General features: G+C 42.9%; 3 protein-coding genes across 5 annotated transcripts; all 3 read left to right on the top strand.

Annotated features, from left to right (window-relative positions):
- Nucleotides 1–1,310: 1,310 nt before the first annotated feature.
- slc35c1 (solute carrier family 35 member C1) lies at nucleotides 1,311–4,222 on the top strand. 2 transcript variants are annotated; one of them, XM_042062262.1, is made up of 3 exons: nucleotides 1,311–1,441; nucleotides 2,123–2,637; nucleotides 2,984–4,222. In XM_042062262.1, exons 2-3 carry the CDS (start codon nucleotides 2,154–2,156, stop codon nucleotides 3,556–3,558), a joined length of 1,059 nt encoding a protein of 352 aa, XP_041918196.1. In that variant the 5' UTR covers nucleotides 1,311–1,441; nucleotides 2,123–2,153; the 3' UTR covers nucleotides 3,559–4,222. The 2 variants fall into 2 exon arrangements, with proteins under 2 accessions (XP_041918196.1, XP_041918195.1); XM_042062261.1 differs by lacking the exon at nucleotides 1,311–1,441 and having other exon boundaries at nucleotides 1,467–2,637.
- A 2,011-nt stretch (nucleotides 4,223–6,233) lies between these two features.
- LOC121681725 (cryptochrome-2-like) lies at nucleotides 6,234–19,755 on the top strand. The gene is made up of 12 exons (XM_042061643.1): nucleotides 6,234–6,630; nucleotides 7,403–7,511; nucleotides 7,826–7,968; nucleotides 10,077–10,261; nucleotides 10,522–10,607; nucleotides 11,035–11,175; nucleotides 11,515–11,826; nucleotides 13,803–13,954; nucleotides 14,642–14,844; nucleotides 15,938–16,021; nucleotides 16,450–16,589; nucleotides 16,776–19,755. Exons 1-11 carry the CDS (start codon nucleotides 6,473–6,475, stop codon nucleotides 16,584–16,586), a joined length of 1,710 nt encoding a protein of 569 aa, XP_041917577.1. The 5' UTR covers nucleotides 6,234–6,472; the 3' UTR covers nucleotides 16,587–16,589; nucleotides 16,776–19,755.
- Nucleotides 19,756–22,072: 2,317 nt separating this feature from the next.
- Nucleotides 22,073–59,964, top strand: mapk8ip1b (mitogen-activated protein kinase 8 interacting protein 1b). Of its 2 annotated transcripts, none has more exons than XM_042062296.1 (12): nucleotides 22,073–22,253; nucleotides 34,129–34,243; nucleotides 42,664–42,906; nucleotides 47,668–47,749; nucleotides 48,587–49,675; nucleotides 51,732–51,807; nucleotides 52,976–53,148; nucleotides 53,604–53,707; nucleotides 54,013–54,129; nucleotides 55,738–55,808; nucleotides 55,946–56,044; nucleotides 56,727–59,964. In XM_042062296.1, exons 1-12 carry the CDS (start codon nucleotides 22,171–22,173, stop codon nucleotides 56,797–56,799), a joined length of 2,325 nt encoding a protein of 774 aa, XP_041918230.1. In that variant the 5' UTR covers nucleotides 22,073–22,170; the 3' UTR covers nucleotides 56,800–59,964. The 2 variants fall into 2 exon arrangements, with proteins under 2 accessions (XP_041918230.1, XP_041918231.1); XM_042062297.1 differs by lacking the exon at nucleotides 22,073–22,253 and adding an exon at nucleotides 30,134–30,685.
- The last annotated feature ends 10,525 nt before the right edge of the window (nucleotides 59,965–70,489 follow it).

Here is a 70,489-nt window from a genome sequence, read left to right on the forward strand (position 1 = left end):
CGAAGCCAACCCGTGACGCTAATAACAGACTCACAGTCGCTTCTACGCTATGTCACATCTATGAAACTCCCGCCCTGCGTCCTGATTGGCTAAACCATAAAGTTGGTTGGAGAAATCACTCTCAATGGAAGAGGTCCCAGATGGATGTGAGTGAAGCTAGGCGGAGCTAAGCGGAACGACATTCATCTGGCTAGGGTCAGGTTATCTCCAACACACATCCCCAACATACTTACAGCACACTATCCCATCTCCCCTGTCATCCCCCCAACACACACACCAAGACCCCTGGCAGTTGGGTTAGCCCCTTGAGCCGTGGATCTGCCCAAGGTTTCTTCCTTGGTAAGGGAGTTTTTCCTTGCCCCTGTTGCTCTTGGGTGCTCCCCCCCCCCCCCCATTAATGCACAAATAGGCTGACACCAGACATAATTTCACTGCATTTCTTACTTCCAGTAACTATATGCATGTGACAATAAACTTCCTTGTATCCTTGTATCCTTGTATTAAGAGTGAGAGTGAGAAGCCTCGTATCCCCCCCTCCAGCACCAGTAGTCAAAGATAACGTATCTCTCTCTCTCTCTCTCTCTCTCTCTCTCTCTCATACTCATACACACACACACACACACACACACACACACAGCCTTGGCAGAAAAGGTCCTATCTTTAAGTGTGTTATTGTTTGAGAATTAGGGCCTGTCCACACGGAGACGCTTTTTAGGTTAAACGCAGAGGTTTTGCTTCGTCTTGGCTGAGCTAATACTGTAATACTGTATTCTAATACTGTAAGAAGTTTGATTCTGTATTGATGACTGTACTCTAATACTTGTGAATCTCTCATCTCTAATATCTAATATCTACTGGAAGACATGATACCAACAACATACACAGGTCTACACATTACCCCATATGCTACATGTAAGACAGGCCAACAACACACACAGCACTCTGAGACACATTTCAGGCTAGCCTACACATCACTTCAAAAACAACTTTGGCAAAGTTTGTCAAATTTCAATTGTTTAAAAATCTTGAAATAGCTACAATTTAAAATAATGTAATTGTGTTCAACTAGCCAACATTTGTGTTCAACTAGCCTACCATTCTCACTGAAAATAAATTATAGCCTATCATTATGGTTATCCAACAGAAATGACAAACGTGTGTAGATCGAATGTTAAAAGGACTTCACAGCCAAGAGAGGGGTGATTTATTCAGCGTCACCAGTTTCTATGTGCCACTCAAATGTAGGCTAATAAAGTCGTTTTTATGTCAGGTGTTTCAGATAGGCCTGCCTTCAACGATAGCCAATTGCTGTGTGACTGCAGCCAAGAGACCAGTCAGGAAAAGCAAGATCCACCTCACCAACAGGTTTTCAAACCAGGCATGAACATCAGCGCGTGTAAACTGCAATGCCACAAGTTGAAGACAGCGTCTGAACATCAAGGTAAAACATTGCCTGTGCGCAGATCTAAATAAAACACCGACACCAACTTAAACTGAGATGTTTAGATAGTGTGTGCTCATATTGAAAGTAATATCAGGAAGCAGTTACCACCTTGCCACTGCTGCTGCACTTTGCCTGTCTAAAGACTGGTTTAGGGTTGGCTGATTTGTTTCAGTAAGATACGTGGTGCACTTATGGACTACAGGTCTTTGACAGTCATTTGATTGATTGTCGTTTTTTTGATCGATTGTCGTCCCTAAGCTGATCAGCAGCCTAAAATGTTTCGTATAAAGCGAGGTAATAATGATGTGTCTAAGTAGATTTTTGTGGTCATGTATATGATTTTCTCTCCATATGATTTTAAAACTGCGTAACATTATCTATATATATCGTAATCATTATCTAACCCTAGGCTAATGCAGTGTAGGACACATTGGACGTTGTAAACCGACTAATGTAACATGTTCCGTTTAAACGTGCTGGTCCTTTAAGAGTAGCCTAGGCTGTTTCGACCAGGAAGTGATCATGTGAAAAGGAGGAGAGTTTGCTTTGTTGTTTCCTATGCGCTACATGTATCTGATCTGATAGGTTGGTGTAACGGTGGAGTGCACGGTTACAATGTAAAGCACACTCGCATAATTGTAACTTATGTTTGTGTTGGTGTTTTGCAAATATGAACAGGTCTCAGCTGAAGCGCTCGAAAATATTAAGGATGGCGCTTGTTGGTTCAACGGATTCCATGGACAACGGTGGGACGGGCGAGAGTTTTATTATGAGATCCATCAAAATAGCTCTTGTGGTGGCACTTTACTGGTTTATTTCCATCACGATGGTTTTCCTAAACAACTATCTACTCGAAAACAAAGACCTGGATGCACCACTATTCATCACGTTCTTTCAGTGCCTGGTGAGCGTGGGACTCTGTCGATTAATGTATTTCTTATCCACACTGTTCCCCGACAAAATTGACTTTCCCTCTATGAGGTTTGACCTCAAAGTGTCCCGAGAAGTCCTACCTCTCACCATTGTGTTCATTGGGATGATTACTTTCAACAACCTTTGCTTGAAACATGTTGGAGTCGCCTTCTACACCGTTGGACGTTCGCTCAGCACAGTTTTCAACGTTATTTTTACATACACAATTATTAAGCAGACCACATCTCTAAAAGCCCTCTTGTGTTGTGGGGTTATTTTGGGTGAGTAGGCCTATTACTGATGTCACATTATTTTAAATTGATTCTTGTGATAATCTGTGTCCATTGATTTAGCTTTAGCCTATCCAAACCAACGTTTGTGACATGTTGAGGACTTAGCAAGCCAAGCACATGTCATGCTTCAGACTTGTGGAAGCTGCCCTAATGTTCTTTCCTGTAAACTAAAACCAGTGGTAAATGTACCCGCTGACCCACAATCCTGAGCTTTTTATACTGTAAGTCTTGTGTAGCCTAGCCTATGATGTGTAATTGATTTAATGGAGGTTTCCCTATGTATTCCTATTCTACCACTTCTCGCCACAAAAGTTTTGTAATCTCTACTTTTCAGGGGGGTTCTGGCTTGGTGTGGATCAAGAGGGTGTTGCTGGTTCACTGTCCTGGACTGGAGTCCTCTTTGGAGTCTTAGCCAGTGCTTGTGTTTCTCTCAATGCCATCTATACCAAAAAGGTCATGCCGGTGGTAGATGGCAGCATCTGGAAACTATCCTTTTACAACAACCTGAATGCATGTGTTCTCTTTTTACCGCTCATTGTCATATTTGGTGAACTGGGAAGTATCCTGAGCTTTAACCGGTTGGGTGACCCACAGTTCTGGACTATGATGGGCATTGGAGGGGTGTTTGGCTTTGCCATTGGCTATGTCACTGGCCTGCAGATTAAATTCACCAGCCCTCTGACTCACAACGTGTCTGGCACTGCCAAGGCCTGCGCGCAGACAGTCCTGGCAGTGATGTACAATCACTCTAGCAAGTCTTTGTTGTGGTGGACCAGTAATATGATGGTGTTGGGGGGCTCCTCTGGCTACACATGGGTAAAGGGAATGGAGATGAAGAAGGCTCCAGCCGAGATCCCACAAGTAACTGTGTCAAAGGACCTTAAACCCAAAGATCACCCAGAGGTGTAGAGCTTTGGGCACATAGCTGCCCAGTAGAAGGCCAGTGAAATAAAGACCAATTATTATATATGTTCTTTTTGTGGAAAGACCTGAGTAATATCAGACAATGTAAAATGAATTTGCACAGCTATTTTGTAATCAAGTCATCATTTGTAGGCAAAGAATGCATTTTGGGTTACATGTCCTTATTTTGTCATCTAAACCTTAAAAGATGGCAGAAACTACTGAATTATTTTATACATCTTTACAAATACTTAAAATCTTGGCAAACATGGCAATTCACAATGAGATTATACTGTGTAAATGAAAGCATACAGCTTTGTGTAAAGCTAAGTTTTGTAAGTGTCATTTATTTAATTGATTGGTTTTATCATGTCTGAAGAATGCTTGTTTGTATTATTTTTGTTGATTTGTGATATTCTATGGTTTGCCGTTATATATCTGTTTGTACATCTCTCCATCTGTCTCCAAACTTATGTAGGCCTTGTTACAGTATGTATTTTTCTCTCTGTCATTATATATGTTATACTCATGGTAATAACTAAAACCATGGAAACGGAAACATCCTCACTTTGAGGACCTTTTGAACACTTTAATGAAGCAATTGAAACACCCTATAGTCAGTCATGACTAATTGATGAAGTATAAAGTAATAAAGATTACAAAGATTTAATGTGTGCTTTATATATTTTCTCAAAGATGTGTTTTTGAGTTACCCAAGCATGCAACTTAAACTCTGGTGTTATAAACACATGCAAGGACTGTCAAGCCTATTCATTACACCCTATAATAGTTGACCTGAGCCTTTTTAACCATAATTACTCATAAATAGCTATGACTGCATGTTAAGATGTTGTAGCAGGAATCCTTACAGCTTGAAGTGTATCACAATGCATTATAAAGCTCAATTTACCACTTAATGATGACAACAGTGACACATTATCAGCCTAAACAAGCTTGATTACTTCAAGCTATAAGGGCTTAAACAATAATACCATAGTTTACACTACAAATCTATACAGTCATGACTATAAATGTTAAATCATTGTGTTAGGCTTACAAAAAAAATTATCTATTCTAAGTGATCGTAGCATAATACATCTAATGCAGTGTTTCTCAAACTTGTTCAGACCAAGGACCACTTAGCCAATAAAAAAAACCTCACGGATCACCTAGCTATAAACCAAAAAGAGAAGACCTACTTCAACAGTATATTAGGCCTACTCACTGAACCACCTTGCCTATTGTCTTTGTACCTTGCTTATTGTGTCAGAGGATTCATATGATTTAAACTGGCATAGCTTACTTAACTATTTGGATTTACATACAAGTTGGTTCAATATTGCAAACAACTCATTATATTTTACCACCTGAAATAGCTTGCGGACCACACTTTGAGAAACACTGATCTAATCTATGCAGACACCTGTCTTGAAGTGGAACACTCCTTGTTTGATCACATGTGACATAGATATTGTTAAGCATTGTTGTTTGTCTTTTATCCATGGGGTCAATTTAAAGTTGACGTGTCCCTTAAAAATGTTATTTGTGGTGTTAGAAATGTCTTGCAAGTGTGTGACCTAATAGTCCCATGGCAGCCCAGGATGGACTTGGAAAGACGGATTGAACCACCAAACCATGTAGCCTAGAATTTGATTGTAAAATGAGTTAGCCTACACTTTTAAACTATTGTCTGTGGAGTTCAGATTTGATGAAGAGTTGGCTATGTGTGGCTATGTGCTAGTGAGCTATAGCAACTGACCCAATCGAAAGCACGCCACCGAACAGTCCAACCCAAACCGCTAGATGGTGCTAGTGACTTTGTTAACCACTGTGGGACACGTAGGCCTACGTAGCTGATAAATTCCCTGATAATATTTCAGGTAAAAAACAACTCAAGTAAATTTCTATGCAATGGGCCTAGCCTATGTAGCCTAGGCTTTTCTAGGTTTAGCCTAGGTTTATATGCAGAGACCCTGGACGTTAGTCGTTGGCTAGGTCAGCAAAGTTAGGCTGTTTTGGAATTGCTCAGAATTAGGATACAGCTTAGACATCATACCTCGAGAGGTCAAAATACCTATAGAACTATTTTTTATAAATTATAAAATGTAATAGGTTAGCCTAAATAACTTTTTTTGCTAAATGAACAAAAAAAAAAATAGACTAGGATAATAGACTACATTGCCTCAGTCTAGGCTATAATAAATATAATCAATAGGCCTACATTGCCATATGTATCTATGATATGCTATAATAAATCGAACGTTTTAATTATCTTAGTGTTGTGACGTTCATTCAGGTCCTTGGACCTGGCATGGCTTTAATGGCTTATAAAACAACGATGATGTAGCTGCTCTTATATAAAATATCCGGTGTCACAGCACGAGATAGTTTTTTTTTTTCACAGTACGCCTCTCTACTGCCGATTGCATCAAACTTAGATAACTAGCGCGTCTTGAAATTTGATCAGAAAGCAAAAAAAACAAACATCCAAAATAGTTTTCTTATTAGGTTGTTTTGAATACGATAATTGCCAAATAATAATATGCCTACATATTTTTAAAACGGAGAAGGAAAAAGGGGACATTAATTTACAGCCATGCCTTCCCATCAAAGTAAATAATAAACGGTGGACAGAAAACTAGACCTAATGTATAAAGGAATGACTTTAAGGTCTTGAAAACACACCATGTAAACGTGACGGGGCGTTGTCTACACGTGCAAAATAACCAATCCGCGTGAAGATAGGCGTGTTCTGACCCTTTCCTCTAGCCAATGAACTAGAACATGTCCAGTGGCGACGAATGTGTCATGAACACTACGAAGGCGGGACGTGCGAGACTGTCCGCATAACAGACATGATAAGACTTTTGACAGAAGTTTGTATAATTTGCTCCGTTTTGAATTAGAGTTTTTAACAATCATGGTTGTCAATTCAGTGCATTGGTTTCGGAAAGGCTTGAGGCTTCACGATAATCCTGCTCTCCAAGAGGCGTTGGATGGTGCGGACACTGTGCGTTGCGTTTATGTGCTGGATCCTTGGTTTGCTGGGTCGGCGAATGTGGGATTTAACAGATGGAGGTTTGTCTTGAAATTCTTTGAACATTAGTCTGTTAAATAACTGTAGTCTAACATTTGTTTCAAGGACCTGTACATTATGCAGCCAACAACCAGGTTTTTTGACAATAGCCTATGTCAGCCGCCAACTGTTGCTATTTGTGAACGTAAAAATATGCATATTTGTAAATGTATACAGCCTACAGAACAAGCAACATTGAAGAGTAGCCTACAGAAAAGCTATGTAGCCTAATTGATGTATGTAGGCTATGCTATGCAAACGCCCAAAGTAGTGGGCTAGCCTACTGAATCTAGGCTAATGTCACTGCTTCGCGTAAAGTCTTCCCTGGAAACTTGCTCTTCTGTGCAGAAGGCAATGCAGTGGGCTATTATAGGGACTGTCTAGAAACCTTACAGTTTTACATAGTGAAATCAGCCATATTTTGCCAAATCCGCATTCTAGTCAACAACCGCTTGGCAGCTTGCACGTGAACGTAGGGCAAAAGTGCACGCTATGACTTGCATTTCGTAACAGCACATTAACATAAGGTTTGCATCAAAATAAAGGTTTCATGTCTGTTTCCGAATACCCGCAACTGTCATGTTTCTACTCTAACGGAATAGTGATTTAAATTATGGAATGGTTTATCAGTAAAGTGCTGGATTACAGTCATGAAAACATTGTCAGTTTGGCTGCATACTTACTGAACAATTAAATTAAATGGTGGTTAATTGGAACACCTCTATACTTTCTGTGAAAATAATGGTCAAATCACATTTCTTTTCTACACCATAGGTTTTTACTTGAGTCTTTGGAAAATCTGGACACTAGTCTTCGACAACTGAATTCAAGGCTTTTTGTGGTCCGGGGACAGCCAACAGATGTATTCCCACGTCTGTTCAAGGTGCTTATTTGTTTCATTTCAATACACACACAATCTGAAGTTTCACACACATGCACATTTATAATAATACACATATTGACATGATATGCTGCTATGATGGTCCTGTGATATTTCTTGAATTTGACCCAGTTTTCATTGTATCTGCTGCTGGTGTCAAAAATCTGTTATAGATTACTGGGTGAAGGGGTGGCTAGGATGTCGATCAGCAGACTGCTGTTCTTTGACCCTAACCCCCATTTGGAGAGTAATAAAGTGGACATACTGAACCATGTGACTCATTAGCATTTTGTCTAAATCCAAAATGTGACTTCCAGGAGTGGAATGTAACCCGTCTGACATTTGAGTATGACTCCGAGCCTTATGGGAAGGAACGGGATGCTGCCATCATCAAGATGGCTCGAAACTTTGGAGTGGAGACCAGAGTGAAAAACTCACACACTCTCTACAACTTGGACAGGTCAGATATACTGTACATCCAATATCTGCTAATGTTTATTCGATTTAAACCTTTTCCCCTTCTTGCTTTGTTAAATTAGAGAATAGAGGGTGATAATAATGTCAAGTTTGACCTAATTGAATGATACTGAGATGTTAAGTGCATTCCAGGGGTGTTCTCTGACATGTCAGTATGTGTTTAGCCCGGTTTTAGACACATTGCCTAGTCAGGTGCATTTAACAGGAGTTCATAGCACTGAGAGTTATGAGCATATATCTGAAGGATTTTGGAAATTGTTTGGTTGTTTGGTTGGTGATGTGTGTGAGCATACAGACATGAAATGGTGTGTGTCTGCATGTGGGCCAGGTTTCAGCAGCACTGGTATCGTGCTGAATGACATCATCATAGGTACAGAGGGATTGGTCTGTAAGCGAAACAATTTGGAGGTGACAGGCAATGAAACGCCATTAGATAAGGGCATTTTTGTATTTTTCCACTGGCCTAATCAATGTGTGAATATTTCCGTGTTTGTGCCTTCATTTTGCAGTATGGTCAGGAGATGCCTAGGTGGTGTGTAATGTGTGAATTCTCAAAGAAAACACTTGGCACTTTGAGTCTAGGTGAAAAATTGTAAGCTTTACAACATTTGCCCCCTCAGTTAAGATTAAACAAGAGTAGTGCCAGTCTGGCAACAAAGCTGTATATATATAAGACCTGTTTAAGTCATGGTGAGTTATTTGCAGCAGAGGCTGTTTGTTTGTTGTCCTTCATAGATTATTGTGGTGGTGGTCAGCATATGTGTACTCCGAGTTGTCTTGCAGGGCATGTATCATGCTTCCATCAAACAATTTACCTTCTAGAAAGTGTCAGTCTCAAGACTCACAGGGAGAGTGTGCCATATCCTTATCTCATCCCAGTTCAGCAGTTTGTCATTGGTTGTTATTGAGACAGCTTTTCTGTTGTCAGTTTCTGCAATTACGCTTGCACAAAACCAACCTGCCAGATCCCATTTTCTGCTGCCAGCTAAAATTACCGGGCCGGATGAAGGTCACTCTGTCTCTAAAGAAGTCGGGAGGCTTATGTTCAATACCTTATGTTAGCCATTTCTGAAGTCATTGTTGTGTGTAAAGCCTTCTGATCACCTCCGAGCTTCCTTTATGTAATCCTATAGAGAGAGAGAGAAAGAATAGTGTAGTTTCCTTCAGTTATATAAATATCACTGAGGCTAGTAGCGCTCTGCATGTGAGCTGAAGACTACGCAAGGATGACACGCTGGTGTTCTCCCTCGGATAACCATGGTCTGCATCCAGGCCTCACATGATGCACCTCGTCCTATCCTGCCTCTCGAGGTTGTCCGTCGACGTCACATGACACACTGCCCTCTGCTGGCTGTGTGAGCCGTCTCTCAGTCACACTACTGAACATGTGCTGGGCGACTCCACTGTAGTAGACATGTGCTGGGCTCGCAGACTCAGACTGAGTGTGGGAGAATGTGCTGCGTGTCCTGTAGGAATTTATGTAAACACATACGCACGTCGGACAGGCACTCACACCCTTTTTTCTTCAGTCTAAGGGCTATAGCAAGTCTATTACAGATGAAGGCTTATGATAGTATATCATTACTGGTGTACATTTTAACATTTTAAACTGAATTGTTTAAACATTTTAAGATGGATTGTGTGGATATTTTAAGCTAGATTGTTTAGACATTTTAAACTAGATTGTACTAAGGACAGTCGGCATTAGTGATAATCTATAGTGGTTAGAGTCTTTTATTTTAGTTTTGTTTTTTAAGTAGTTCTAGCTCTGACCTTCACTGCAAAACTGATATCTAACCAATTTTTATCAATTTTATATTAATTAGTTAAACAAGCAGTTTTTGCGGTGTTGTTTTCATTTCTCTGTTGCTGTGGGTGACCACACTGCAAAACAAAACAAAGGGGAATATTCAGCAATTGTCTCTAAATAAAGAAATACAATTAATATATTTAATAATTTTTTCTGAATTTAGCCGATGCATATAAGGTGTTGGATGTATTTTTTATTTATTGCATTATATAAATGAATTGAGAGGACTGAGTTGTCTATTGTCTGAGTTAGCTCATCTTTTTCTCTTTTATTTGCTCCAGGATCATTGAGCTGAACAACAACAGCCCCCCATTGTCCTTCAAACGTTTTCAGGCCCTTGTCCAACGGCTTGAACTGCCCAAGAGACCCCTGCCAACTGTATCTGCCAGCCAGATGGACAGTTGTACGACGCCGGTTGCAGATAACCACGACGAGTTTTACAGCGTTCCCTCGCTGGAGGAGCTGGGTGAGGACCTGGGAGATTACAGCTCCCTGTCTATCTGTTCCTCTCACAAACTTCTGGCTTCAGTCACAGGCCGTTAAACAGTATTCCAACCCTTTTCTCTTATCTCAGATCTCAGAGTTTTCATAGCATTTTGATCTTTATGTATGTCAAGAAGCTGTACCTTCCTGCACGTCTAGGGCATGCATTTTAATCTTATTGTTGTGGCTTTGCAGTCACTGTTTTGGTACTCTAAGTGACTTTCCCCCATGCCTTCTGTACAGGCTTTAAGACTGCTGACAAGGGCCAAGCGGTGTGGAAGGGAGGCGAGACTGAGGCTCTGCAGCGGCTGAATGGACACACAGAGAAGGTGTGTTGGGGGTCAAAGGGAGCCGTAGGAAGACAGCACAGTGCTTAGCTCATGTCTCACATAAGCTGCAAAGTCCAGTATGTCTATGACAGACAGGGACTGTGTGAGTCAGCACGGCTCAGAATAGGCATGTGCAGCACACGTGCCATTGGGGAGTCTCAGAGAGCTAGAAGCACCTGCTCACTGAAATAAACAACATATCAATAAATAAATAAATGGTGGCTGTTTAAAGACAAAACGGCAGATAAATCTCAAATTTAGCCTCTGACTGAATACCTTTATATCACTATGCAATAATTGTAATTTATCTAATAGATGTAGTGGACATGGCATGACCACAATGCCTGAGGATGACCTCTGAGGACTAAATGTTTTGTTCTATACTGTTTCATCTATATATCAATATATGTTTCTGGTTTCCATGAAGGAATGGGTGACGAACTATGAGAGGCCTCGCATAACTTTGTGCTCCCTGATGGCGAATCCCTCAGGCTTGAGTCCTTACCTCCGCTTTGGCTGTCTGTCCTGTCGAACGCTCTACTACAAACTCCGAGATCTCTACATAAAGGTGAGAAGGCCTGTGGTTAGAGAACCTCTGTGCAACAAGTTCAAAAGCTTCTATATGTTTTTTTGTGATACTTTGCCATTCATTGCATCAAAGCACATTACTGAGTTTTAAAAGCAATTGATTGAGCTGGAATGTTTATTCTTGGTGGATTGTTTGTTATATGTGAAGGCACAGAGAGAATCCCCCCTCTTTCGAGAGGGGGATTTGGTCTACCCTGAGATGGCAACATGGATGTAATTAACAGGGATGTAAAGCGTTCTATAAGCACATAAGTGCAAGCAATTGAAAAACATACAAACAAAAGAAACCAAATATGTTTATGTTCCTTCTCTCCACCAGGCACACAGACGCATCCAGCCTCCCCTGTCCCTCTACACCCAGCTGCTCTGGCGGGAGTTCTTCTACACCGTCGCCACGCGCAACCCTGCGTTTGACCGCATGACGGGCAACCCCATCTGCATCCAGATTCCCTGGGACAAGAACCCAGAGGCGTTGGCCAAGTGGGCCGAGGGACGGACAGGATTCCCGTGGATTGACGCCGTCATGACCCAGCTGCGGCAGGAGGGCTGGATCCACCACCTGGCCCGGCACGCCGTGGCCTGCTTTCTGACTAGGGGTGACCTCTGGATCAGCTGGGAGAGTGGCATGAAGGTGGGTACCTGGTATGGTGTCTGTGGATCTGTCCTTTTGTCTTTTTTGTATTGATTTTATTTATTATTTATATTTCAACTTGAGACACCAATGGTGGCAAGCCCTCATTTACAGTGATATCAAGTGGATAACAAGTACAATAAATAAAAGATGTGCAATAAAAAGCAATCTAATAAAGCAATCACAGAATTATAACAGACATAAACGATACTCAAATAAAACAAGTACAGTGACAATCAGAGTGTTAACATTCAGTCTTAAATGAAGTTGATAAAATAATGAATCAAAATGTGAGTATTTTTTATCTCACATTATTTGTGTTACATTTTAAATTAAATATATAGTTTAATCTTGAACAGTGATTAGCTGTCATTTGTATGCAGTCAGTTGTAGCTTTGCTATGGCTACAGTAGTTAACAAACAAAGGCAAGGTGACTGCAGTGAACCCATATCAGACAGTGAAGGTACAAAGCATATACTGATATGACTTTCCTTTTTTGCAGAAGTATCTTTTCGAAGCTCTGTTACAAAGTTGTAGAACTTTGGCAATGTGTTTTTTGGCCCCTTTGGGAGGACTTTCTGTTATTTACCAGTCATTTGAAACATTCAGTTATTTTGTTTCAAACATTGGTTTTACTCTAAAATACAGAAACCTCCCCATGATAAAATACATTGTTAATACATTTAAAAGTTAACCTTCAAACAGTGTATTCATAGTACATATTACACATATCCAGAAATAGTGTTGAGACGTGAGTTTGCTTTGGTTTACCTTTGTGCTGTTTGCCACTTAAGGTAACTCAACACTATGAGATGCCAAAACAGATGTCAGATGTCTTAGACACAAAAAAGCAGAAATAAGAACTCATGATATTCAATGTTTTTCTTTGTTTGTTTGCTTATTACAGCTAATACAGTAGGAGTGCATTCATTGATCTTGAGAGAATAGTAGATATTAATGTGCTATAAGGCATTTGGTACACCTGGTGATAATAATGGCCCACTTTAGTTACATTGGATCCACCTAAGGACTGTCATTTTGGATCCATTACTTAATAAAATCTTTAGGGGTAGCCATTGAAGTAAAAATAGCCCTATATTCTAAAAATGGAAGTGTGTATTAAGTAATGACTGATGGACTGGCTTCCATGTTCAAGGAAAGAAGGCGACTAGTGAACAGACTTTTAATTTACTGAAACTAAATAATTTTCGTTTTTAACAAGTGAGCATTGAGCTTCTAATGAACTCAGAAGACTGCCAAATTGTGTATCACATGGTTTAGAACAAATGATTGATGTCTCTGTGGTTGAATACAAAAATGCTTGCGGCTGTAAAACAGACCTATTGTAAACCCAAGTTTAAATTGTAATGCAATCTGAATGCATTCACTGTGTGCAGGCCCAAAACGGCACACACAGTATTATAGCCTTGCAGGAGAACAAAGTCCTCAATGGGAAGCAGGACATTATCACAGTGTGGCATTGAAAGAACCCGTAATGAATGTACCCCGCTGCCAGATGTTCTGAATGTACCAGAGTCAGATTGATATGTCAAAATGACATAAATGAGGTGTGCTTCACTATGTTTCATGCACTGACAAAGGTGGAGGTGGAGACGATAAGAAATTGGTATTTTGTGACGCATTTTTTTTCATCCTTGAGCAAAGTAGAGCAACTCATTTCACCTTGGCTTATCCGAAAGTAGCGAACATTAAGTTTGTTCTGAGGATTTTTCTAATCTCTTAGGTTCTCCCACCCATGTCCTTTAGCAACTCCTCAGTGTCCTGTGGCTTCAATGTATTAGTTTGATTTTTTTGCATATGTGTGTAATTGTACTACTGTAACTGTCCTTGACTGTCCCCTCTTCACCGGTTGTTTTAGGAGATGCTGCAATTTAATATCTTGTGGTCTCATGATTTTACTACGTTTGTTTTCCTCCATCACGTATTCTGTTGCCTACTGTCCTCTCCTGACCAGGTGTTTGAGGAGATGCTGCTGGACGCCGACTGGAGCGTGAACGCGGGCAGCTGGATGTGGCTCTCCTGCAGCTCCTTCTTCCAGCAGTTCTTCCACTGCTACTGCCCCGTGGGCTTCGCCAGGAGAATAGACCCGTCCGGAGACTACATCAGGTAGATACAGACTGCCCTGCAAATTCTCTCTCTCTGTCTCACACGCACACGCAAACACACACACACACACATACACACACACATACACACACACACACAAACAAACAATTTGCCATGCTCTTGTGAAATGATCCTGTTAGGCTACAAAGAGGGGAGCATTGTCGGTTTACTGTAGGTGTTTTGTGTTTTGAAACATAAAAAGAGATTGAGGACAGTAAATGTTTTGTGGGCTTTCTGTATGAAATTTTTACCTTCATATGAGTCATGGTTTGTGTTCTTTTTGTTCACAAGTGATGTGCACTCCATGTGCATCCAAAACAAATGTTGACCTCCCGCTTGTTTTTTTAAAAATTATTATTATTAAACTGAGGTCAAGACAAATGACCTCAAGAAAGTGAAAAACCATAAACTATTTCAAGCAGTCGGTAAGTAGTAGTGCGGACTATAATAACAGAGGGAAAAGCATGAAGGGAAAATAACAGGCTAGGCATTTTGTTGTAATATTTTGTTGCATAGTATGTCATCTGAACATACACAAACATGCAGTTATCCCTTCTTTGAAGTAACCCAATTCCTGCTATTTTAATGCACTGTTTCCTAGCTGGTGCAGGTAAAAATCAGAATATAAATTATTTGAACTCTAGTCTTTTTCTGACTGCACTGAATTTGCATTTTGTGTCCACAAAGGAAATACATCCCCAAACTAAAGGACTATCCCAACCGCTATATCCACGAGCCGTGGAACGCCCCTGAGAGCCTGCAGAAGGCCTGCAACTGTGTGGTAGGGGTGGACTACCCCAAACCCATGGTCAGACACGCCGAGACCAGCCGCCTCAACATTGAGAGGATGAAGCAGGTCTACCAGCAGTTCTCTCAGTACAAGGGCCTGAGTGAGTACATGTTTTACCCAGACACACCCGGCCATTGCACATACTATACAGAGCATGCAAAGTCTGAGTTTGGGGTTTATGCATGAAATCTAAAAACACTGAGCTAGGCCAAGATCTGCATCAGACCAATATGTTTGTGTAAGGCATGATTTGCATATAGCAACCCTTGACCCAGTCCCTGTCTGATTGTCTCATATTACAAACTTAAAAATACAGCTAATTAGTCTCTCTTTTTATAGATGATGAAATGGTTTAGGATGAGATGTTCATAAAGTCAAATTCAAAGCCAGTGTCTCGGTGCCAAACTGGGATGTGTCTTATAACTCCTGAACTGTCTTGTGAAAGCAGCCTCCTCTCACAGGGCAGATCAGGGAGGAACGAAATCAACCACAAATAGTAATCACCCTATAGTTCATATTCCCGTGCAAGAATGGAGAGACGCGATCCATCTTGGAATGGAAACCTGGGTGCATTTCATGTGCTGAGCACCTGACATTGAGAGAAGCAGGCAGGCACTTAACCACTCTAGTGTCACTCCAGTCCCAGCTTAGCTGGCTGTGTGCTTGTGCAGGGTGGTTATGAAAGCTCCCCTTACCTAACACTCCCCTAGGCCATGTTTAGCCTCCCTTAAGAGTCGCTCCCTTCCTGTCCCTCTCCCACCTGAGCCTCTCTGGAGAACAGAAAAAGGCTCCAGAGGATGGTGCTTCTTTGCACCATGTCAGGCTATTCTAAGCCTGGCCCCCCCACCACCCCGGTTCTCCTCCAGACGGCAGCCAAAATGAGGGGACAGAATTAGGGAGGAGGGACAGCTGCTGCTGCAGGCCCTTTTGTCTTTGAACAAGGAGCCCAAGACCTAGACATGGATAAACCATTTCAGGTGTCTTATGTCCTCTGGATCGGTGCCCGTCTGCACAGTTAAAGAGCGGTCCACTTGCAGTTGTAAACTATCCAAATGGAATTGCATGGGCTTTCTTTAAACTGAATTGCACTGGAAATTATATGTATAAATGTATATGTATACATGTAGGGAGAAGCTGAATCCCTTTGTCTCTCTTTTCTCATCTATTTATCTGATGTGTTCTCATTCCCTCAGGTTTGCTAGCGATGGTCCCTGCTATACCAGAGGAGGCGGAGTCATCCGTGCTTACAGGATCTACAAGACACACCGGCTCCAATGGTGTGTTCATTGTTCAGACACAAACAGCAAATTGTGTGCCTGGGCTCCAGCTAACCAGATTTACCGGTCAGATCATTTTCAGGCTGTAACTGCGCCATGCAGTGTTTCTCATGGCAACATAATCCTGCACAACGTGCACGGAGCTCCACCTAGTGGCCATGAACATTAAATGCATTATATTTATACCCATCCTCTTATGAAAGAGTTTTATCAGGAGACACTCTTGTAGCTACTTCTCTGCATGTGCTCAATGGAAGCTGGCCTGGTGTCTTACCGTTTTGTATGCAGAGTTGATTTATATTAGTTGTACTTAAAAATCTAAGTTAGTAAGAAAAGTAATGAAAGTACTGTTTGCATGAGTATGACTAGGAGACTGGGTGGTGTGTACAGAGAGAAGCAGCATCTAAGTGGGCCTTTACATTTTGCAGCTGGCTCAAGCGGTTCAGCTTCATCTGGCAGGAAGAGGGAACGCCCCTTTGACTTGCAGAGTTCCCAGGGGTGCGTCGAGCCCAAGCTTCAATGCAGCAGTCTGGACAAAGAACCCCACAGAACCGTGACACACTAACAGGTACTCCTACCTATTGCCCCTACCTCACAGGCCTCACAAAAGAAAGTGTCCAAACATTTCACTGCCCTACCATCTTCTGAATCTAATACTCTATGATCACATGTATTAGTGTTTAGCTGTGTACATCATCACTACTAAATAGAAGATAACAGACTAATTTAACCAAGTTAACTTGTGTGTTTCCAGTTGCTTTGGAGGAGCTGTAGACGCTGGCCTCAGCCACCCTGCTCATCACTGGAGTGGTGGAGTGTCACGCACTCCTGCTTCCCAGAATGAAGAGAGATCCATTTGTTAAGATGCACCTTACCTGTCAAAAAGCAGCCTTCCATAACTTCTTTTAAATTTTAATGTGTGGTATCTGCACCATTGTATTTACTCTGCAATCCAATGGGTTGCTGCTGGTCATTCAAATTAACTCACTTTGTTGTGTTAGCCATTGCTCAGAGCAATGGCTGTAGAAACATATGTATTAACATATGTATCAACATATGTATTCTATAGTCTTCTCGGCTTAATAGTGTTGTGATAATCTTGTAAATGTTGTTTTCTGAATCAGTTAGAAAACTTTTTTTTAAGTACTCATTCTTTATTATATGTTATAACTATAGAATAACGACAGAGGGCCCTAGACAGTATGTTGCACAGACGCATATTCCATGCATTTTACAGCCACTTCAGATGGTGTTGACCAAGTTAGCTGTGGCTTTTGCACTCTGAATGTATAAGGGTGGGGGCCAGGGTATATCTAATGCACATCAGCACAGAGAAGAAGGACAAAAAATATTTAAATCTTAAGTAAAGGCAAAATAACACTAAATGCAGCACGGCACAGGTGTAGAGGCTGGCGCAAGGGCAAGCCAAACGTTACAGTGAGGGTACATATACATGTTAGTGTGAAGCTTTGCATGTCAGATTACTTTCAGTGTGTGCTAAGAATGATCGAGAAGCAAACTAAGCTTCAGATGACCTTTCCCAACCTTTCCATCATGTTTTTAGCTCCAGACCCGTGCCTTACAACAGACTTTGCACACACATGGAGAAGGGCCATAAAACAAGCTAGCGTGCGTGAGAGAGAGAGAGAGAGTGCGTTTGTTTTCTGTTTTTTTTGTGGACTGTCTGCTGTGTACTTAATTGTGTTCATGTGTATCACCTAGCTCATAGTGAGTATTCTGCAGGGGGATTTCTTTAGATGGTGTTGCATGCTGACATTTAAAAACACGTTGTAATGCAGTTTACTTTGTTTGACTATGATGTTCCCTATATTTTTAAGTAATATAAGTACAAGAAATGAATCCATCTATTATTTTCCAAACGGCTTTCGTGACGAGATCATATTTTGTTTAGTAGTGTCATATTTTAAAGGCTCTCTGCTGGATATTATATGCATGAACATATTTAATCATACAATGTAAAACCACTGGTCTGTACCCCCTACATTTGAGAACATTATAGCCTTCTAAATTATACATTTGTAACCTGCCTGAACAATGAGAAACTGTCAGATAAAAATTGCAACAGATGAGCGCTCGTAATTCTATTTTAGCATAATGTGCTTGGTATGTGCCCAGTCACACTCCACATTTCCACTATATGCTTTGAGGCCAAAGGGAAGGTCCCACTTAATTTGTGAAGTGTGTGTGTGTGTGTATTATTGTGTGTGCTCAGGTGTAGTGTTTGCGCATTGTTTGACCCCAAGCTAATGTCCATTTAGGTCAATGCATATGTAAGCAATACAGATATCTGGAGGGATGGAGATGTGTGATGATGTTAAGACAGAGACAGGTTAGCATGCATGTTAAAGTAATGCTTAAAAGCATTCTGGGTAGGCTCAATTATTCATGGCACAACCTTACATGTGTTTGTGTGTTCAAATTAAAGTTGCACGCTTTTAGTGCGGCAATTAGTGAATAAGTCCATGTGTACACACTAAACACTAGACATGAAATAGTTAGCTCTCCAAATCCTGAATCCAAAGATATTGATGAATGGAATTGGTTTGATGCATCCTGTTCACATGGATTTCATCGAATGTTGGAGCAGATATGTGTGTGGTTTTCACGAGTTGTTCATCTCCATGTGTAGATTGGCTGTATGATAGAGGTTTTCACCTTCTTATGAAGGATAAAGGTTTCAGTTGATCCTGCTTAATGTATGATTTGTCTTATTGAAAGCCCCCCCCCACACACACACACACCAACGTAAAACTGCTTTTTGCACAGCAAATCACACTGAGCCACAGTGGAACAGTAGCCCTTCCCAGAGACATTTCTGAGGCCTCTTGTCTGGTTGGCATTGTGTCTGGTTTCAGCTTTAGTTTTCAGTTGAATGGCAGCTTTTGACTAATGACTGTGAAGTAACATCAGCACATCATTGTTTCATTCAGTGTGTGTGTGTATGTTGTGATTGTTTTAAGCTAAAATATATGTGAGGGAGAGCTTTTTATTTGTACTCCTATAGAGTATGCTCAATGAAAGAAGATTCTAGAATATGTTTGTAAATAGTAACTATTTAAAGGCAAATCATTTTAGGTTTTTGTATTCCAGTGTATGTGAGACTGAGGCCTCTGGCACAGTGCACGTTGCTTTGTGTTTGGTTTCATCTTCCCTTTGTAAGCAGTACCGTCTGAGGAGGGCCTGATTAGGCTGCTTTCATCTGTAGCACACATTTGTTATTGAAAACCCCTCTCTACATTCTTGCATCAGCATGTGATCCTAATATGTCTCCCTGAGAGGTGTGGGGTGGCCATGCTCATTATTCGAGATGAAGTAGCATGAGAATTCAGAGACTCCATTGTTGGTCAAAGAAAATGTTGCTAATGCCTCTGCCTTTAGTATCAAATTGCAATTGCTCCTTGTTAACCAAGTAGCAAGAAAATAAATAATTTAATAAGCAGAAAGTGAATCGCTGCACAAATATGCAAGTCTTTTTAAATACTTGTTGTTCTCCTCTAATAACATTGTAACCCAAGAGGTGAAACAACTAGATGAATTCAAAAGAATTTGTTCTCAGATCAGATGTTTCTTTTGTATGAAGTCAACCAGATGCTTAACTGCATTGTGTTTGGGTCATTCATTTTGTAATGATGTATAATAATGTTGTTTTCCTTTCTACTTAATTTGTTAAAATGTTAAATATGTTCCTCTTTAATTAAATTTCCTTCAAAGCCTCCTGTTGTTATATGTATTCTGTCTTTTACAGCAAGCTTGTGGGTTACTTTAGAGAAAACCTAGCCTGGGTGAACCCAGACAAACCTGCAGAGCAAATTCAAATTTGCTAACAGGTTCTTTTGGGTTCAACCAGACTAGAGAAAATCAAAGCATATCTACAAAAAAAAAAAAGTGATTTGTGTTGGCCACAAGAGGGCACTAGTGATCTGTTGTTTGCCGCTCTGGGTTTTGCCTTATCAAATCAGTTAAGTAGAATACTTTCCATGGAGACCTTTAACATTACAGTAACACAAATCATTTCCCATCTGCCTCCCATGCAGCTGCTCAATAATAATACCCATCAAATGGTTTTCTAATATTATAGTCTCTTGTGACATATAAATAATAAATTATAAGGTAGATTTTAAATTAGAGATCAGTTGGCCTACCAAATACATTAGTTGTTATGGAGACTTTGCTTTTTTTTTTACCTCTTTTTAGAAATACAGATTAAGGTGATTATTGAGCTAAATTCAAAAGATGCATTTCATTACAGGCATAAACACACACAAAGTTTGACCACACTTCAGTTCCAAACTATACAATAAGTCTCTCAGTCAACTCTATGCCATTTTCTTCAAATAGTAATCACATTACAATGCCATCAAATTGCTGCACACCTTCTTACCTTGAATCCTTCCACACATCAGAAAATGGATCATGTAAGATGTGCATTTTCCCCTTTACTTAAAGCAACTCATAACTGAAAAAGGTTTGCCTACCTGATTAAGGCTGTCTATTCGCATTAGTGAAATTATGATATAATGGAAATGCTTTGGACACATCTGAAAAATTGGCACAGAGACTAATGAAGCCCATCAGAATACTGGAACGCACACAGGTTGGCATAAACTCTCACTGCAAGACATTTCTCTCACTGCAAGACAAACAGCAGTGCATTTGAATGGATGGTCAAGACCATTTCTGCCAAATCATCACCTGCCATAAAATAGCCCTGAGAGGCGTGTGTTTGAAGGCAGACATGCTTGCCAAATACAGTAGTCATCACTGTGTCTAGTGGACAGGTGCACTGACTCACCTCAGCTGCTCATTCACAGTAATTGGGTGTGGTGTCTCATGCACTCATATTCAGTCAACACAGTCTTTACATTACCTCATCATAATGAGGGAAAATCAATTATGCAATGTGCATATGTGCAATGTGCCCCCTTGATGGAAATATTACTTAATCAAAAACATATTATTGCATCATTTATTAAGTATTAACAATAATGTATAAACATATTTTAGATAGGCTTATTTACTATGAACAAACTATTTATAACTGTGTGAACAAATGCTTTACTGATGATAAATTATGTATGAACAAGAAATTACTAATGATGAACAAACCATTAACTAATAAGTAACAAAGGCTTAATAAATGATGAATTGTGTGTAGTTATTATAAAGTGTTACCCATATTTCAAATGTAGTGGAGTAAAGTACATTATTTGTCTTTCAAACGTATGGAGTAAAAGTCACACGTTTCCACAAATATTATACTCAAGTAAAGTACATACTCAAAAATCGATCAAAAGTACAGTAATCAAGTAAATGTACTTAGTTACTGTCCACCCCTGCTTGTGATTTTGACATTATATCAACACAACTAATTAACAAATGGTACATCCCAAAATGAATTTCCCAGATCTACTGAAGCAGTCTGAATAGATAAAAGCACAAATCAGTTAAGATGAAGATCTTTTAGTTGTTTTCTTATTTTTCTTGTGTCACTGTTTGGCAGTGCAGTGAGGTTGTATAAAGTCTGCGTGGTGTATGGATGTGTGCTGAGATTAAGTTATCTGCTAGAGGAAGTGGGCCAATCAATGGCTTATTAGCTTTACAACCTTAAAGGAATGTGTACAATGTAATGTTAATTTGCAGCCTAATAGCAAATTGTTGTCATTTTTAGTCACACCTAAACAGAACAGTCTGATGTCTGATATCTAAATTAGGGTATCTCCAGTTTCTATTCATTTAGTTGAGTAGGCCTATTCATCTGTCGGATTTCTACTGGGTTTTTTTTTACAGAATATAAAGTGAAGTACAGAATAGAGCGCGTAAAAGTTGCCTAGTCTGCATCTTTTCAGGGAAGAGATCATTCAGGACAGGTTGGCGTTGGAGTTAATTGTTTTTTTGTTTTTTTTTAATTCAGTCTTCCAGGAGAATCTTAAGGTGTGCATATTTTTGCATTCTGACATGGGCTGGGTGATGTTGGGTGACAGGGCTTTTGAGCTGAGATTTGAAGTTTACCTTGAACAGCTCCCTCCTCCCTTGCCGGTCCCTCCCCTTGTTTGGATTTCATATCGCAGTATCGGTGTAGCACTTTTCACCCGGAGGTGCCGTAGCGAATGAATGAATAGGGGATCGGTATGTCGGACCGACAGAAAAGAAAACCATCGCCACCTGATCCCGCTTCTCGTGGTTTACAGGTAGACTCTCCGGCCAATTTCAGGTAAAGCACTGCGCCGAATGTCTGTGATACTTTTTATTAGTTCATGTGGGGCTTGCACCACTCAGTGTGGAGTAGACTGGGGGCTTCAGTCAGCTAAAAGCTGCCTACACCGCTGGCTTTGCACTGCAGAGGATGCTGATGCTTGTTGCTAGCAGCAGCATGAGCTTTTTGGTGTCGTTGAATACATGTGTTTTACTCGCTGTTATCGCTACAGCGTGTCTGGTTTGTTAGACTTACGTTATTCGGATAGATAGGGCGTTGTCTCCTCCCTTGATATCAGACCTGAGTGACAACTTATTTGTTGCAGACGGGCCAATTCGTTGCCTCTGGATTTGTATGTTCGTCTGGTCATATTGTTTTGTTTACATTGAGTAGTAAAGCATGAAGGCATGTTTATTAACCCGTAATGACTTTTATTAAATTATATTAAACTACAATTTACCCTATTCAGTAAATGAAAAACTTAATTTTCTTTGAAAACTGAAACTATAAGTAAAAGAGACTTGACAGCATGCTGACCTTCAAGATGGTCTTAGATTGGTCAGTTTCTTTGGCGCATAGGAGATATTATTTCATGGGACACAGCTCAGCAGACCAAATAAAGAAGCTGTGGTATCGGTTCCCCAGTCCCAGAGGACTTCACAGAAAAGCTACATTTCATCTGCCAGCTTTTGGAGAGCAAAGCATCTGTAGCTGTGCATTGTCCCTGTAAAAAAACAGACTGTCACTGGCCACCAGTGAAGACAACCAACAACATAGTAAATTTAATTTTAAAATCTAATTTCTTCAGAAACCCCCCCCAAACATAATGCACTGTTTGCTGCTCCTATCAGATTCTAATTGTCATCCCCCTATACGCGATGCCCTCCAGCCACTCTGTAATAAAGCTCCCCCTCTGCACTCCAGGGTTTGGCTGTCTCCCAGAGTAGGGCATCTGCTGAGGTCCTTTTATTTATAACCTTCTGCAGGGTCAGCCATGCTGAAATCCTCAACTGACTCGATCACTCTGTTTCTTTTCAGAGGCAATCAAGAGCAAGCTTGTCACCACTCTACCCTGAGTGCTTTGATCATCTCAGAGTCGTAGCGTCTGTCTTCGCTTTTCGTGGTGACTGCTGTCTTCAGAAATGTCCAAATGCGCTGTGGAGCAGCAACAGAAAAAGGGCGATGTAGATTGGGATGCACCCTGGATGCCAGAGTGTATTCATTTAGTTTGTGTAATACACAGTATGATTTGGGCCTGATTTCTGGGTTTCCTGTATCAGCATCTGTCCTGATTTATCCAAATCTGGTAATATAACCACACGAGAGCTGCATATATGCTCTTTTTGTTCTTATAGCATAACGGTGGTGCCACAACACATATCTCTGCACCTCTCTGTGGATGTTACACCATCATTACTGATAATTGAATTTAGGTTACTTTAGTTTTGTGCCATGTGTCATGTGTCAAGTGAACAAATAGAATGTTGTTTGTTGGTCCTTCAGTGAAGGGCGGTGTTGTGTTATTTACCATCCAGAAGAGATTTGTCTCGGTTGATGCGCTCTTCAGTCTCCAGAGATTGGTCTGCAAGAGAGATACTGTAGGTTATTATCCAGATTGAAGATCTATCCTGGAGATGCCTTAAAGGTTACTTTCCAGATTGAAGATCTATCCTGAATATGTCTTGAGAGGAGGTTATCCCATTGAGAACTAGGCACTTTGAACTTCCTCATTATATTCTTTTGAAGCCACTGAGCCCTACAGGCCTGCTAGTCTTGTTTTAGAGTATGTGGCAGAGAATTTTAACCGGCATACCCCACAAACTCTTATAGCCTACACTTATAGCCTACAACTGAAGCAGAATAATGTTTCTGTGTTATCAATTTGATCAGCACATATGTCGTATGTCAAAATAATCAAATACATACTTAAATATTTAAAATATGAAGTCAGCAAATTGATATACATATTAATTTATTCTTTATGCATTTTAGGTGTAGTCATGTAGCAAAAAGTTCATGTTCTCTGGCATGGCCAGTGATAACAGATTTGGAATCGCTCTTACTCTCTCGGAAATGCATTTATCTTCAAGGCTTAAAAATATCTCTCAGGCCCAGTCCACACATCTGTTTGCTTTTCTGGATCTCTGGTAGATCTTAAGCCCTGTGCTGTGCAGAGCTCTATACCATGCTGAGTGTGAGGAGCTGCTTTAATCACATACAGCAGGATTAGAGTTTTATCAAGCCACTGGGTTACCAGTCACTTTCCAATGTGTTTTACTGTAAAGTAGACTTCTTTTGTACTTGCTCAAGGCCGTGGTCTATATTTGACTGAACCCTCTGAAATGTTTCATGCGTGGTTTTCTCATATTTATTTCATAAATCATAGTTCTGTAAAGAGATTTTGAAAATCACATGGGAAGTTTACTTAGCCTCAAGGCTAATTAAGGTTTAAACTATTGATTAGGAGCAGTTTGAAGCTGCAGTGATGGATTTGCGAGTTCAATAGTTTCAAAATTGATCTGCTATATCCAAAACATATCCTTTTTCTAATCTTACTCTCCATGAGTTCCCATTTCCACTTTCATATTATAGGTTCCTTGCTCTTCTTTGTTATAGCCATTTTCTTTTCAATTTCAGCCAGTGCTTTAAAACTGGTGAGTCAAATCACTTTAAAATAGTTTTAAAGATCGGTAACATCGACCCCTGAAGTGGAGTTGATTTTGGGATGGGGCTTGTTAGCCTAATGAGATTGCGACAGAGACTGAGACATAAAAAAACAGTAAGTAAAGACAGAGAATTTAAGGATACATCATCAGTAGCCTACAGTTAACTCGTGCATCCAATATTCACAGCATCAAGAAACTACACGTAGGCCTTGACTTTGTCTGTGTGTGGACATTTGTCAGTTTTACATAAGTGTGACTAGTGTTGACCAGAATGAATCACTCATCACATTATAATATTAATGGCTCATGTACCACTGATAAAGAGACTGGACAAACATTTACTATGGGTGTTGTTGATGTGTCAGAAGCCATGCAGGGATTTCAGTAACCTCGAATGGCATGAATGGGTGGGTGCCCCAGATGAGATGGCGTGTAGTCTATTGTTTGCATTTGGAGGTCCAAATCCCTGGAGCCATTATTTGCAGAAAGCCCCCAGTGAAGAGAGCATGTGAGGCTTTTCTATCTGAGCTAAGACAATCGTGCACATCTGTGAATCATAGCTACCGTAGCGTGATATTAAAGGACAGTATAAAAATAGTGGTATGTCTTATATGGTCTTATAAGAAGATTTTCCCCTGGTCTTGAAGATAAAGCATTAACGATTAAGTAGGCTCTCTGGGCTTACATTTAGCTGCATACAATGAATAATGAGAGACTCTCTTTGTATATGGAACGACATACATGTCTGTTCTGGTGCAATTGTCTTCTTTTGTGTAAGCCCTGTGTGTCTGTGTGTTATTCCTGTGTCTATGTGTGTGGCATTATTGTCTGCATGTGTCTGTGTGCATGCGTGTGGCGATGGATGTGCTGTGCTCTGGAAATGTAAATTCAGTGTCTGCCTTGCCTGAGCTGCATCCTATCATGGGAGTTCAGGTGTGACGCTCTTACTGTTTGGATATCTCATTGAACTCACTCAGGCTCATCACAATTCCATCCCCCAGGCAGATAAAGCAGCCAGTTAGAAGGGAACACTGCTGAAGCAAAGATACCTGTTTTTGTTTATGATTATGTCTGTGTTTTTGTTTATCTTTAGCAGCACACAAACAGGGCAGAATGAAAGACTGAAAGTAGCTTTCCACTCTTTCTAATCCACTGACACATTTCCTGTCTTTATTTGCTGTGTTGAGACCCATAGAGGCTGCAGTGCTGTTTGTGCACACAAAGCATCTGTTTTCAGTGCTGTGATAGATGTCAGACTGTGTGTTCACATGGTCTCGCCTTATTGACAGTCCCAGGCGGAGCTCAGAAAGATACCAGACTGAATGACTGGAGCTAGATTCATTAGCCATTCATATTGTGAGCACTGGGAATTCCTTCATTGTTATTCACCTGTTAGCCTAAGCAGCATCAGTGCCCGGAGACTTGGTTTTGGCCTGTAAGAGCTCTAGTCAAAGTGCTGAATCTCTTTCCTAATGTGTCTCAAGTTACAGATATTTACAGCTATCATTGAGTATTTGTGGTTTAACTAGGAAGAGTTCAGCAAACCGCTATTATTTATCAAAATTGTATCTTCCCACTATCACTATTATGAGTTGTGAGAAAATAAGACAGTTATTTTAAGTGTGGCTTCTTAACAAGATGATGTACTTGGTAAGCTGATGTACAGAGCACGTTACAAAGACCCATCTGTGGTGAAACAGATAACACAGGCAGCTAGGGTTACACTTTAAATGAAACACCTTCCTTAAATGTACAAGCTCCACTCACAGAACATCCTCTCGAGACTCCTCTTGCTTTTACCCCCATAATTGCTTTTTTAACAGTGTTTTTACATTACATCAGTCAGCAGCCTGTCAACTTGACATGTTCTATTTGAACCATATGGATACACCATGGGAGAGAGGGGGAAGAAGAGAGGAAGAGAAAAAAGAGAGAAAGCGAGAGAGTGGAGGAAAAATGAGGGTGAGAATTCATGAGAGCAAGAGAAAGAAAGGTGGGGAGAGGAAGATTAAGCAAGAAGGAGAGAATGATATAGTAGGTTAACCCTTAAAGGAGAACCGTCACACCGGTGTGACGGGAATGTTGGGAAATTAACATTCTAAAGAATATCTGGGTTCATTGAATTCAACATAGAATTTTAGAACCTTCAATTGTTGCGGAAGAATGTTCAAAAACCTACACCTTTAAGGGTTAAGAGAATACCTTCCAAAAAGGAGTTGGTGTGCCTTAATCTCTCAAGTCGGCAAACCCAAACCTGTCCCCATCCACCTTTCCTATTTACTGGCCCCTGATGTGATGATGTGGTGAAACGCTATTGGTTTGTGATGGAGAGGGGGGGCCTGAGATACTCACTGTCAAGTTGATAAACTCTGTCGAGGAGAGCCAGGCCTATTGAAGACATTCATCAGAGTGGGCTGCCAAACAGGAATAGCACCCTGACGATTTACTGCCACCTTTTAACTGGGTCCCGCATCTTCGCTCCCTCGCACTCTGAAAGGCCACACTACCGCAGTCTCCCATCGTCAGTAGGTTTCATTATTTTATTAATAACTGATCGAAACAACCTTAAATGTATGTCGAGTAATATTTGTCAATAGTATAATTCAAGAATCAAGATACACTTTATTGTCCCACAATGTAGAATTTGTCTTGTACTTATGGTTATGGTATTTAGCAGACGCTTTTGTCCAAATTTTGTACAAATAACAACAATACAATAGATAAATTTAACAGTAAACAATTGAAAAAGTTGGCAAGACTACCCCAAGGAGAACACATACTGTACAGAAGACATAATAATGCTGGGAGAGAATGGATCAAAGGCTCGTGCATATGTGAGTGTCTGTGTGTGTGTGCTGTGTTTTGTTGTGTGTGGTATGGTGTTTGGTGTGTGTGCTGTGTTTTGTTTTATTGTGTTTGGTAGTGTGGTGTGGTCTGAAGTGCCTGCGACATGTCAGTAGAATGAGGATGTGTGGTGATGTGTGATGCTGTGTGATGGTGTGTGGTGGTGGGACTGTTCTGCAGGGCTTGTGCTGAGAGCTCATTAGATATTCTCATTGTTGCTCTTTGCCTGCGCGTGTGCCTGCTCAGCCTGCCCTGTCGGAGCAGAGCTGCATCGTCAGCTGATCCAAACGCCAGCCTCCCCCACTCGTTCCAGCATCCCTCTCTCTCCTCTCCCTCTCTCCAGGACGCTGTCTCTCTTTCTCTCTTTATCTCTCTCTCTCTCACTCTCTCTTCCTCTCTCTCCACACACGCACACACAGATATGAAACAGTTTTCTCAAGGAAATCCATGTCTATGTGATGTCACAGTGATGTCACATTTCCATTGTCCTTTAAAGGCATCCTAATCTTTTTAGGATTAGGATAATTCGTAGAATAGTTATGGGCAAAGATGATTTTATAGTTAATACACTTATGCTTCACTCCTTTCTTTCCTGGGTCATCTTTTTTATGATAACTTTCAAGTTTTTGTATTGGCAAAGCATTTAAATAAATTGATTTGGTCTATTGCTGTTTTTGCATTCTACACCTCTCATGGTCTCTGTTGTAGGAGTAGTGGATTTTAAAAGGCTTTGGGAACAGGGCTGTTTGAACATGAAAGCCCCTCCAATCCTGGAATGACGTTCCGCTAGGATGCACAGCTTCTCCTCTTATTCCAGCTCCTGAAAAGATCTGCTGAAAGATCCAGTCAGTCCACTAATAAATGTCTCTCACTCTTCAGCTATGAACCCTCGCTGATGACAGACGCAGTGTTACAAGACTGCTGGGGTCGTGCCTTCTCTTATGCTAAATCTGCCACTTTGACTGATACTACAGGCTAGGTTCTGTATGTAGCGGCACTAAGGATTGGCTCAGAGCCACTAGAGGACATATGGTCTTGGATGGGAGCCATATGCCCACTGAGGATGTGAGAGAGGCACACGTCCTTCTAGTCCAGTCACATGGCCTGACCAGAGGGCCAGTCAACAGGGGGTTCTGTTGAGTGAAACATGGCCACATCAAAGGAGTAGGTCATTTACAGTATTCTGTTGTGGAATTCATAGAACAGAAAGTGACTAGAAAGAAAGATTTTATGTCAATGTAGCATTGTGTGTTTTCACTGTATTGGCCAACAAATTTAGTCTGTATCAAAATGAAGGGTTCCTTCATACACATAAAGAGATTGAACCTAATAGTATTTAAAATAATGTTCAGGACAGTCTATGTGACAAAAACATTATGTGAATATGAATATCATCATTACACCAGAACGTGTAACTGTCCCATTCTGGCTTGATGAATAGAATAACTACTGGGCTTATAACTGTATTATTGTGTCAAACAGGAGATAAAAATAACTTTGCTTTCATTGACCCTTGTTTGGTGCTTGTTTACTCTAAATGACCACATCTTTATTTAATCCTCATCAGTGTCACATGATTGTGCAAGCCGGAAGCCCTGTTCCCAGTCTAATGTGATATTACATGTTCTTACTGTAATTGCTTCTGTTAAGCTCCGTAAACATCCTCCTGGCGAAGTCCTCTTTTGTGAGAGGTCCCCTCTGTCCCCTCTGTGGTCGTCCACACTGCTGTCAGTCTTCATCTGATCTTGGCTGAAAAGCATCCTCGGCTGCGTGCACACACACAAACGCACAGAGCCCCTCTCCGCTCCATGATGCTTCCCCTTTGAGGCAGCAGAGAGCTATAAATAGGGAGAGGCTTCTCTGTTACTGCACCTCCTCACACACTGGTACAATCACTAGTACACACACACACACACACATACACACACACACATACACACATACACACACACACACACACACACACACACACACACACACACACACATACAGTACACACATACACACACATACACACACACACTCACTCACTCACACTGTCTCACCCATTCGGTGCATGTCCTTGAGAAAAATCTGTATAGGTCATTACGTTGGATCTGTACGTGTGTGTGTGTGTGTGACGGTGTCTAAAACAGGCTACTTGCACTCACACTGACACACACACACACACACACACGCCTAACGTTGCACCCATGACGACTGGTGTGACTGTGACCTCCCCCCACCTTTCCTTCAGGAGACGAGGAAGACTCCCCAGTCTCAGCAACAGCCCTCGTCCCCTCGGATCCTGCTGCAGAGCATCCCACGCACAGACAGGCAGGCAAACAGACAGACAGGCAGGCAGGCAGGCAGACAGACAGGCAGGCAGGCAGGCAGGCAGGCAGGAGTAGGAGTAGGAGCAGGAGCAGGCATGTGGCAGCAGAGGGGGCAACCTGAGTTGGATTGATCCACGTCATTAATTATAGAGGAGGAGGGGGGTCCGTAAGAGAGCAGCAGCAGCAGCAACAGCAGCCTCTTCAGCGGTGGGCTCCAGCTGAGCCCTTTACTCCCGACGCTTCTGCTTTTTGTCCAGGACAGCACTTTAGCAACCGCACGCGCCCAGGAAGTAAATGTAAATAGAAGAGGAGGGAAGGAAGACGAAACAGGAGGAGGAGGAGGAGACCAGGACGGGGAGCTGGTGAAGCAGGAGCGTAGCGGAGAGAGGAGAGCTGAGAGACCCATTTAAAAGACACGGACGCGGGCTCTTTATCACATCTTTTTCCCTCACCTTCCCGCTGGCAGAGGAGCGTATGGTGGAGTACGGATGGCATCGCACAGAACTCCAACGGTGCTCTGATCGTCCGCCACAAGCAAACCCCCACGCTGCCGTGTGCGTAGTCACAGCATGGAACCGAACAGGGACGGAGGAGAGGGCTGGATGGAGGACCAGTGGGAGAAATGGTAGGGGGGCTACTGGTCCCAGTCAGCCGCTCAGTGTGTTTACAGTGTGAGGTGTGAGACGGCTGTGTGACCTTGTGCTGGTTAGTGCGCATGTGTGCGCTATATTCTCCACAATCTGCAGCTCTTCTGTGAGCCCGCTTGTTCAGTGTCGCTTCTTCGGTGTTGCAGAATTGCCGGGATGTCCTTGAAATGGGGTGGCTGTATGTGTGTGTGTGTGTGTGTGTGTGTGTGTGTGTGTGTGTGTGTGAGTGTGTGTATGTGTGTGTATGTGTGTGTTTGGGATAGAGAGAGGGGGGAAAGGACAGATATTGGGGATGGGACAAGAGCTGATAAGTCTGATACTAGGATACAGGGAAGCAGCATGTTGAGAATATTGATATATTGAGAATATTGATGCTTCATTTTTAAATAGAGGAATGCAATGCATTTTTTATTAAAAAAAGTGTGTAGAAATTGCTGACGTTGCTACCAAAAATGTTAAGAGCTGGAGAGCTATTTAATGTGTGCAGGTGTATGATTAACCTGCTTTAGTGTTACCCTCAGGAAAATGCATAAATTGGTAAACCTATTAAGCTGATTGCAAATAATGTTTTCTCTGTGTTACCAAAGACATTAAGATAAATTACGAAATCTAATCATGATTGTGATTATAGAGAAAATACATTGAAAGGCAGTGCCTTTCTAGAGAGTCAGTGATGCCAGATTCAAGTGGAGCAATACTGAAATAAATGAAGGTCATTTTAATGGGGTCATTTTGCTGTTCACACAAACAAGTTGTGAGAGCTGTTCTCTCCTATCAAAACACACAAAGTAACACTTACTGTTTGTGTGAAAAGTTTTCATTTATTTTCTAGAGTGACCTGGGACTTGGCGGGCACCCAAACGCTTTTAGCTGCTGAGTCAGGAGCAGTAATTGGCAGCTGCATTGTGCGTTTGATGCTGCTAGAAGCACTGCTAATCAAACAGCCAGAAACAAAACAGCACAAAATTAAGTTATAATCAAATATATATGCATATATATGCATAAACAACACAGAAGCCACAGTGACCTTGACCATTAGTGTTAAATGTTTTATGTGACCACATTTATTGCCTGGTTCCTTTCTCATTCTCTCACTACTTCCCAGAATCCTCTGTTGTTGAGGGGGTCACCCCTGCATGTTTTATGTGGTGTGACGATATGCCATCCTGGGACTTGTCCTTGCAATCTTTAATTGCATATCTGAATGCCATAGACGGTGTCTTTATGTCCATGGTAATGTCCATTACCCTACCCTACTGTGTTTAATGCTGTGCTTTTATGTCGACTTATAGTGCATGATACTGAAGTGACCAGATGAGGGGTCTTATCAATCACATATGTTTTATAGACTGCCCTTCCTTACCCCTGCTTGCTACAGAATATATCTGCAGAGTCAGAGTGGCTGAAGAGTTTGTGTGTGTGCAGCTCTGAAGGTCAGGGATTGAACTTAAGATACCCCTAAATTTATACACACACACACACACACACACACACACACACATACATACACACACACACACACTCACACACACACACACACACACACACTCTCTCTCTCTCACACACACACACACACACACACACACACACACACACACACACACACTCTCTCTCTCACACACACACACACACACACACACACACACACACACACACACACACACACACACACACACACACACAAACATACATGTAAACATAAACATAAACACAAACACAAACACACACACACACACACACACACAGTCCCCAGCTGGGTAGACAAACAGTGGTCTGTCTTCTTCTGTAGCAGTGGTCAGTCTTTTGTTGGACTAGATGTCTCCAAGGAGTTATGACAGCTGCTATGGATACTGTTTTGGCTGCTTCAGCCGTGCTCTGCTTTCTCTCTCTGGAACACTGACATTTCCGAGGGTGCAATTACTTGATAACATGGACTTAATTAAATTTGGGAAATGAAGGCTTTGTTCCTGGCAGGCTGATCTAATCCAATGAGGACAGTGAGCTATTGCAGCACAATCTCTCTGAAGGCCGACTAAGCCTTACACCTGTTAGACGTTACAGAATGCAACAGTTTCCTCTGGCTTTTTATAGGCCATGTGCTGTGTAGCTCTAGCACAGACAGGAAGCAATAACACAAGAGCGCAAACTGTACACCACAGCCCATTAATGGGGCTATGTGTAGTTTTTCATTCAAGAATCACCTAGAAGTAGCAACAGACTGTAGAGAAACCATTTTGTTGAAATGTCAAAACACTTCGACTCTTGACTCTGTGTTGCCTAAATGTCCAAGATATCATGCTAAATAGCTAACTTTAGACACTGTTCAGACCATACTCTGTTGTTGTAATATCAGCTCTGTACTGTTGTGAACAAAATTGTGCATTAGGCAACTCAAATCCTACAGAATTTTACACATAGCCCTTATAAGTTGCTATGTGCTAATGCTACAGACTGCATAGTCCCCTAACCATAGGCAGCCATTGTCATATGTCTACTGTATGAAGTGGAGTTGTTAGCCTGCAGTGGTAAATATGAATTTGTCTGGCTGAGGTTTCACCAGTCTGTCAGTCTCTTCCGAGCCTCTAGCAGTCTGGAGCAGGATCTCAGTTGGTTGGTCTGGGTCAGCCGTGTCCGGAGGAACCTGCCGCCCACTCAGCTGGCTGCTCCCCTCCCCACGGTCTGTCAGTGTTATTTAAGCTTGACTACTTCTGACTGTCCCTCGGGCCCCCACATGAATGCCATTTCTCCCTTCTGTAGATCAACTTAGCATAGATAGGGTGAGACAGTCCAACCAAATGGAAGCCAAATGGACATTGCGTTGAATGAAGTGTTCAGAGGAGACTACTAGCACTAATTTTCTCTTTGTGTGACTTATTTGGTAATTTGGTTATAAACACTTTGCTTTACTGTATATAAACTGTTTATTAGCAATCTTCAGATTTTGTGAGATTTGGCTCAGAATGATGATTTTTCAAGAAGAGATCTATAGCAGGGGCAGCCGTGGCCTACTGGTTAGCACATCAGACTTATTACCGGAGGGTTGCCGGTTCGAACCACGACCAGTAGGCACGGCTGAAGTGCCCTTGAGCAAGGCACCTAACCCCTCACTGCTCCCCGAGCGCCGCTGTTGTTGCAGGCAGCTCACTGCGCCGGGATTAGTGTGTGCTTCACCTCACTGTGTGTTCACTGTGTGTTGAGTGTGTTTCACTAATTCACGGATTGGTATAAATGCAGACCAAATTTCCCTCATGGGATCAAAAGAGTATATATACTATATACTTATACTAGCTGTTAAGGAGCATAATGTTCCAGATATAGAGCGGAAATTCAGCAGTGTTAGGAATATGGATCAGGAGGATGTGTAGTGCAGTGACTGCACACGGATTAATTAGTGTTCCATCCATGCGGCCTTTTCCCTCAGGCTGACCCACGACATCAGTCTGGATGAGTTTGAGGACGAAGACCTCTCTGAGATCACCGAAATCACCGACGAGAGAGGCATGAGTCTCAACTGCAACAGCCAACTGGACATCAAGGTGAGGAGCGGCCTGAAGGGACCCTAACACTTCTGCATCTGCTGCTGCGTCTGGTCTGCATGACTGTGCAATTTTCAAAAAATACAGTTGGGAAATATTAATAGAAGACATTATTGATTAATAGAAGACATGCAGATTTAATTGTTTTAAGCTGTAGAAAGCTCATTCATGCAGTTTTGTTTTAATTTTCCCCTTGAATTTGAGTGCCTGGTGAGTGGTGAGTGTTTGATGTCCCTTTTTAAGATTGGGGGGAGAATGCTGGCTAATTTTAAAGTGTGGACTTTTTTCTGTCAGAACATCAAAGAATGTTTGAGGTAAACAGTATTAAAACCAGGACATTCTGAATGACAATCACTTTTTGCCAGGAGTCCTTCCATCCCAGAATGTTTTCCTTAGTCTCTTATTTCCTCGTTTTTCATGCAGTATGCATAACGGTATCTACCATATTGTGGAGGTAGATTGCCTCAAGAGGTGTAGTATTCAATAATAAATGAGCAAATATTCTGCAAATCACATGAGGATTGTTAATTGCTCTCATTGACTTGATGATTTGCTCTCTTTCTACACATAGACAATATTGTATGGTCTATTCATGGGTATGATTCAGAATTTATAATATGGTTTGTTAGTCACAATAGATATAACTACATTCAAAGTTATCAAAGAGTTAGTCTTGTTAGAACTGTTCCCCCAGTAAACAAGATAACATTATGACCGTGTCTATTTTTGAGGTTAATTATTTTTTCTCTGTGGGACAGATGCAGTCCTACTTTTATGCATATTTTAATCCATATTTCGATGTGTTGCATGAGTGAAGAACCCAGAATATTAACCAAAGAGCCTTTGCTCATAGACGGGCAAGTGGAAGGCTATTAATATTCTGTGTGAATAAAATACACCTCCCTGTCCTTAAGACAGGGAAAGGTGATATATTTCCTCTATTCTAAGCCTGGCCCTGTGCAATGATTCATGGCTTATCGCCCCACCATTCACTATAGGCCAATCACCTTGGTGAGTACAAGTAAAAGGTCGCTTGCTTATTTTCCAAGGGAGAGCAGTGAGGGTGTGGTGGCTTCAGGGCCGACAGGTCTTTGTGCTCCTCATAATGCGATTCCTTTTGAAACCTCCAGGAGGCTACAAGGATCTCATTATGGAGGTTTTGTGTCTCCCACTATGTGTTGAAGGCACACAAACGGAATATTTTGTTCATAACAAGAATAGTTATAATGGATGTTCCCTTTTGTGTGAGAGAGAGAGGAATCAAATAAAATGTTGTGCATATCTTATTAGTTGTAAAGAGCCTCAGGACAATGTGTGTTCCAGTTATATAGTGGTTATCCGGCTCTCAAGAAAGTGTGGAGGAGGAATGCACACCCAAATAGAGGTGCTGGCCAGGAGGTTATCAAATTAAAAGCAGAGTAGCCGCTCATTCTGATCTGTTGATATATTTACAGTTTTTCTCAGTCGCTTTGGTGCTTTTCTCACATCACTATTACTGTAACATTTGCACAACAGTTAGTGCATTTCTCAAAACAATTAGTGCAAACTGCAAAACCTAGTGGATAACCTGCAAAAGCACGTCACATGCTCAAAATGGATAGTCCATTCCTCAAAAGCAAGTATTTATGTCAATGAAACTGCCAGTGTCATCAAAATGAGAAGTCTTGTCACCATCGTTTATAAACAAGATAGTCAAATGGCTTTGTCATGTTTTCATTATGGCAGTTTATTCTCTCAGTGTTTTCCCATGCAAAAAAAAAGGTCAGAACTCGTGACACTACCTGAACATGCTCAACACAGCACTATACAGTACTTGTACAGCCATTTGAAAACTACAGTAAAGCTAGAAATTGCTGTAGTTAGGAAAGTGAATACAAGACACTGAATATGTACGTTTCACATTTTTACTGTATATGCTCTTTGCAATTCTACAGCATTGTGACAGAATTTGATAACTAGTTCACCAATTTCGTATGTAATGACTCAAGCAATGAAATGAAGACTATTAGTTTTATTGGGAATGACTATTCAGCATCCATAAGTATAGTTAATTTTGACTGACATGACAAAGCAACTGATACCATGGGCGGATTATGAACTTTCAGGCCCCTGGGCCCAGATGTATTAAGGGCCCCCCACTAATTGTTATATATGTGGGAGGGGGGGTTTAGGGGTCCTCTCCCAGAAAAAAAATAATTTGTTTGATGTGATTTCCTGTATTCTGGTGCATTTTGGGGATGGCCAATACTAAATTCAAACAGATTCATAGCCTACATCCTGATTTGTTGATACTGAGGCAATGATTCCATGCTTGGGCTTCAGGGCCCCCTGACCCCTTGGGCCCCTGGGCCTGGGCCCAGTAGGCCCGTGCAGTAATCCATCCCTGACTGATACATGTCCATTTGCAATTTGTTCAGAGGAAGGAGAAATTGCTACTATGATGTGCACAAATGACTAAATGTTGTGAAGGTTGAACTAATAATTATGAGAATTTTCATTCTGATCTGAGAAAAGCACCAAAGCGACTGAGAAAAACTGTATTAACGACAGACGTTTCGGAGATCAGAGTGTGTAGCTACCCTGCTTTTATATCAGGCTCAGAGCAGTCAGTAAAAATACTGTCTTTTGATTGAGGAATGTTAATAAATAGGTCTAGCAGTGTGAAATCACCAAATGTTAAAGGTATTTCTTTCAAGTCTCATATTTGGGATGTTCAGGTTAGCAGGCCATTGAAAATAAGTGTTCTTCTGTCTGTGAGAGTCTCTAGGGCTCTGTATTCAGAACCTAACTAAACAGATCCCAACTGTATGAGCCAATCAGGAAGCTTTCCAGTATAGTTTAGGTTTCAGATGTGCATGTGCTGTAAGGAGTGGCAGCTAAGTGACAGGTAGAGAGGAAGGCTAATGCTACTTACAGTATCTCTAATGCGGACAGTCGCACATACTCTATGGTTTTACTCTGTGCTTCTTTACACGCTAAGCTGCTTGCATTCCATTCTATCGGTGGTTAGTCTGTAACAAATAGAATGTAGCAACATGGAGAAAGACTCTGTGCTCCACAGTAGAGATGATAAATAGATAGATAGATAGATAGATAGATAGATAGATAGATAGATAGATAGACATGTTATTCATCCCATGGGAAATTGTAGGCATCCAGTAGCTTATACAACCATAACACAACAAACACACATACACACATATATCTCACATACATAAAATCACTCACAGAAATGTAAAAATGTAAAGAGCATGTGAAGTGATTACAAAGGTCTGGTATGGACTGACCATGTGATGCATTGACCATGATAAGGATGGCAGAGTGTGTGCAATGGTGGTAGTGTAAAAGTGAACAGTGCAGGGATTGAACAGTGCAATAACTTTGCTTATTATTAAATATTAACTATGACTATGAAAAGACAAGAATGTAAACATGATAGAATTGCTTAACAAACAAGAAAAAAATATACTTTAAGAACAATATACAGTATAACAGGGAATAAGTTATAAGATGTAGATGTTATGACCACGGTCCAGATTGTGTAGGAGGGCTATAGCCTGTGTGTGCTGTAGAGGGCGACTGAAGGCAAAACTCTCTGTGGTAAACAGTTATCTTTGATTACTGTTTTTAATAAGAGATAATAAGTCTGTATTTCTCCCTTCTCTGACGAATGAATATTCTTTATGGCTGCAGGATAAGGGATTGGATGCAGTGCTGTCTGTTACAGGTTGTAAGGGATTGGATGCAGTGCTGTCTGCCTCGATGCATGTTAAGGGTTGAGCGTGTGCATTCTCCTTCTCCATCTGACCAGTTTTGGTGATGCCCTATGTGTATTTTCAGTTGTGACGTATACTGCAGGTTTGAAAAGAAGAGAGACGCAGTTGCCATGGAAATATCCTCTTCCTCCGTCCATGTTTTGGTTGACTCATGCCCACCCCCTCCTTTTATCCTCCTCCTCCTCTTCCTCCTCTCCTCTCCTCTCCCCTCCGCTTCTCATCTCTCGGTCCCTGATGGCAGACAAAGAGGATTGTATTTGAGAGATAACAATGTGGCTGATTGTGACCACGTAGAGGCAGGGAGCTCGCTAGTGTGTGTGTGTGTGTGTGTGTGTGTGTGTGTGTGTGTGTGTGTGTGTGTGTGTGTGCCAGCACAGGGAAGATGTGGAGACATGGTGACAGCGCACACCATTATGCATGAAACCATTTCTAGCATTTCATTACTCCCTGACATGATGGGAGCAGCGACAGTGTGGCTGAAATGCACATATGTAAGTAGTGTCCAAATGTCCAAGTGAATTCCTAGTGTTTTGTTTCCTGGCCCTTTCACGCATGCAGGTCAGGCATGTAGAAGCCTGTTAATGCGGATCAGCAGGTCTTCTGTCCTACATATCAACCCCCCCACACTCACCTCTGATCAATATGTGTCCTCCTTCCACACACCAGCCTGTGCTGCTGTCTCTCTGCTCCACCCACGCACGCACGCGATGGTCTCTCCTCCACCCACGCACACACACGATGGGGCCCAGTGCACCGTATGTTCTTCAGACCCATCTGAGTGATTCCCGCTGTTGGGTCATTAGTGATAGTTACCCCCAGGATGGCTGCTTCCACCGCAACCCCATTATTACCCCACCCGAGGGATCTTTGCCCCCCCCCTTGGGGTAGCAGACAGCGCTCCTGTACTGTGTGCTGGTGTCTGTCCTCCACCGCTGTGTCCCAATGTGTGTTCCTGTATAATTGATGAGCGCCCCCCCTCCCTCTCTCTCTTATCTACCCTCTTCTGTGTCTCCCCTAGGATGATGAGCTCAGAAATGAGGTCATCTTCCTCTGTGTGGGCGTGGGCAGTGTGTGTGTGGGTGTGTGTGTGTGTGTGTGTGTGTGTGTGTGTGTGTGTGTGTGTGTGTGTGTGTGTGTGTGTGTGTGTGTGTGTGTGTTTGTGTGTGTGTGTGTTTGGGACAGACTTTAGCAGACACAGGTGGTGTGCCCCAGGGAGAGCTAGCTTGGTCCTGAGGAGAGGAAAGGAGGGGAGAGGTTGAATGAATGAATGAATGAATGAATGACTGAATGGATGTGGTCCCAGGAGATGTTGGGATGCATTAGTGGCTGTAATGCTCACTAGGGTCAGCTGGTCATGTGACAGCAGGTGTGAATGGCCATTTTTTATGCTGTTATTGGGAGTGCTTCGGGTCAGTGGGTCAAAATATATTACTGCCAAAGACAAAGTGAATCCTGCCATGCACTTGGAGTGCAGTTTGATCAGCCTCAGTGGATGTGTATTGCTGTTGTCTGTTGTCTACCCATCCATAATATCCTGTTGCATCCATTAGCTTGCATGTGACAACTGAAAAGTAAGAATGTTGTATTGAGTGGAGACAGTATTATCACTGATCTATTTTCTGCATTGGATAAATGATGCCATTTTCCAGATGGCCTTGTGGGGAAGAGAGCCTTTGTGATGCTCGTTTTTAATATGTGTGGTTGGTAGAGAAAAAGTGAAGAATGTTCAGTCTCTCAGTCTCTCTCTCTCTCTTTCTCTCTCTCTCTCTCTCTCTCTCTCTCTCTCTCCTGATGTGTTGGGTCACATGATGCATATTATAAACTATAAACTCACACCTCCAGGCTCATCATCTCTGGATCTCCTGGTGTTGACAATGACTCTCTTGCTCACATCGTGTGCTGGATCAGCTCTCAGTGCCTCCAGCTCCCCCCCCCCCCCCCCCCCAACACACACACAAACACACACACACACACACACACACACACACACACACACACACACACATACAAACAGTCACACACACACACACACTGCTACTCATCGGCACGTGATCTAGTTTCCTGTATTGTTCCAAACACAGTGCCTCTATAGAGCTGCCCAGTACTGGAAAATACAGTGAATGGTGGGTGGTTTGAGTTGTAAGGCTACAGGGACCTGTTGTCCCCCCCCAGGGGTATGTACTACGTAGTATGCAGCATAATGGAGATGATTGGGGGGTATGGTGTGTGTGTGTGTGTGTATGTATGTGGTGGGGGGCTTGGACAAGTATCAGAATCCTCAGGCAGTGCTGTGTCTCCCTGCCCTGTCTCCAGCTTGTTGCCTAGCAACAGGCCAGGGCTCTTAAAGGGACCACGCATAAAAACACCCATAAAAAGCAGAGGAAAGCTCCAGTCCACCCCCACTGCCAGAGAAAGGGACAACTCCATCGATTAACCGCCCTCATGCTCAGCTGATCCAGTCTAGCACACTCCCATGATGAAGCTCAGTCAATGGAGGTTTATGGAATTGAGGAGGGCAATGGAAACAATGACATGGTCCAGAGCAGGACATGTCTCCCTTGTCTGCTCTTTTCATGTTTCAAAAAGCCTCTGCATATCTGACCAGGCATGCAGTTACAGGGCTATTTTAGGCTTGTGTGATGGAAATGAGTGTGGTTGTGGTTTGTTTGTTGTTTGTTTGTTGTTTGTGTGTTGTTAATCTAGTTCTAATCTGGAATGATATCAAGTGCAGATTTGTAGTCGGCTCATAATATCTTGAGTATTTGGTCTAGCTTGAGGGGAAGTCTTGGCTGTAGGGTTTGCAGTTCTCTGTGTGATTGTTGTGAACTGCATACAAATGTAGGACTCCAGACATAATCGCACCATAGCATCGGATTAGCCATCATCACATTCAGAGGATGTGCGTTTGCCAGCATAATCACAGTAGGCTACAATTTGGGAAATTCACCTATTCAAACACAGCTTTTTGTCAATTTGCATGTAAATAGATTTGCTTCATTAAAGATATGGATTTATTCCAGTGTAAGCCATGTGTTTGGTTAGACAATTTTGTATTGTTGTACATCCAGGTTTTGTATTGCACTGCAGTATTGCATGGTCTCTCAGGAGGTTTTTAGTCTATTCTTCCACTAAAGACCTTGAGATAAGGTATGGGAAGGTATTTTCACTGTTGTTTATGACCATTTTAGCTTATATCCATAACAAGTGGCAAGAATTTACAAATTGAAGACTGGCTACTCTTAGGATAATGATGTGTAAGTACGCTAGGCCTATGGATGGCTCTGTGGATCATTTTAATGCCTTTGTACTGGTGCTCATGATAAACTACCCATTGTTTTCTAATTTGGTTTCAAATGCTAGTTTTCATGTAGTGTTGTGAGATGCATGTTGTTGACAGTTCATGTTTGTTTTTGTTTGTGTACACCAGGTTCAGTTTGAGTGGCTAGCACATAGCTGAAGTGAAAAAGCATGATCTGTGTGCTTGAAAGGCTCTTAACAGCTTAACATGGACACCAACCTAAGGTCAGCTGATCTGCTCCTTAGCCAATAAGAGTTGACATGTGTCACACCTCATTATAGTGTTCCCTCATGCATAAAGCCCCTTCTACACTTTCCATGGGAAACACAGTCTTCGTTTTCTGAATGAGGAGAAACATACTCGTGGCTAATAGGTGTTTGTGTGTGTGTATGTGTGTGTGTGTGTGTGTGTGTGTATGCTTGAGTCAGAGCTTGTCACGTCTGAGAATAGCTTGGGGAAATCCATTCCGAATTAGGCGAGTGCACACATACACAGTGACCTAGTGCCCTTCAACCCCGTAGTTTGGTTCACAGTACTGAAATCAACCCATGAAATGAATGTTTCAGTAGATGTTCACATTCCATATCACAGCAATCTGCATGCTTTAAAACATGATTGGATGTGAATTATAAATTAGCCATGGATGGCTTAAAACATACTGTGTGCGTGTGATGAACACATGGTTACCGTTGTCATTAAAAAAGAGCCAGTTTTGTTTGCATCACTGGCTGGTTGCTATAGATACTGCCTGCCTTTCCTCATGTCATGTAGGCAGCCTCTCCTCTCTACCTCTCCTCGTCGCCTCCTCTGACGCGCTCACTCCTACTGTCTGCCTGGTCGAGGCTTGTAGAGGGCTGTGCGTAGAAGTAGCCATTTTAAAGTGTTGATGAGGATGGCGATGAGCGCTTCACTCATCAGTGGAGTTGGTAAACAGCCTGTGTGAATAGATCTTGTGTGGAGTGTGGTTTCCCCCCTTCCTCCCCCATCCTCTTCCTCCCCCCCCCCTCCTCTTCCCCTCCCCACTTCCCTCCCTCTTCTCTCCTCTCTGTGAGTCTGGTTCAGCCGCTGCCATGTTTAGAGTAAGGAGTCTGGATTAGCCAGTAGTGAGAGTGTTAGCGTCTGATGTCAGAGCTCGTTCTAATTGGCTCGTTCACTCCCCCCATCCCTCCCTCTCTCCCTCCCTCTCTCCCTCCCTCAATGCTCTTCTGCTTCTCCATCTCCCTTACTTTGCTCCCTGCTCTTTCCCCGCTCTCTCTCTCTCTCTCTCTCTCTCTCTCTCTCTCTCTCTCTCTCTCTCTCTCTCTCTCTCTGCGTGACTGACGCCTGCTCTGGCCAATCGTTCGCAGGCTCATGTGATGCGGGGAGCCAATAGTGGCCTGGGGAAGGTGGAGGCAGGCGCAGTGGGACACATCCAGTCGGAGATCCTTCACTTGGACCTGATAGATGCTGCCGACGGCAACTGCGAGCAGGAAGTCTGTCCAGCCGCCACCAAAGCGCCCGCCAAGAACCCTGTGCCCGGCGCCATGGATACCTACCGGCCCAAGAGACCCACCACACTCAACCTGTTTCCACAGGTGCCTCGCACGCAGGTATGGCCCCTGGTGCTGTTGTCAACGCTCAAAATGCAGAGCTAAAAATAGTGTGTGTGTTTGTGTGTGTTTGTGTACTGTATATATGTGTGTCTACAGACCATACGTGCACTTGTTATTGAGGCTATACATGCATTGTGCTCTAATGTTTTACGGATGTTAGTGTAAGATATAAGTAATAACTATAGACATATAGATAAGTGTTTGTGTGTGTGCTTCTGTGTGGATGCTTGGGAGATAGAGGAATAAAAAGGATATTTTGTGTGTACACATATGTTTCGTGATTGCATTAATGGATTCATAGCATTTCGTTTATGTATCTGGTTGTAAGTGTGAATGTGTGTGTGTGTATTCATCCGTTGTTTGAGGGAGGCTGCTGTGGTTGTGTGAAGCCTTTTGGAGATGGATTCTCGCGAGTCGTGTTGTGCATACAGCCTAGCGTGTGACTGTGTTTAAGGGACTGAGGCTGTAGAGGAGTGGGCCATATGTGCCCGCTGCCGGGCACGGCTGTGTGTGTGTGTGTGTGGTTGTGTGTGGTTGTGTGGTTGTGTCTAACTCGCTTTTCTGACTCACTGAGTTGACTGACCTCCTGGCTTAATGAACTTGGATTGCCATGGCCATGTAGATTATCCATAGGGCTGGACATGGGTCTGAGCACTCCTTACCGTGTGTGTGTGTGTGTGTGTGTGTGTGTGTGTGTGTGTGTGTGTGTGTGTGTGTGTGTGTGTGTGTGTGTGTGTGTGTGTGTTACTGGCTGTATGTGTGTGTGTGTATGTATGTGTGTGTGTGTGTGTGTGTGTGTGTGTGTGTGTGTGTGTGTGTGTGTGTGTGTGTGTGTCTGTCTGTGTGTGTGTGTATTTGTGTGTGTGGCTGTGTGTGGCTGTGTGTGTCTGTGTGTGTGGCTGTGTGACTGGGTTTTAAAGGCAAATTATCAGAAAGACAGTATTAAAAGCTCATCTGAGGAAGATATGCACACACACCCAGTTTGACTCACACCTCAGCTGTCATCGCACCAATCAGAGAAGCGCTATATTTGGCTCTTTGTGATCTTGTCTTTCAAAGTAGTTGGACAGTGGCTTCTCTGATTTGTGTGTGTGTGTGTGTGTGTGTGTGTGTGTGTGTGTGTGTTTGTGTGTGTGTGTGTGTGATTGTCTGTTGTGAGCTCCTGTTTTTGTGTGTGTGTGTGTGTGTGTGTGTCTGTGTGTGTCTGTGTGTGTCTCTGTGTGCGTCTCACTGTGTGTTGGTGAGTGGTGAGTGACTGTCATGTGAAGGAATCTGCAGTCGCCTCATTGGAATAATTGCCTGGCTGACCGTCCTCAGGGGTTTGTAGTTGTGCAATGCTCAGTGATGAAGAGTCCATCTGCTCCATGATGAGCAAGACGTCCTCCCTATCGATCCTTGTGATGGTGTTGTGACCTCAGAACGGCCAATCATATGAATACTAAACTTAAACATATTCAGTGAGATCATCGTGTTCCGACCACCCACAATCGATTTCATTGTTGTCGGTTATGGTGTGGAGCAGGGAATGCAGTGTCACTTGACAACCCTGGCGCTGACGTGTTTTGATGTACTATTAAGTTTGACTGTATTGGTTATATAATTCTGTCTGTCTGTGGAATGCTTCAGAGCACTAACAGGATTAGACCCCTTTGCTTGTACTTCTAGTTTAGATGAAAGGTTGTCAGAACAGACTAATGTTATTCAAACTCAAAGGTAGGACACTAAACAGTTTGGGTCCAAGAAATGATGGTCACAGAAACCAGTTAAAAACACAAAGCAAGCTATAATTTAAGAAAACATTTTTAAGTTTTAAAAATATTAAGTGGTTAAATATGACAGAATGAGTTAGACTTTACTCAATAGGTGCCGTGATAACCTCAGTCTCTTTAACTAGCGATAGAATCACCAGTCCTATAATCTGCCCCTCTCAGTTCAATGGCAGCAATGAGTGTGGACATGTTAAGAGTGTTTGTGAGACACATGTCCAGATTGGCTTTGAGATTGATGGAGTCTTGTCTAATGAGAAGGTAGAAGGGGAAAGATATGTTCCTGTTCCAGAGATGTTCGAGGACATGTGGTTTAGTTTAGTAAAAAGCCACTTTCCTGACAAATATAAAGTTGTGCAACCCAGTTAAGGTCAATTATGTTAGCATTAATCTAAAAAAGAATTCCTAGCTAATTGAAAAAGTACATTTTAAAATCAGGTTATTCTAATGGAGAACTTGTTTTCCAAATGGTTGTATTTAATTAAGGACTCCACACACCCTACTTGGACCATTCCCTGTCAAAGACTCAATGTTGTGACAGTGTGGTATTTGTGTTGAGGTGGATTTAACTAGGTGGATTTGCCAGACTGGGTCTACCTGACTGAATAATGTAGGTCTGGAACCCCACCAGACACACAACACTGCTAGGGCTAGTCAGACACTTATTCCCTTTTGTTCATGGCCATAAGAATGTAAATGAATGTAATAATGGATGAGAATAATAGTAGGATAATTAAATAGGATGCTAATGAATGTTACTACACTACACTTTAATAAGCATATTTAATCATATATTTCACTATGCACACCGGCCATTCAATGTGCCTGGCCTTATCGGGGTGTATGTTGCAGTAAGTGTCAGTAGGTGCAGTTCGACTGACCAGCTGCCCCTGTCCTGGGATTCTCTCTCTGATAGTGTAATCCCTAATCTGGACACGTGTGCCTCAGCCTCGGCCTTGGCCTTGGCCCGGGCCTGGGGGAAAGCGTAGTGCCACCTGGATAAACTTTCCATAGTGCCTCACTTGACACCAACTGTGAGCAGACAGCTGGCACGCTCGTCACTCTCAGCCAGAGCGCAGGAACCACACGAGTGTTCGGCTGCTACTGTGAACGGGAGCTTTGCCCAGCAACCCCAGAGTGGCACCCCCATGTGAGGAAGGACAGCACAACTCCCCCACCTCCATCATCATCACCATTCATCACTGCAGTCAGGAGACACATGGCTGAGGAGCTGGGGAGCCGTTTAAGCCGAGGGTCACACACACACACACATGGACACACATGTACACACACACACATACAGAGAGAGAGAGAGAGGCATTCAGTGCATCTTGGTTGTGTATTTGGCAAACCTCATTTGTTCATTAACATTAACATTACATTAACTAGCAGAAGTAACATGGCCCATGATTGAACAGGCTGAGATTCTAGTTGCACATTGTTGGACAGTAGCTCAGGAGGTTGTGAGTTTCTGTATCCGGGCCCACCTGACGTGCTCCGAAGCTCGTGACGCACGCACATTCACACCAACACCCCCCTCGCCACAACATGGTTACCATGGAAACGGACCACAGTTTAGGCGGTGGCATCAATGAGAATGACTCACTCAGGACCCGGAGGACGGTACGAATGAGGATGGTGAGGTGGCAGAACGAGGGGGGTGGCATGTTTGGGCCATAAAAAACACGTCACATACACACAGAGGCGCACACACGCAACCACAGCTGCCGCCGAGGAGCCAAACTACCCTTCCTCTTTAAAGAGTCAAATACCATTGCATAGAGGTGTAACACAGACTGACAACCAGCCTATCAATAATGCCACAAATACACATACACCATACATATGCACTAGAATGTGTGTAACACAACACACCTATCAATAATGCCACAAATATACACACCATACAAATGCACTAGTATGTGTGTAACACAACACACCTGCGTGAAAACAAAGACTTCTGTTTATTTCATGAATGTTCTTTTGGAAAAATATTTCCAAAAAGGGAATGTGCAGAGAGTTTACAATCCCAATACAAAAAATACAAATAGCAGGATTATTTTTTTTTTCCAGCAATGGGAATATTAAGGATTAAAATGGTAAAAATCCCCCCATTATCTGTAAAATGACTGATGCTATTTCCAGGAAGCAGCTTGTGAATACGTAATCGTTGCTCATGTAACTGCTGTATGTGTACTGAAATGACACATACAAGAATCTGTGTTAGTCTCAGTTAATCAATTCAATTTGTAAGACTGACCCTCATGTGATGTCCTGGCCCTCTGTAAGATGTCCTTTTACATGTCATGGATGACACTCATAAAAACAGAAGTTTGGTGTAAGGGACTCGACTGTTCTTATTCAAATTGAAATTAATCTTGTTGAAATTAAAGACAATTTAGAGACTTAGAGACTACTGTGGCAGAGATATTGTATGTATTTGCGTATATCCACATGTTAGTATGTGAAATTGTATGTATGTACTCCGTTGGTTGTGTGTGTGTGTGTGTGTGTGTTTGCGTGCATGTGTGAGGCAGCTTTGGAAAGGGGTGGGGGGGTGGGGGGGTAATCTGATCTGATGTGAGAAAAAGACCCCTGTTCCCTTTAAATTCTACACATGGACCCTTCCCAAGGAATGCTGCCCATTTAACAAGACAAAAGCCTGGTTTGGTGTATGCTTCTGTATTCCGTGTGAGTGTGAAAGAGTGTGTGGAGTTGACGGCCAAAATCTCTCTTGCAAAGTTCCTCTCCCTCTCTCTCTCTCTCTCTCTCTCTCTCTCTCTCTCTCCCTCTCTCCTAATCTCTCTCTCAGTCTTGTTTCACCACTCTCTCACCGTCCCCTCTCATTGGCTCACTCTACCAAATTCTCACTCTCATTCACTCTCTCCCTCCCTCCCTCCCTCATTCCCACACTCCCTTGAATCCCCCGATCCCTTACTCAAACCGTGTCTCTTCTCTCTTCCTCTCTCCCTCTCTGGGATCTGACACATAGGACACACTCAACAACAACTCCTTTGGGAAGAAATACAGTTGGCAGGAGCTGGTCTCTCGCTCATCCTCCCCTCTCAAAACTGGTGAGTTTGGTTCACGCCTCCCTCACAGTACTTCACACTAAACAACGTTTTTTAAAGATCACATTTCGTGGTAGTGCTTTGAGAAGCAACTCTTCACTCTTGAACTACAAAGAATTGTTTTTGTTTTCCAATTCCCGCTGTTCTTCTGTAGTTGTTGCTTTAGAGCTCAGACGTGTCCACAGTCTTGTGATGTGAATGTAAATACCGGCGCACACAGACAGAAGCTGTGAGAGTTTGCACTGCCGCTGTCGTGCCGTAGCTTTAGCGACAATGGCCAGCCAGCCATGTTGGTCCGCCAGCAGCCGGATGAGTCAGCACTGGGCCATCTGAGAGCGACATGTGCACAAACGGCAAAGCCAACATATCAGAAAGTGCCAGCCCCAGAGACATAATTGGCACCGCCACATGTTTTTTGGGGCGAGCACAGATGCCCCAGTAATCCCACATGAAGGGCTCAAAGGGCTTCACACTGCGCTTTGGGGATTCTGTCTTTAATGGTTCCATAACTGCAGGCAGAGGTAGGACAACTAAATAGGTTTGTTGTAAAACAAAGTTAAATTCATAGTTGTATTTATAATCCAGTTAGCATGCTGTGTGTGTTAGCCAACCCTCTCTTTGCTCGTTAGAAAGGTAGAAGCAGATGAATGTCAGCATCTGGTAGGGGTCACTAAGTGCTCTGACACTGTCGCTATGGTCAGATCTTAATTTTGGATTATGATGTAACACAGAGTGAAGGGCATGGCAAATGTACCAGGGATTAACACTCGTTACTTCACTGCTACCCAGTCCTCTTTGTTTACTTGTTTGTTTGTTTGTTTGGTTGTTTGTGTGTCCCAGGCGAGCTATCTCCCCCTCGCGAGCACATCTGCATGAGTGACCAGGACAAGGTCCAGCAGTACGGACGAGGAGGAGGAGGAGGAGGCGGTGGGACACAGACGAAAGACCGTGGCACCTCGACCGACGCTCCACACAAACGGTCCGTCTCGTCCAAACAGAGTCACGCGCCGGCGCCTCCGCAGACCGCTCCCCCCGCCCCGCCGGTCAAGGCCTCAGCGGCGGGCGAGTCGCACCGCGAGCGCATCCGCTACCACACGGACGTGCGCCTGGAGCCCACCGAGGAGATCTACCTGACGCCCGTGCAGCGGAGCCTCGAGGCCCTGGACCAAGAGCCCGAGCAGGACACTGACACTGATACTGACCAGCAGCAGCAGCAGCAGCAGCAGCAGCGGGCACCCATGCTGTCCCAGACCGCCGACCACGGCCGCATGTCCATCAGCTCCGACAACGAGGGGCCGCCGCCCTACCAGCCGCCGCTGTACGAGCAGCCCAACCCGGCCATCTGCGAGCAGGACGAGGACCTCTTCCCGCCCTCCTACACGTCTTGCATCGCGTCCACCGCCGCGCTGGACCTCAGCACCAGGGACGCCCGGCTGGCCGCCGAGCTCAGCTACGTGGACGTGGACGCGGAGGACGGAGAGGACGCGGAGGACAGAGTGGACGGGGCCGGCGAGGCCCAGGCGCGGGACGAGGGTCTGTCCCGGGCCTTCCGGAACACTGCCACTGCCGCCCGGACTTCCATGAGCAGCTCGGAGGCGAGCGGCCTCTCGTACGACTCGGTCAAGTACACGCTGGTGGTGGACGAGCACGCGCAGCTGGAGCTGGTCAGCCTGCGGCAGTGTTACCACGGTTACAGCGATGACAGCGACTCAGCCACCGTCTACGACAACTGCGTGTCCTCGCCGTACGAGTCCGCCCTCGGGGAGGAGTACGAGGAAGACGAGGACGAGGAGGAGGAGGGGGCGCGGGTGGGAGGAGTCAGACGAGAGGCCACCGCCCGCCTGTCAGAAGACTCCACCCCCGAGGCTGACCTGCCCTTCACCAAGAAGTTCCTCAACGTCTTCATGAATGGCCGATCACGCTCATCCAGTGAGTCATGACTCTGCTGTCTCAACTAGGAGAATATACCATAGAGCTTCTACAGGCATCTGTGACAGAAATGTTTTTTAATGTGAAGTTCATACACAATATATTACACAATTGCCATAGTGTGTGTGTGTGTGTGTGTGTGTGCGTGCCTGCGTGTGTGAATCTGTGTGTGTGAGAGAGGGGGTTGCATGTTTTTTCTCACACTTTCATTTGCACAGATTCTGTGTGGAGATCAAGTGGGTGTAATTGTAGCTCAGATTACACCCATGGGTGCTGATTACTTTACCACACCAGAGAGCAGCAATCGCCCCTTAATAAAACCCTCCTCCTTCCATCCTCTCTTTGCTCTGCATGCTAGTATAGCAGGGCTGCTCCTGCGATCCTCAAACATAGAGTATGAGACATTTGTGCCCAGACGAGTTATAGGGAGACTGGAAGCCTAGGAACTGGAGCATGCTCTCAGAAGTCATGTTGAAATCTGAAGTGACTTGTGTGGTTGTTTTGAAAGGAACTCTAGCCCAAGCATGGACCCTGATAAATGAGATTTTCTCCTTTCGGTTTGTCTAGGACACATCTTGGCTTTAAACATGGCTGTGATTTCATTTACAGTACCCTTCATTAGACCTTGTCCTTTCTGTCCGAATGGCTCCATTAACATCAGGTCTTGTGATTTGCCTATGCTGCGTTGGTCACACCAATCATCTGTAGCCTGAGGTTTCTGGAGCAGAATGGAAATGTAGCCTTTGCACATGCAAATCCAGCCCCTTCATCCTCATTCAGAACAGCCATGTCTCATATTGCTGGCTTGGTTTTGTGTATGTGCTCATGGGGTAATGTTTTTTAGTAGTTGAATCCAAAATATGTAGTGGATAATTGTTGGCAATGGCATTGATTCAGGAACAGTCCTTGGAATGTTCTCCCTTAGCGCTTAACAAGACTGATTATCTGTCAGGTACCTCCTCAGGCCACCAATAAGTCACCTGATAATAAGCCACAACTGCTAAGCTAACTACACACTTAAAACAACAGTCGTCTATACTCTTCATCAGAATGGTTAATTACCGGTACTCATGCCGTGTGTGTGTGTGTGTGTGTGTGTGTGTGTGTGTGTGTGTGTGTGTGTGTGTCCACTGTAATTGTGTGTGTGTCCACTGACTGGGTGATTACTTTGACCTGATCTTATGCCACTTCCCCTCTGATCTCTGTCAAAGGAGTAGGCACTCGTTTGAGCAGCCTGGCAGTTTGGCCAACAGCTGGCATCCCCCCTGACCAGGGGGTGCTGATTTGGAGGGCTAGCTTCCCAGCTGGCTGCCACCTTCTATTAAAATAGCGTCCGACATGTGCTCACTTTTGGCACCATTTTCACAGACAAGCCAATTAGGTGCCACATTTCCTATGCCCACAAGTGATGTCATCCGTGTGGATTGACTGATCCTCCCAGCAGGAAATGGCCAGCTCAACCACCAATCCGCATCGACGACACACTGTTGTAATCTACGCTGTCTCCATCTGCAAGGTGGCACCTAATCACTTAACTCTAGATGGTGCCAGAAAATGAGCCCTGTGAATCGCCATTTCGAAAAAAATGCTTGTGGTGAATTCAGATACTGTATGTCTTTGGCTGAAGTAGCTAGCCCAGCATGGGCCATTGAAATGAATAGTCCTCCCTCTCTTGCATTCTATATAATACCTCTATGCTTCCTCTCTTGTGTTCTATATAGTACCTCTATGCTCCTGTCCTGACCCACACGTCTCCCACGGGCTGCCTCTTACCCCAACACACATGATTTAGAGTAAAATGACATTCACGCTAGTCTGTAGTAGTAACCCTTGTACATGATTATGTACTGTACATGAGTACACCCACACACACACACACACACACAAACACACCCATACACATACATACACACACACACACACACACACACACACACACACACACACACACACACACACACACATACACACACACACACACACCCATACACACACACACAAACACCCATACACATATATAAAATCACCAATCTTGTGTTTCTGTGTTTCTTTGTAGGTGCAGAATCCTTTGGCCTCTACTCGTGTATCATTAATGGAGAGGAGAAAGACCAGACTCACAGAGCAGTGTACAGGTAAATACACACACACACACACACACACACACACACACATACACACAACTCACAACCTACTTCAGGATCTGACAATAAACACATTTCTGTGCTGCCTGCAGCCTTTCAGCATTCCGCTCCCATTTGCTGAGCTGACCTCAATCTGCAGGGAGTAACACCTGAGCGCTCCACTTGAATTGGCTGAACATCAGTGCAGCGACTGAAACATTTCACTGCACCTCAGGCCAGGGAGACTGGAGAGACAGGGGGGGGGGGGGGGTTGGAGGAAGGAAGAAATTGAGACAGAGAAGGACAGAGAGAAAGAGAGATTAGAGAGAGAAAGAGAGAGTGACCGAAATGGCCAGCCCTAAGGATAAAGGAGGGGATGAGAAATTGAGGAGGGATTTTGAGGATGGATAAAGATTTGTCCCGGGGCGTTGGGTGGGCATGATTAGAGAAGGAAACATGGTGTCCTTCCCCAGAAAAAAAAATTATAGTGACACAATTATCTTAAATGTGACATATTCTAAAGTTTTTGGGGAGTTCATTTAAAACGGAACATAATCCATTTTTGATGCTCAGCAATTCCCCCTTTATATAAATGTATATACTGTACAGATTTCCATGTCAGTTATTTACCACATTCCCACCCAGCTTCACTGAGCACAGTGCCAGTGGATATGTCCCATGCACCAGGGCCTCCTCTCCCCCACCACCAGGATGTTTACACTGCATCTGAGGAGGGAAGAGAGAGAGAGACGTGGAGGAGGAGGGGAGGGGAGGGAGGGAGAGAGGGATAGGGGGAGGATGGGGGCTTCACAGCAGTACAAAAGCCCCTTTATCCATGTGCAGTGGTCCCAGCACTTTGGGAGGGGGGCACCACCCTCAACATATTGGCAGCCATAATAACATGTGGCAAACCTACCATGCAATGGCCAAATCAACATTCCTGTACAAAGCTCTGTTGATTGCAAAGGTTTGTTTGTAAATAACTAAGCCAGGCGGTTACAGTGATATCATTCTGTGAGTTACAAAGCTAACAGTCAGTCTCACAACTGTTGTAACACTGTGTATTGTGGTTCTAATGTGAAGATGAAACTGTTGAGGTTAATGGTGACAGGAATAGCTACACTGCACCGTTGCCATGCCAGGGTCATCAGAGGTCACTCTGTGGCTGTATTCCTGCTAGGTTTGTCCCCCGCCATGACGATGAGCTGGAGCTGGAAGTGGACGACCCCCTGCTGGTGTTGGTGCAGGGAGAGGACTACTGGTACGAAGGCTACAACATGCGGTCAGGAGCGCACGGGATCTTCCCTGCCTACTACGCCACGGAGATCACCAAAGATGCAGAGCACTTAAAAGGTAGGCCACAGCACAGCATCCTTCCTCCTTTGGTTATTCTTTGTGAAATGGCCTGCCACGGGGGTTAGCCAGTAGAGATTGTGGTCGTGCTGATTTTTTTTTAGCGATTCATCGTTTACTTGGCTTTCAAACACAGCTGTGAAGGGTTCGCTTTAAAGTAATGGACTTGCTGAGGACACATATTTCCACGTCTCTGGGATGTTATTTTTAGCTCTCGCGTCCAGCTGTGCTCTGTTTCTTCCCATCGACAGAGCAGAGCAGCGCAGGTGTTTGAAGGGATTTGAGTTTACTCAGGAGCTCTCTCAATAAGCTTGTGTTTGCTCTCTTTCCTCTCTCCTCTCTCTGTATCACTCTTTCTATATCTCTCCCCCCATCCCATGCCTGGGTCTCTTCCTCTCCGTCTCTCTCTCCCTCTCTCCCTCTCTCTCTCTCTCTCTCTCTGTGTGTGTTCTCAGTGAAAACCAGTGATTGGGTAGAGAGGCACAGGCTGAAATTCCTGGGCTCAGTCCAAGTGCCCTATCATAAAGGCAACGATGTGCTGTGTGCAGCTATGCAGAAGGTATGGCAGAGGCATCACGCTCATGTTCTCTTTCTAAGCTGTCTCTGACCACCGAGACATGCCCAGTCCACAGTATCCATACAGATCTAGCAGATATATTCAATAACATCATAACATCATAAGTTCCACGGTATTTAGAATGTAGAATTTAGAATTTAACTTCATTTACAGTATATACTATTGTCTTTTTGCTGGTTTTTGTTGTAGGAAAGTGTTACAGATATATTCTTGATATACATTGTACACTCGCATGTCAGCGAATCCTGTGTGCCAGCTCAGATGTGTGTCTCTCTGATTGGCTCCAGATTGCCACCAATAGGAGAATGACAGTGCAGTATAACCCGCCTTCCTCCTGCATCCTGGAGATCAATGTGAAGGGAGTAAAGCTTGTGGTACAAGAAGACTACGGAGCCTATGAGAGTGTGAGTATGGCAATATAATCATCACACCCACAGCCAAAAAGACACACTCAATAATACACACACATATACATTAATGCACACACTCAATAATAAATCAACACAATATGTAAATATTATGTGTACACACACAGCCATTTGGATAAAAATCAGGAAAACAGTACTGAAGTACTGAAGTACTTGACATGTATGTAATGTATAGGTTAGTAGATGTATGGTGTGGATGTGGTGCAGGCTGTTATGTTAGGCTCTAACAGGAGCAATCCAGTGTCCCTGAGGTATAATCAATCGAAGAACTAAATAATAGCATGGATACAGACATATTTGTTTTCATCATCTTTGAACATCATTTCAACATCTTTGATCCAAGATATTATCCTTGTATCTTTGTTCCCTGATAAAAACCATGTCAGCTGAGTTATGATTGGATGCCTTTTGCACTGGTGCATGGATTACAGGACACATTGTAAAGCATCTATTCAATTCAGTCTCACAGACATCATTGCAGTAATACAGTCCATGTTTGTAAATAAACATTATATAATTACTGTAAATGAAAATAACTGTTTATTCATAGATGTTCATGCAAAATAATGTAATGTCATTGTGATACAATCACAGCAATTCTGTCTACACAAGATTATCGTAGATGGATGAATATTCTTATGGTCTGTCTCCCCCATGTGGATGCAGGGCACTATAGCATATGGCAACATAAAATATCTGTCTCTGACTTTTCCGTCACACAATGTAAATGTGTTTGTGCATTTGTCCAGCTACCCCATGTGTTTCCCTCACCCTCATCATATCAATCTCTCACTCAAGAATATGAGTCACACAAATGAAGCCCATTTGTATTATAGCCAGTTCATTACATAAACATTTTCTCAGAGGCGTCTCAGTCAGTTAACATGCCTATAGAATCCTCATTCCTACACCCATTCTGCAGGAATATGGGTTTACAAATAGAGGCTGTGTGTATGGTATTTATTTAACAAGGATGAAACTAATAAATCACATCCACTTTGATTGATTTCCTGGTACATAACTTAAATAATTTACAGATTTACAAATAGATACATTTTGTAAAATCACCAATCAGTCAAGGAGTTTCACTGAGATATTTGATTGATTGAACTACATTTATGAAACGGTCATTTGCATTCACATAGAAATTTCGTACAAAAATCATCCACTGATCTATGCCTCCCTCTTGTGGTTCTATAATGCCATAGCATAATGAAAACTGATTACTGCGGCTTCATCATTCATAACTACTGCTTTCATGTAAATGAGGATCATATGGAGGTCATACACATCAGATTGGATTTGCCCATCCATATGTGGCCAGTTGTTTACTCTCCTGTATGGAAGAGAGAGGTCAGAATTAGTGGATTCGAGTTGTGATATAAACTCTGTGGCCACAAGTGTCGAGAGAATGATTCTGTTTAGTTTGGTGACCAGATGTGTGAGGCTCCATAATGTTTGGTCTCCTAGGTCCGAGGATGTATACCTCAGCACAAACACGGGCCAGACAGTGCTAATGGTTTTTATATGGGTTGCTGTCAATGTCAGAGCACAGTAACAGTGTGCTTTCTTGTGCTCAAACAGGAGAGCCAGTGTAGTCACTTCTTCCACCTGAAGAACATTTCCTTCTGTGGTTACCATCCCAAGAACAACAAGTAGGTCAAATGGCTTTCAGCTCTGTTATTGTAAAAAGAAAGAAAATAAGAAAACACTTTCAAAGGAACTTTGTAGAACTGAGTTTCCTGTTTTGTGTTGTGTTAATGAGGGTATGTTTCTTCCTACTCTACTCTAGGTATTTTGGGTTCATCACCAAGCACCCAGCAGATCAAAGATTTGCTTGTCATGTATTCGTGTCTGAACACTCCACCAAGCCTCTGGCAGAGTCCGTGGGGTGAGTTGCTTATCTTTTCCAGCTTTATGCATGATTATTATACGGCTCTTCACAATGCAAGTAGAACGCTCCATTGACTTGAATGGGATTTCCCAAAGTTCCACTGGTCATTATTTTCGTCTAAGGACCTCCTATTTTTACAGTTTATGAGGACCTCTAAATAATGACCGCTGTCAATGGCAACGGATTTTCATTCAAAAGTGAAAGCAGACGGTTGATCAACTGTGTTCTATAGAACGTTTGATTCAAGTTCAGCGTGTGTTCCGAACTATTTGTTTCTCAGCAAAAGCCACAACGAAACGGTAACAAATAAATGTAAAGAAACATATCGTGGAGTTTATTTTTTCGATTTGGCAAGTATGTAATAATGTATAGAACGTCATTATTGGGAAAATAAGTCCCTTCAGGGCGAGGCAAGACCTGGTTCGCCCTGTCGGAACTTATTTTCCCAATAATGACTGGCGTTCTATACAGTACAATATCCCTTACTTGAGATTGAATTCATTATTTTTTGCCATTCTTTATTTGCGCTGATTAATTATTAAATCAGTTATCTGTGTAAAGTCATTATTACATACATAGACTATTCACCATACTAAATGGTGCCTTGTCTCTCATCTCATATGTTTTGCACTGTGCTCATGTCTGTCTGACGTTACTGTGTGTCCTCTCTCTCTTACAGGAAAGCCTTCCAGTTGTATTATAAGGAGTTTGTGGAGTTCACGTGTCCCACAGAAGATATCTACCTAGAATAGTCCCAACCTACCTTCTTCAGCAGCCCTGTACAGCAATGTGTATTATAACAAGTTGCATGACGGACAAAGAATAACAAAGACAAAAGCAAGAACTAACACACTTGACAAAGCTGGACAGACACAAAAAGAAGAAGAAGAACAACAACAACAACAACCACAAAAAAAAAAAACAGGGCTTGCCCTCTACCTAGCACAGTCTCATAGGCTATCAGGTGTCTTTGTGTAGTCATCACACAACCCATACTATAGGTGGCCTCAACATCGGTCCATCCACCTCAAGCAAGCACGAGGTAGCCGACACCATACAGGGGGCATGTGTAAGATGGACGCACCTTCAATGTAGATTGTAACGGCAAGTGGAGCTAGAGTGTGCAATCACCATATGATGGAGACCAGAAGTTGACCACACATTTATTTATTTGATTTGTTGCTGTTTGTTTGTTATTCTTTTGTCTGGGTTTGTGTGAGATGAGGCCCTGAGCATGAGAGTGGCACATGCGTGTGTTTGCACAGTGAATGGGGAAGAGTGATGGGCTCTCTCTCTCTCTCTCTCTCTCTCTCTCTCTCTCTCTCTCTCTCTCTCTCTCTCTCTCTCTCTCTCTCTCTCTCTCTCTCTCTCTCTCTCTCTCTCTCTCTTTCTCTTTCCTCCAGGCAGAGTAGAGGGCCCACACTGATGGGGATGATGCAAGGCTGGCCTACAGCTTTAGGGCTGCAAGGGCTGGTCACAATGGTTTGGATTTGATTTGATTCTCCTCTGCAAACATCAGTGGTTTAACTCAAGGTAGATTAGAACTCTGAAAGAAAGCCTTAGCTCACTGTACACCATGTATAAAGGGATAATTTTGCCAACCTGCATTGTAATCCCAGTTCTGCCTTGCTTCATCACCCCCAGAAAGCTTACTGTCAGGTCATTCCTTATTATACTTTTGCAGTGACTTTGCTCTATACACAAATATCAAACTGTCAATGTCATGAAGTGGCATAGCCATAACTATAACCATAACTCCTCTTCACACGGAAGTGTACATCTGTCCTGCTAGCATACTGACAGCAAGCCTAGTGGGGTGCCTCGCTCTTGCCTGGGAAGCACAAAGCAGACTCCTCCGTGTCTTTCAGAAGAATCACAAGTAGTGCCTCTTTTTACCATTACTCAAGCATAACCGTTAACATAACATCATAACCGTTGTTATGATTTCAGTCATGGTGTGTAGTACTCCGTTAGTTGTGCTGATACGTGTGAAGTGTGGGGGTTTACAGGAGGTACACAAGCTTCCTCGAGTGTAGGGCTCACATGAGTACATGACTGAGCTGTGGACAGCTGGACAATGCTGTGCCATTGACCTATTTGGCCTCTATCATAGGAATTACATGGTTAATGTAACATCTTACCTGTAACACAATGTATTGTTCTATGAACTGTAAGTGTCCTCACAGCAGCAGGGTAAACGCCCTAACAGAGCCCTTTTGTTCACTGGGTGCTGGCTTTACTACTGAGATGTTTTTGGATGCGAGGGGACCCTTAACCAGCTTCTGGAAATCTAACAGTGGCAATGGGGAGGGAGTGCAGGCTGCAGAAAGGGCCTTCAAGCTACAGTACATTCTGTTTTTAATATTCCGTGTGTTGACTAATTTTATGAGCGCAGAGTGACTGTTTGAAAGTTATCTCTAGATTTCTCTCTTGAGTATACTTTGATGAAGGGTAAAGTGCAAAAGTGAATTAAGTTTCTACACCTATACTATTACTTTTTGGCCTTGTCAAACTAATTTCTTGATTAATGACACATAGCATGAAATTATCAACCTCACCTCATGTTACATCACTTTTGTCCCACCAAACTCATTTTGGGGTCGGGGGGAGGGGGGAGTATTGTTCTGCTGTTATTGATAAATGATTCAATGAGTGAACATGTTGATGAATGAACACGTTCATGAGCAGTGTTGGCGTGGGTGGTCAGGATCTCTCTCTCTCTGCTCCACTACCTCAGAGTAATGGAGAGAGCTCCCTTCCAGGGTCCCTGTTATTAGAATTCATCTGAAACATCTGTCCAGCATTTCAATTTCAATTTGGATTTTTGCACACATACATGCATACATTTTACAAAATCCTCTCAAGAATTCACTACTAAGTATCTCAACAGGCATTCATGAGTTTTCCATGTGAAAGAGCACCATTATTCAGCAGGGGGAAGTAGGACAGGGAGTCTGAGCTATCGATGGAAAAAGAATCTGTTTTCAAATAGCATCTTCCCCCACCCCATGGGAATGATATATCTGGCTATAAATGCAATTGCCCATCTTCCTCAGTGTTCCAAGATTTTTTAATGAATGCAATGAAAGGCTAATATTTTTAAGACTTGTTTATTTCATGAGAATATTAAGATTTTTTCAAAGGATTTTATTTATTTTGTGCAGAACTTCTATTTTCATTGGATTCAAATGTTTATTTTCATTTTAACTAACACTCTAATGTGAATACCAATGTACAGAAGACATATAGTGGGCTGAAGAGTGAGCGAGCTGAATAAGGCAACATCACTCGACCACAACTCATACTCCACCACAAATGATCAGAGGAGGTGGCTTTTTCGCCCAGTTGTGGGTACACGTGTAATGTTCTCATCCATGAAATGACCAGTGGCTAGCACCAGACAAACCAATGAACCCATTCATGTGGCTGTCTGGACATTGGCCCATCAGGGTTACTGTAATGCAATATCAGATTAAAATCATTTTTTTGTGCAGAAGCGGCGCTGTAAGAGCATATCTCTACACTGTAGTATTTGCTGTTCCCATCAAACTGCCTAGTCCCTCAACTGAAAATAAATATTGGAATCCAAGAAAGATGACGTGATACAGTTTGTTTTTTATTCCATTTCATGTTCCAAAAAAGAACTTTGAAAAGAACAAGTGGCCATATCTGAAGACATACTTTGTTTTTCTATTTTGTGACCTACCATCCTCCTCCTCGGTATGTTCTACTTCTGATGACCCGCGAGGAACAGGAGACGATGTAACAATATGCCATGTATATATGCATATTGTATAAGTGGAAAGTACTACAACTGAATACTGTATAGATTCAAGCTGCAGTGGAAATAGTTTTATTTAATATTTCCTTGTTTTGGAGTGTGGAATTAATCTTTATTTAAAAAGAAATGAGCAGTATGTGCTGTGTCCTGTCATCATTTCAGGCCCTCAGATCTTTTTATCTATGTGTGCTCATCAACGTTAATGATGGTAATAATCAGCTGTTATCACACTATCTGGGTCAAATATATCATCAAAATACAATATGTGATGGAAAATTAATGAAAAACTATGTCATGCTTCTGCATGGTGGTAGTGCTCACGGAGGGCCACACTTACAGATAAATGCATTAGCTCATGATGAGTTTATTTATCATTGCCTGGAAGTGAAGAGGCAACATTGCTGAAAACTACCAGTCCTCCTCCTCCATCAGCCGATAGGTTCCCTCCTTCTTAGATCGCAGGCAGGACGGCACTTTAGGTGGTACAGGTTTCACTCCATAATCTGTGACAGACCAGAAACTACAGGGTCTATACACATAACCCTGGTCCTTGGGCAATATTAAAATCAACCCATTCTACCAGAGGTTTTTAATACAGAAAACTGATCTGGGTGTTGCATGTGCTGTGCAGACATCTCATGTCAAGATCAGTAGAGCAATACTGTACCATCCACTAAGGTGATATGCTTCTTGAATGGCTCTGGGTCGAACAGTAACTCCAGTGGATAGTTGTCATCTTTTTCTCTTCTGCCAGACAAGAATATTTTGAAATGAGATTTCAATCTAAGTGACATTATTTCAGGAGTAAACTATCACAATGCATTCAAATAATATTTAGATATTCTATTTTGCAAATGTAGGCCTAGTAATCTCACCTATTAGCTAGAGGAGCTCCTAAAGTTGTTGTAAACAAAATGGAGAAAACTAGTATCACCCCACTTGAATGGGGCAACTGCATGGTTTACAGCTAGACGGAGGGAAGATTGCCTTTATATGAAACTGTACTTTTCAGGGGAGCCGTCATGGAGCTGTTTCATACTCTTACATCAGAATGGCCACAGCTGCCATCAGAATGGCCATGTCATAATGACTGTGAATTCTAAAGTTTCTATCAACAGAGCAAAAAAGCTCAAGTGTCTGGTGTGTTATTAGGCCCAGAGCCCTGATTCTGATTCTGGCTCAGATTAGGCCTTCAAAGAACATAATATGATTATGATTTAAATTCACAGTTCCATCTTCAGGCAAACATACTTATATGAAGAGAGAGCCTTGTCTTTACAAACATTAGTGAACACCTCCCTCTAGTGGCAGACAGCTATTACTGTAACTGTTGACAGAGGCCAACAGGAGCCAAAATGGCCATAATTGTCTTTATTTACAGTATATTATATATCAAAACATATTCACCCCTAATGTGGCCTTTTGAAAAATAATTTACAAAAATCCCCTCTTTAATGTCAAAGTGAAAACAGATTTCTAGAAAGTAATTTTAATTAATTAAAAATATTTTAAAGTGCAGTGAATGTGTCCGTTTATAAAAGTGGTAAAAGGGGAAATGTCCAAAAGGGGTGAATACTGTAGGTTTTATAGGCACTGTAATCAAGACACACTTACAAGCCACAGCGCTGCAGAGGGGGCAAGGCACCTAACCCCTCACTGCTCCCCAAGCACCGCTGTTGTTGCAAGCAGTTCACTGCGCCGGTGTGCTTCACCTCACTTTGTGCTGAGTGTGTTTCACTAATTCACGGATTGGGTTTAATGCAGAGACCAAATTTCCCTTATGGGATCAAAAGAGTAGCCTATATATACTTATACTATACATATACAGAGGACATGGGGAGTGAACGCAGGAAATTATTTGGGTCTTGTTAGAATTAGGGGGATGAGAGGTCAATGAGTGTTCAGATTAGACCAGGGGTATTCAATTAATCTGCAGCGAGGTCCAGTTACGGAAAATGTCCTCAAGCAAAGGAGCATCATAATATTTAACGCGCGTGTTTAGGCTATGTATGCATGTATATATATATATATATATATATATATATATATATATATATATATATATATATATATATATATATATATATATATATATATATATATGTAGGATGGATGGATGGAGCCTAGTTGTAGGCCTAGGCCTAATGTTTAATGTGAAATAAAATAAGTAGCCTAAAAGGCAACTCAAATAATTTGAGCTGAGACAAGGATGGATATTCCACAGCTGGTTCCTTGAACCCATTAATCAGCAAGTTTAATTTAATTTTAATTTTAGTTTTTTTTTATGTTGACCCGAAATCCTGGAAACCCAGGTACATGTTGGGCAGTGAATGCATGTAAGCTTAACTAGATTGTGGTGGATCAATATATTGCCTTCTTAAAAATATTCTTTGGTCTCAGTTCACTGTTGAATGGGCCTAGCCTACCCTATGCTTGCTCAAAATATATGCTTTGTAGAGGTGCTTCAAATTGGCGCTCTTAAAAATCGCTTGTCTCAGAATATGTACAAGAGGTCCAGGGCAATATGTAGAAGAGGTCCAGGGCAATTCCGCGCAAAACTGTCACATCCATATTTAGTTGGCGTTACGGACGTGACCGCTTTGCGTGGTATTGCCCCCGTATCGTTATATATATAGCTCTGTTCTCGCTGTCTAGCTTTCTCCTCTTTGAGCAATCGATGATTTGAAAATAACTTATCGTTAACTTAGATATCCATCTAATTGTTTCTTGTCCCGTCTCCTCCTCGCTCGTTTCAGGCTATCAGAGTCTCTTTCCCATTTGGCTACTTTACTCACTGACTCGACTTCATCAGAATTCATAGATTTCACTGGCTGAGTAGCAGCAAGCAAAATGATGGTTCCTGAAGCTCCTGAAGTAAATGCTGTTATCCTAACCAACGAAACATTTAGCGCAGCTTTGAAATCTTACGTGGAAATCTAAATTAGGCTATTATGGTCCGGGTCCGGATAGAATCACGTCAGGGTCCGGACTCGGACCGCGGTCCGCCATTTGGTGAGCCCTGGATTAGACCAACACTTTAGCCACCCACCAGTGACGCTTACCTGAGGCGCTGTAGGTAGCTCATCGGGCTGGTCTCCAGTGTCAGCGCTGGCTACATTCATTCAGAGAGCCTTTAGTCTTCGTTTTGTGTGCTAGATTCTCACTTGTGCTCCTATGCACACACACACACACACACACACACACACACACACACACACACGCACACACACACAAATACATATATACACACACACACACACATACACACATACACACACACACACACACACACACACACACACAAATACATATATACACACACACACACACACACACACACACACACACAGAGAGAGAGAGAGAGACTCACATGTGTATTTACATATGCATCTCTGTGTGCAAAACATATAGTCTGTAGTACATGTGTTCAGTTTATATGTTGTGTACAAGCCAAAACAAATAAAAACCAGTTTCCTCTTTTGAATGTTTCATAGCTCTGAGTGATATATCACATTCCAGTCTCCACAAGATTATCATTCCATAAATACATCAGTTAGCCCTTGAGGGCAAGTGAGGATTGGGAAAAGCTGACAGCACAAAACCTCAAGTGAGGAGACACACACTCTTCTAACGGCCTCCAGTGGCAGACACGCTGTCGGACTGAGACATTCCGATTTTGATTTATTTATTTCCTGTAGACATGTGAAGAACCGATATTATGTGGAACCACAGATGGATTTTTACCACTCTGCCAAAGCTCACAGTCTCTGTGCCATATGCGTAAGCAATTGTGCAGCAATCACTTTCTATCAGTAGGTGAAAATATCGAAATAATTCCTCCAAATCCCAGAACAATGTAGAGTAAATACAAATGGCTTCTCATGGGAAAATACCTGCCAAGCACATACGCAGACTGTTTGTCTAAGCTGTCAGCAGAAGTGCCTCCTCATTATTCTGCTCTGACAAATTTGAAATTACTTGACAATTATTCACAAAGAAAGTCTTCTAACGTGCAGGTGCTGTCTCAGCCAGTCAAAGCAAAGATAATAGCACTGAATCACAGTGAGCAATGCATGACATCTTCCATAAAAAAAAAAAAGTTTCATACCAGGGGAATGCTTGTGCACATTTATGTATGGGTTTCATTTGCTACATTTCAGTCCAATCTGTCCTGGTAGCATTTCCAAGATTTTTTTGTGGTAATTCCCGGAGACTGGGTGTAAGGAGACACACTGTAAGAGTGACACACTGACATGCTAAAATATTTCAGTGTCTCATCCAGCTCTTCATGAATTCCTGACTGAAGGCTCGACAAAAGCCTATTGTGCCAGAGAGCAGGATCTGATTCACAGAGAGAGACCTGCCCCTTGTGTCTGTCTGGCAGTTGGCCAGACCACTGTCACACTGCACAGGTTTATGAGCAGAAAGGTTTAAAGCCTTCTCATAAAATACCAAACACCCCTTCAGCAGAGGAGAGAGAGAGAGAGAGAGGGGTGGGCTGTGAAAGAGAGGAGAGAATGTGAATGCGTGTGTGTGTGTGAGAGAGAGAAAGAGAGAGAGAGAGAGAGAGTGAGAGAGAGAGATATTGTGAAAACATCAAAGACTTGTGTGAAAGCTTGGTTTTGGCTGTCTGTCTCCCAGGACTGCAGGCTAGAGAGTAGAAGAGTTGAGCAGGTGTGTGTATTGTGTGTGTACACTGTGCACCGCTTCTACAATGCAGGTCTATTCTCTCTCATCATTTTTAATGTTTGTGGAGATTGAGCAGACTCGGGCTGTCTTTCATGAGTGACGTTTGTTGTAGTTGTATGTATTCGTATGGGTTTTTCTGACAGATAGGCTTTCTCCAGGTAATTTCAACTTTTCCGTAAAAGCTTTCCAGTCTTTCGTTGTGTTTCTATAAATCATGAAGCAGCTGTAGAAAGTGAGAAACTCTGTGGACATGAGAGAGGGTGAGGCAGTCAGACAGAGAGAGAGAAAGAGAGAGAGAGAGAGACAGGGAGGGAGAGAGAGAGAGAGAGAAATTATATAGAGCTTGTACACCAGGGCGAGCTCTAACTCCAGGAAAATAAATGAGGTAGTCAGTATGGATCCTCATGTTAACCCCAAATGTGTCTTAAATTATGGATGACTCCTTACCACCCGAGCCCACCCTTACCACCCCAGCCCACCCTTACCACCCCAGCCCACCCTTACCACCCCAGCCTACCCTTACCACCCCCAGCCTACCCTTACCACCCCAGCCCACCCTTACCACCCCCAGCCTACCGTTGCTGTGTAGAGGGCCCACAGCGTTCCCGGGGAGATAGGTGTGTGTGTGTGTATGTGCGTGTGTGTGTGTGTGTGTGTGTGGAGATAGTTGTGTGTGTGTGTGTGTGTGTGTGTGTGTGTGTGTGTGTGTGTGTGTGTGGGGAGATAGGTGTGTGTGTGTGTATGTGCATGTGTGTGTGTGTGTGTGTGTGGGGAGATAGGTGTGTGTGTTTGAGCAGATGCAGCGCAGAGCAAGGTGTTTGATTGTGTGCTGCGCTGCTGTGCTCTAGAGCGTGTTGCATCCTGCCGTGGCTTTCTTTAGATCTCTACCTCTGTTTCTCTTTCTCAACGCCTCTGTTTTTTCTCTACCCCTTCTTTGAGTTGAGCTGGGAGGCTCTGCAGGTGCCAAGCCTTGTGGGTGAGTGAGTTTGTGTGTGTGTGTGTGTGTGTGTGTGTGTGTGTGTGTGTGTGTGTGTGTGTATGTGTGTGTGTGTGTGTGTGTGTGTTGTGTGTGTGTGTGTGTGTGTGTATGTGTGTGAGTGAGTGAGAGAGAGTTTGTGTTATTGTAGACAAAGAAAGTCCCCTGGTCTGCACGCAATGTGGGGGTAATATGCTAGACAGCGTGTGTACGCACGCACAGGGGCAAGTGTCCACAAACACAAGGGGGTGCTTCACAAAAGGAAGATTCTCCAGTTATCCAGATGACTGTTATGTAAATCCAAGAGACAACACAGATGTGGAGCGTAGACATCAGATATAAAGAACTGCTGTTTCTGCATTTCGTCCTTTATTCAGTTCAAACCCCTCTTGGCCTCTCAGAGCATACAATTATGGCCTACAGCATGGAGAAGGGAATGTTTTTAACAGAGGATAAACAGTTGCTTTTGATGTCTTGTGATTTCAGTTGTCATTTATAAACATCCCCCACAAATAAAATAGCTTGATGGGATTAAGCTAATAGAAAGTCCCCAGCATGAACGTAGCCTCCCAAATGTTTGTTGAGCCATTGAATGTTACGGGTACTTGAACAGATACCTTCAGGGCCACACTATCACTCTCGTTTGGAGAGATGCAGGATCATTGGAGGATCACCGCATCATCCATGTCAAGTGATTTTTATTAAATAGCCCACGGGGATTACCGTTCCAAAAATGTGGGGAAATCCCGTTTGACTCAGGAAAAAAAAACAACAAAAACTGACAGGCTGTGTCCAACACTAGTGAACAATGTTCTGATGTCTGCTCTACACATTTCTCTCAGGAAGAATAAAACACACTAAGTCAGTACCGCTTGTTTGGTGTTCTGGTTTCCATCTGGGATTTTTTAAATATATATATGCTTTTATGTAAAATTCACCATGGATGGACTGACTCAGTACTATGTTTGAGGCTTCAGATATCTAAAATCCTTCTCTTGGACTCAGAATATATGTTTTTTTTTTTAGTTATATTCATTTTCAGCTTATGCAATTATTGTGCTTTTATGAAACCTGGATGTTCTCATTATGGCACTGAAAGGCTACACATTCAGTTGGTTTTATTTGAAATTATTATGACCGCCGCGCAGCGAAGCGGCGGTCATATAGGTTTAGTCAGATTTTTTTTTTCTTTTTTTTTCTTTTTCGCATGTCCAAATTTCCGTCAAGGATTCCCGGGACACTGAAAGACCGGGGTACACGAAACTTGGTGGGCATGTAACCCCACATGGATAGCATGGAACCATCGTTTTGATCTGTAGCCCCCCCCCGCTGGACTGGACCCCCCGAAAGGAGGGTAGGGCAGACACAGTTTTCTGTGAATATCTCGAGAACCGTAGTTTAGAAGGACCATTTTTTTTTGTATGTTGATCTCAAGGGGCATTCCATAACCACTCATTTCATGTATAGCGCCACCTAGTTAAACACAAAAAAGTAAAAATGAGGTGTTGTAATCGCAGGTATCTGTGGCCTAACATAGTCAAAACTGCACAAAATTGGAATTGTAGGATCATTATGACACCCTCTGAATGCACTCCAAGTTTCGTGGAATTCCGTTCATGGGGGGCCACACAATAAATTAATTTATGTTACTATACACCAACTGGCCTGTAGGTGGCCGGAGACAGTTTTCTGTGAATATCTCGAGAACCGTAGGGCCTAGGAGGTCCACCTTTTTTTTGTATGTTGATCTTAAGGGGGCATGTCAACCTATCCCATTACCACTTATTTCATGTATAGCACCACCTAGTTAAAAATTAAAAAGCAAAACATTTGGTGTTTTCATCACAATATCTCTGGCTGACATGGTCAAAACTGCACGAAATTGAAAGTGTAGGATCATTATGACACCTTCCGAATGCATGCCAATTTTTTCCGTATGTTTGCCTCCAGGGGTCATGTTAACCCATTCCATGTGCACACATGTGCATAAAAAGATACACACGCACACACATACATTCACAGTAATCATACGTATGACACATACTCACACAGTAGACATATGTACGCATGCATGCACATGCACAAACACACATACGCAGACAAACACACACACACACACACACACACACCCACACACATAAACATAAACGTGTGCACGCACACATGCACACAATTCAAGAATTTCTCAGAATTATGAACAGGCAAGATGGGGGTGGGGTTGTATAAAATCAATTTTACATGTGAAATCTATGAACTAATCATGTTTTGGTACTTGTTGTCTAGCAGATACCAGTGAGAATTGAGTGTGGATAATGCAATTTAGTGAGACAGTTAGAATCATATAGGCCTTTCAGCGTGATTTATTTTTGTGGAAAAAATGTGCTGGACTGGGTGGCGGTCATATTTTGTACCGCTCTGCGGTACATCTAGTTGGGTTAATGTTTATTTTTCATTATGGCTCTCAAATGCATGGAGAAGGCCTTGGCAAGCGCACTTGATTCAAACCGCTAAGTGGATTACAGTTTGTGATTAGTGGTGAATTTACAATAAGCTAATATATCTTGTCTATTTTAAAGATTTAGACACTACAACTAGTTTGTGTTTGTGTGCGTGTGTGTGTGTGTGTGTGTGTGTGTGGGTGTGTGTGAGGGAGAGAGAGAAATAGAGGGAAAGACAAATAATACATACGTACGCAACTGTCCATTAGAAAAGGAGAAATGGATAGTATTGGCAGGAGGGTAGCTTCCTGCTATAACACACTACTTTACTGCAGATGACTTCCTGTCTGCGTTTATTCTAGCCATCTGTGTTTGGGGGGAAGCAACATCACATTGCAGGCTGTGTGGACAGTGACACAGGTGAATCTCATCACGCAGGCATCAGTGTGAAAAAGTCCAACTGAAAGTCAGCTTGAGGACGAAAGATAAGGGAGAAGTATGTGTTGATGTTCTTGATTGGAGCAGAGAGACGGTTTTTGCCTCATGTAGCTTGCAGTGAGAGGCCATTGCTAACAGCGATGGATGCACGTGCATCATGTACTCCAAAATAAAAAATAAAAAAGTTATTGTTGTGTGCTCTATTTTTAAAACAAAGTTGCCGGGAAAGTAAAAACTGGAACAGCAAAATAAAAGAACAATAACCCCCTCGTTCCTATGACCTCAAAATCCAAATCTGAATAATGAGTACACATCTCTGAATTCTCATTTGAATACCAAGGACACATTGCACCCAAACCCTTGTAGTTTCCCAGGCAGGGGGTCTCCTAATTGGCCAGGAAGCATAGCATGGAACGAAAGGGACACCCGCTCATACGTTTGCTGGGGTGGAAGTCAGAGAGACACCACATGTGTCTGTGCCTCGTCATCAAACACACATCAGACGCCAGGGAACAGACTGCCGGCACGTAAACAAGAGGATGCATCACATCAACATTCAGGAGAGGCAGCTTTGATGTGTGTGTTGTTGTATTCTGAGGAACTGTGAGGGCTTTTGTTGACGAATCTGTTTGTCTGTGTCTGCGTGTTGGTAGAAGTGCTGGCAAGCTTGTGGGCTTGTGTGTCTGTGAGAAGGAGGCAGGTCTAGTGACAAACACACCATGTGCTGATTTTGTATCATAGAGGTTTGTTTTATGTCATTATCGTACATTACCTGTAGCAGTAGTAACAGTAGTAGCTTTCAATATTATTTCGCTTACTTACAAATCCAGTCCCCCACTGAAAGCTTTCCAAACACCTGTCTCCGGTATCAGTCCTGAAGTTGCTGAGCTGTGTCATATGTTGATGGTTGGCTGGTTAATACAAGACTCCATGCTGAGCTGTGAGAGCAGAGGTCAGCTCCTGATGTGGAGGAAGTCTCGCTGCCTCGTTCATGATCCCCGCCTGTCCAGCGAGCCAGACTGCCACGTTCCCTGACGCCTCTACCCCGCTGGGGAGCATATGCAGTGGAGTGACTGCCCTCGCCAGGAGCAGAATGACCCAGCACCTGCCCTTGACAGCCTGACAGTCTGTTGTCCTCACAGAGATGATCGTCAGATGACCCCCTCGGTGCCATGCTCTGACAGGTGGCAACTTTCCCCAACACCCTTAGAAGTGTGCTAGAAGTATGCACCCTTAGAAGTGTTCTAGACATGTGCCCCCTTAGAAGTGTTCAACACAGGCAGTCAGCACTGGGTTATATTTCCTGCTGTCTACATGGTGTGACAGTATCCATCCTGGCATGTAAGCACATTCTATATGGTGGCACTGACTGACAATGTAAAGGGAAACTATGAGACTATAAGTCAGAATCAGTGATCTGAAATCCTATCAACTGAGTTCAGTGATCATTCTAGTTCAATAAGCTGTTACATTCAGCTAATTGTTTTTTATTTGTTTGTTGTTTGTTATTGTTCATCAGCTAACTATTGCAGCTAAATTATCAATATTTCTGTCTAACACAAGAAACAAAGGACAATAATTCTGTCCACACTAAAGCACACAAAGCGTTTTTTGCCCACATGGTCTTCAACAACTATGAACAAAACTCTGTACAGGGCAACAGATGGGTCAGGCCAATGTCTACACAGCAGAGGGTACTTTTGTTGAGGATTGTTTGTTAGACAAGCTAACCAAAAGTTCCAGCCACAGGGCTGCATCTGTCAAACACAAGCACTAACTAGATGCATTCGCAAACAGCCGTGGGCTGGGCGCAGGAGAATACTGATGAGTTTGTCTAATTAAAGCTCACCAGCAGAGGGCCGGGGTCAAGCGCGCTGATAAAGGCACTCCAAGCGGTAGAAAGGATCGAGGGCGTCTGGAGAGAAGGGGCTACGTTTGGCCAAAGACAAAAGAGGGGAGAATGGACGGGGGTCTTCGAGGGACCGTTGATGAGCGAGTAATGAAGGGTAGCCAGGTCCAGTTGCCTGAATGGAGGCAATTTGCCCTCTTTTGCATGATAATGCCTAATCAAACGCCACAGCATCCCTCTATTAAAACGTGCATGGGCCAAACACTGAGAC

This window comes from Alosa sapidissima, chromosome 14 (genome assembly GCF_018492685.1).
Source record: "Alosa sapidissima isolate fAloSap1 chromosome 14, fAloSap1.pri, whole genome shotgun sequence".
In the NCBI taxonomy this organism is placed as follows: Eukaryota; Metazoa; Chordata; class Actinopteri; order Clupeiformes; family Clupeidae; genus Alosa; species Alosa sapidissima.

Excerpts from the sequence above, each read along its gene's own strand:
- slc35c1 (XM_042062261.1), top strand. The coding sequence starts at position 2,115 with ATGAACAGGTCTCAGCTGAAGCGCTCGAAAATATTAAGGATGGCGCTT. Across the intron at positions 2,638-2,983 it reads GTGTTGTGGGGTTATTTTGG|GGGGGTTCTGGCTTGGTGTG; the intron begins GTGAGTAGGCCT and ends TCTACTTTTCAG.
- mapk8ip1b (XM_042062296.1), top strand. The coding sequence starts at position 22,171 with ATGTCGGACCGACAGAAAAGAAAACCATCGCCACCTGATCCCGCTTCT. Across the intron at positions 42,907-47,667 it reads CACAGGTGCCTCGCACGCAG|GACACACTCAACAACAACTC; the intron begins GTATGGCCCCTG and ends TCTGACACATAG. Across the intron at positions 55,809-55,945 it reads TACCATCCCAAGAACAACAA|GTATTTTGGGTTCATCACCA; the intron begins GTAGGTCAAATG and ends ACTCTACTCTAG.
- LOC121681725 (XM_042061643.1), top strand. The coding sequence starts at position 6,473 with ATGGTTGTCAATTCAGTGCATTGGTTTCGGAAAGGCTTGAGGCTTCAC. Across the intron at positions 7,512-7,825 it reads TATTCCCACGTCTGTTCAAG|GAGTGGAATGTAACCCGTCT; the intron begins GTGCTTATTTGT and ends TGTGACTTCCAG. Across the intron at positions 7,969-10,076 it reads ACTCTCTACAACTTGGACAG|GATCATTGAGCTGAACAACA; the intron begins GTCAGATATACT and ends TATTTGCTCCAG.